Raw genomic sequence first — 72,089 nt, forward strand, 5'->3', positions numbered from 1 at the left:
GAGATGCAGAACCCAGGAAACAGGAGGGAGCAAACAGGCTGGTCTTCCCTGAAGGGTGGTCGCTCCCCCAGGGACCCGTCACCTCTCGGACTGTGTTCCACCCCCTCAGCAGTGTTAACCATGGGCGGTCCTAGAATATTCTTAAAGCCCAGATTAAAGCCACATTCATTCTACTACAAAAAAAATCCAACCAGAATTGTCTGCTTAATAAGATAAATTTTAGGAAATGTTGCTTTTATTTTAATATAAAGAAAACAGGGTGTTTTAGTTGACAAAGAGTTAAAAAAGCAGGAATGCTGAGACACTTTAAAATGATCTATATTTGCTTATTCTTCTTGACAGCTTTCCTATTATTTATGGGATTCGGGGAATTGTGGCATTCTCTCAGGTCACCTGTAAAACATCTGGCCCTCATTTACGGGGAGCTGGTTCATTACAGGAGCTGTAATTTATTGCACTGTTTGGCACTGGTCAGGAAACACTCGGCTGTCAGTGTTCTAGGCAGGTCTGTGGGTGGGTCACTCTGCGGGTGTGTGATGGCAGAACATGCTCTTCAGGAGGAGGGCCTGGGGTCTCCACAGAAGGCCGGGTCCACACTGATGACCCTGGGTTATCTGCTCTGCAGGAACCACAGATAATGGACCTGGATTTGGAGTAAATGCAACTTTCAAAATAATCTTGCGACATTCTTACTAGTCATGACTCAGTTCAGTTCAGTTGCTCAGTCATGTCTGACTTTTTGTGACCCCAAGGACTGTAGCCCACCAGGCCTCCCAGTCAATATCCAACTCCTGGAGCTTGTTCAGATTCATAACCATCGAGTCAGTGATTCCATCCAACCATCTCATCCTCTGTTGTCCACTTCTCCTCCTGCCTTCAATCTTTCCCAGCATCAGGAACTTTTCCAATGAGTCAGTTCTTCACATTAGGTGGCCAAAGTGTTGGAGCTTCAGCTTGAGCTTCAGCATCAGTCCTTCCAATGAACATCCAGGACTGATCTCCTTTAGGATGGACTGGTTGGATCTCCTTGCAGTCCAAGGGACTCTTAAGACTCTTCTCCAACACCACAGTTCAAAAGCAGCAATTCTTTGGCGCTCAGCCTTCTTTATGGTCCACTCTCACATCCATACATGACCACTGGAAAAACCATAGCTTTGACTAGATGGACCTTTGTTGGCAAAGTAGTGTCTCTGCTTTTTAATATGCTTTCTAGATTGGTCATAGCTTTCCTTCCAAGGAGCAAGCATCTTTTAGTTTCATGCCTGCAGTCACCATATGCAGTGATTTTGGAGCCCAAGAAAATAAAGTCTGTTACTGTTTCCATTGTTTCCCCATGTATTTGCCATGAAGTGATGAGACCAGATGCCATGATCTTAGTTTTCTGAATGTTGAGTTCTAAGCCAGTTTTTTCACTCTCCTCTTTCACTTTCGTCAAGAAGCTCTTTAGTTCCTCTTCACTTTCTGCTTTAAGGGTGGTGTCATCTGCCTATCTGGGGTTATTGATATTTCTCGCAGTAATCTTGATTCCAGCTTGTGCTTCACCTAGCCTGGCGTTTCTCATGATGGACTCTGCATAGAAGTTAAACAAGCAGGGTGACCATATACAGCCTTGACATAGTCCTTTCCCAACTTGGAACCAATCTGTTGTTCGATGCCTGGTTCTAACTGTTGCTTGTTGATCTGCATACAGATTTCTTGGGAGGCAGGTAAGGTGGTCTGGTATCCCCATCTCTTTAAGAATTTTCCACATATTAGTCATGACTGATATCCACTAAAACCTATTCAACAGTCTATCAAAGAACAAAGTGAAATGCCTGCAGAGATTGATGGCATGGTTAATTAGCCATCACTGACAGAAATGGCTATTGAAAACACTGTTGAGAATGACGTTTCTGTCACGCGTAAAAATGGGCACAGGAAGATAGATCACTGAGAATCTTACCAACAAAGGAAGGTGATAACAGAGGCAGCGTCTCATCTCAATTCTAAATCAGACTGCAACTCTCCCCCTCAAAAACACTGCTTTTTTTTTCGTTGTTATTTTTGGCCAAGGGGATTGAAAGGCCTGTGTTAATTTCAAGACAGGAAATTACTGAGAGTAAAACATGGTCTAGAGGGTGGATCTGGTTTCTTCATGTGATTAAACAGGGTCAAGACCCAAAGAAATAGTTTACCTTCAATGGTTTAGGACTGACAGAGGGTGTGGATTTCCTTTTTTCCCCTTGATTATGAGGATAAAAACAAACTTTGACTGAGATACCTGATGACGACTTCCTACATATGGAATAACGTTTCCTATGATGGCCATGAGCTCAAGCTTCGGGGTTGGAATTATGAACCAAAGAGCTGACGGTCTCCTGCGAGCTGCCTCCCCTCAGCGTAAGGAGGGGAAGCTGTGTACACCAGGGTTCCCAAGAACCGAGGAAGTTCTCTGAGGATTCTCACTGAAGCTGAGTGTCCTTTCTGGGAAATGAGAGACAGAGGGACAGAGAGAGACACAGAGGGAGGCGGGAGAGACAGACAGAAATAGAGAGAGACAGAAATAGAGAGATGGAGAGAGTGGAAATGAAGAGACAGAGAAAGACGGCAGAGACAGAGAGAGACAGAGGAGACAGACACAGAGATAGAGAGACAGAGATGAAGAGACAGAGAGAGACAGCAGAGACAGAGAGACAGAGACAGACAGAAACAGGGAGACAGAGAGAGATGGCAAGAAGGAAGTGGGGAGACAAACAAAACAGCTGTAACACCCTATCCGTTTGCTGCTTATTTTCCAGGGATTAATCTCAGTCCCAAGGGAGGGATGGGGAGAAGAACTTGTTAATCTCACTATCAAGTGTTCGATTTTTCTCAGGGGTCAGGCTTTATTTAACTTATGAAAAATTGAAATGGAGCATAGAATCTGAATAATTTCCTCACAGTAAGAACAATTAGATATGAAACAAATAAAATATTGCAATTAAAAAATAAACCTTAGTATGAATAGAAGTTCGCTTTGGGAAGCTATCATCCATCAGCAGCACGGAATGCGGGTGAGCAGGGCGAGAGGTCTGCCTGCCTCTGATGGACACAAGCCTCAGGCTAAGCGTCCTCAAGTGACCGTAACTCATCACTGGGTCAGCAGCCCAGATGGCATGCACTCTGACAGACATTTGGTTTGGAATGCATCATCTGATATTAATTTTGTACACTTAGCTTAAATGCAGAATGGCATTTACCCAGGGATTGAAAATATCAGCCCCAGGGTAAGAGCTGCATTTATTTTTATTTTCTATCGTTTTGGTACATTTTAAAAGTTGAACAAAAACAGGGATGAATTGCTCGGTGGCAGAGAAAAAAAATGAACTGAGAAGTGGATTGTATCTATTGATATTTAACCTATTAAAATTAACACTGAAGATATTTTCAAACGTTTTAAATATTTCATTAAGAACAGCAATAAAATAAATAATAAAGTTGGTTATGTGCACACATGCTAAGTAGCTTCAGTTGTGTAATGGGTTGCTCTCACACGTCTCATCCTGACAAAGAAAAAACTAAAAAGACACTGCCTTGGGGTTGGGATCGATGGTTTCAGGGCTTTGCCAAAGGCTTTCTCAAGTCACACGGCCTCAAGTCACTCCAAGCGCAGGACAGAAGAACCCAGGGCCCCCGCCCTGAGACTGCTGTTTTTGCAGAGCTGTTCCAGGAGAAATCCCGAGGTCCGGGGCAGTCAGGCAACCCTTGGAATGTTCCTGCTCCATCTCAGCTGTCCTGACGGGCTGACACAGGAGGTCCCCAATGAGGCTCTGTGGATGCTGGGTCCAGACACATTTGCAGGAGGAGAAGGAAGTCAAGTGGATCTCTGAAAGCCCAGAGATTCACCCTCTGGCCCTGGAATATTCTAGAAGGTGGGGAGAATATGCACACCCATGGCAAGTCCTGGTGTGAGTCTGCAGGGCTTCAACAGCAGAAGCTCCACTCTGGAGTGGGGGCGTGAGCTGAGGGGGGTGGCAGGTGGCCCCCTACGGGGCTGGGAGGGCCCTGCCCTGGCCCCCTCCAGCTGCTGGGGCTGCAGGCGATCACCAGCATCCTCAGCGTGGTTGCCCTGGCTCTGTTCCCCACCTTCTCCCAGCGTGTTTCTGCACCCACAGGCCCCAGTTTAGAAGGACACTGGTCACACTGGATTATAGCTTCCCTGGTAGCTCAAATGGTAAAGAACCTACCTGAAATGCAGGAGACCTGGGTTCAGTCCCTACGTTGGGAAGATCTCCTGGAGAAGGGAAAGGCAACCCACTCCAGGATTCTTGCTGGAGAATCCTGTGGACAGAGCCTGGCGGGCTACAATCCATGGGATCACAAAGGGTCAGAGAACTGAGCGAGTAACACGTTCGTGCTCTCGCGCTGCACTGGGGCTCCCTCCTGGCTCTCACATCTGCAGTGACCGTGTTTACAGATCAGGCCACAGATAAGGCTCCAGGGTCTAGGACCTTGGGACCTGAGTCTGGGGACACAGTTCAGCATACAACACACACCTCAGGGTTCTGATGAAGAGGGCACTGCACTCTGGAGTTCCTGGCAGGTTTCAGGAGCCTCCAGGGTCCACACTCCAGGGCTTGAGAAGCCCTGACAAAAATATGCACCTATTAATACAGTTTCCTATTGTGCTGTTATTTCACCATTATTTTTTTTTGATGGATTTTTATAAAAAGTAACTTCTAATTAATCGTGGTGGTCGTGGGTTTGCAATCTTGCTTTCCGATGAACTGGCCTGTCAGTGACGGCATCGGGTGGGGGACCCCCTGCCTTCCGAGACCTTAGCTGGATGCTCCTGACTCAGGAGACAGAAGTTTGGGATGTTTAGTTTGCGATCAGCAGCTTGATGGATCACGTCTTTCCTGTTTGTTCTCAGTGATACTTTATGAAGCGTCCCTGAGAGAGGGTTTGGGCTGTGGTTCCGGCTCAGATCCTAGGGAAGAGTGACCCCCCAGAGGAGAGGCCCTGGGCCTTCTGGCAGCTCCCCGGGTCACTCCGAGTCCTGGCTGCCGAGCCCCTCCTGGTTCCTGCCCCGACACAGTGCTGTCTGCCGGCCTGGGCAGCAGGCTGAGCCCGGCCAATGTCTGCGCTTCTTGAGAGCCTGTCGTGGCCACCCCCTCCTGCAGATGTCGTGGCCATCTGCAGACTTCCCCAGCAGATGGCCCCCATCGCTGTTTCCAGATCCCCCAGCCGGCGTGGCCTGCAGCCTTCTGCACCTGGTGCCCAGGCTCGCCCCGCTGCAGCCCCGCGGCCCCAGCGTCCAGCCGGGCGCTCCAGGGCTCAGCTCCGCATGACTTGGCACCTCACGGGGCAGGGGGTGGGGCTCCAGCGGACGGACCATGTTCCCTGCAAGGGTCCTGTCAGCTCATTCGCTCAGCATCACCTGGACCCACCTCCTTCACTTGCCAAACTTATAAGGCCCTGACTGGTGTCCCTGCCCCCCCGGGATGTAAAGGCTCCCCTGGTCAGCCTTCCATGGGTTCCTGCTTAATGTCCCCCTTTCCAAGCTGGAGGCTAAGAGCTTAGGACCGTATACTCAGCTGTATCCACATTTACCAGAGCGACAGGTCTGCCTCCGGCCTCCAGATCTCAGCCCCCAGCTTCCAGCCTCCAGCTCCACCGGCCTCCAACCTTTCATCCTCCAGCCTCAAAAATCCAGCCTCAGTGTCTACCTACCTATAGCCTTTATCTCCTGTTGGCTGTGAGAGACCCTACTTCTGTGTAAGAGTTCAATGCCCAGGCTTTAAGAAGATAAACGATTATTTTATTCTAATTATTTACAAACGAGTTGGGCAACTCAAGCTGTCCAGTTGTCTCACTCAAGTCAGGCACTTTGGGGAGAACTTTCTAAGCAGTATCACATTTACAGATTTCCTAGTGGGTTGCACTTGATTGTACACTCTTGCAATAACGAGGAGAACAATACGGCCACTTTGCTTGGCTTTGGTTAGCTGGAAGTAAATAGAATTCTCCAGGGAAAACAAATGCCATTTTAGGTTTTCGTCTAAAACGGGTTATGATGATCAGGCTACAGCTGAAGGGGCCATGAGACCCCGGCTGTGCCTTGTTTCTGAAGATGCTCCAGGTGAAGCTGTGACTGTTACATTTTCTATGGAGAGTTTTGCATCCTGGACGTTTCCTTGGATGTGGAGCTGGCGTGAGATTTCTGATCGGTATTAAATGCTTCTCTGATGAGCGTCAGAGGACCTGCCGGCCTGCAGCTTGGCCCTCTCTGCCCTGACTCCCATCCCAGCCTTGACAGAGGAGGCTGCCGCAGGGCCTGGGGCCTCGGGCCCAAGTCAGGGCTCAGGGCCACTCTGGACTCACACGACCCAGAGCAGGAGGTGACAGGACGACCCGCAGATGCGGGCAGCTTTCCATGGTTTAAGCTGATCAAAGGGCGTCTTCGCATCCAGCCCCCTGTTCACTGTTCCCACCAGGCTGGTCTCTGCTTCCTCACGCGGCATGCTTTATACGTGTTCATTCTCTGCCAGACACCTGGTCCCCTTCCCATCGACGGCCCAAGCAGAATCTACGACAGGAGTGGCCATTAGTTGGACACCTGCTCCATGCTGCGCACTGACCAGACGTGTCTGTGTGTGGTTCCTAAGTCCCAGGCCCATTCTACCGGCCAGTGATGCTCATCTCTTCTCAAGACTTCTTTTCTTTCTGGTGAGGTAGCTGGCGTTCAGGATCTTTGATGGCTTTGCTGAGGCTGTGAGGTCTTCAGTGAACATGTCCCCTTTTCCTTCCATCCTCTACTTGCTCCAAAATTCCCCTGCAGAACAAGCTTTTAGGATCTAAGAATATTGATGCATTTATTATTTGTAGACTTTTGGATCGCAGCCATTCTGACTGGTGTGAAATGGTACCTCATAGTGGTTTTGATTTGCATTTCTCTGATAATGAGTGATGTTGAGCATCTTTTCATGTGTTTGTTAGCCATCTGTATGTCTTCTTTGGAGAAATGTCTATTTAGATCTTTGGCCCATTTTTTATTGGGTCATTTATTTTTCTGGAGTTGAGCTGTAGGAGTTGCTTGTATATTTTTGAGATTAGTTGTTTGTCGGTTGCTTCATTTGCTATTATTTTCTCCCATTCTGAAGGCTGCCTTTTCACCTTGCTAATAGTTTCCTTTGTTGTGCAGAAGCTTTTAAGTTTAATTAGGTCCCATTTGTTTATTTTTGCTTTTATTTCCAATATTCTGGGAGGTGGGTCATAGAGGATCCTGCTGTGATGTATGTCAGAGAGTGTTTTGCCTATGTTCTCCTCTAGGAGTTTTATAGTTTCTGGTCTTATGTTGAGATCTTTAATCCATTTTGAGTTTATTTTTGTGTATGGTGTTAGAAAGTGTTCTAGTTTCATTCTTTTACAAGTGGTTGACCAGATTTCCCAGCACCACTTGTTAAAGAGATTGTCTTTAATCCATTGTATATTCTTGCCTCCTTTGTCAAAGATAAGGTGTCCATATGTGCGTGGATTTATCTTTGGGCTTTCTATTTTGTTCCATTGTTCTATATTTCTGTCTTTGTGCCAGTACCATACTGTCTTGCTAACTGTGGCTTTGTAGTAGAGCCTGAAGTCAGGTAGGTTGATTCCTCCAGTTCCATTTTTCTTTCTCAAGATCGCTTTGGCTATTCGAGGTTTTTTGTATTTCCATACAAATTGTGAAATTATTTGTTCTAGCTCTGTGAAGAATACTGTTGGTAGCTTGATAGGGATTGCGTTGAATCTATGCATGAATTATGCATGAATAAATGCTGGAGAGGGTGTGGAGAAAAGGGAACCCTCTTACACTGTTGGTGGGAATGCAAACTAGTACAGCCACTATGGAGAACAGTGTGGAGATTCCTTAAAAAACTGGAAATAGAACTGCCTTATGATCCAGCAATCCCACTGCTGGGCATACACACTGAGGAAACCAGAAGGGAAAGAGACACGTGTACCCCAATGTTCATCGCAGCACTGTTTATAATAGCCAGGACATGGAAGCAACCTAGATGTCCATCAGCAGATGAATGGATAAGAAAGCTGTGGTACATATACACAATGGAGTATTACTCAGCCATTAAAAAGAATACATTTGAATCAGTTCTAATGAGGTGGATGAAACTGGAGCCTATTATACAGAGTGAAGTAAGCCAGAAGGAAAAACACCAATACAGTTTACTAACGCATATATATGGAATTTAGAAAGATGGTAACGATAACCCTGTATACGAGACAGCAAAGAGACACTGATGTATAGAACAGTCTTATGGACTCTGTGGGAGAGGGAGAGGGTGGGAAGATTTGGGAGAATGGCATTGAAACATGTGAAACGTCATGTATGAAACGAGATGCCAGTCCAGGTTCAATGCACGATGCTGGATGCTTGGGGCTGGTGCACTGGGACGACCCAGAGGGATGGTGTGGGGAGGGAGGAGGGAGGAGGGTTCAGGATGGGGAACACATGTATACTAATTAAATAATTTTCTATTAAAGAAAAAAAAAAGAATATTGATGCAGGTACTGTGGGAAACACAGGACATTGTAAAGACATGAATATTTATGGATATAACTTCATACAATGTAATTCACATTATATAGTGAAAGTTGCTCCGTTGTGTCTGACTCTTTGAGACCCCATGGTCTATACAGTCCATGAAACTCTCCAGGCCAGAATACTGGATTGGGTAGCCTTTCCCTCTCCAGGGGATCTTCCCAATCCAGGGATTGAATTCAGGTCTCCTGCATTGCAGGCAGATTCTCTACTCCGTGAGCCCCAGTGGAAGCTCTCACGTTGTATAGTTGCCACTAAAACTGGACTAGATTTTGGACATCACATCTTTATGATCTAAGCTGTCCTTCCCTGTCACGATACCTCCTAAATCCCCGCCAAGCACAGCATGAGTACTCCCCCCGGAGAGCACCCTGGTGCCCAGGGGACATCACCCGCAGGCCAGGCTGGCTCTCCACCACTTCTCTCTCTCTTTTTCCAGTCACCACCCGTGATCTGTCTGCTCCTGAATTACACTGCAAAATAGGCTGTACATTTTTTCCACTTAAAATATTAAGCTTCATCTGTACAATACCAGGACTGAAGAGAAGCAGGAATCCGTCTGGGGTCACCCACCGACAGCCTTTCCACCCGAGCCCCACACTGGAGGGTCTTGTTGCAGACCCGCCTTTGATCCGCAGGCCTGCTCCCCGCGACCTTGAATTACAGCCACCATGACGTCCGTGAAGACTCGTGGAGCTCTCACCGCGTGAGGTGTGGCGGGCGAGGGGCAAGTGCTCCCTCCTAGACTCGGCACCGAGAGGGGCCGTTGACTCAGCCCTCGGCCTGCCGGCTCGCTTCTGGATGAGGAAGCAGGGTGAGGCGGGAGCTCTACATTCCCCTCCGCCCCACTTGGCCTGTGTGGGGAGAACTCCAAAGATGCAAATAACGAAGCAAGACATTTCACGCGGCCACCACAGTAAGCTGATCCAAATTCAGTTCGAGCGATTTGTTTGGATTGACAAATGTGATCTGAAATGAAGACGGAGTTACTGTATTTTTGTGCCTTTCCCTTTGGGCGATTTGCCTAACTTCTCATTTCCATTGGTCCTTCGAAGGAGTCCTAATCAAACTTCTCTCTAAACCTCTCAGCTCTGGTTCTCACTTGACCTTAATTGTAAAATGCTCAGCAGGTTTGCAGGTGAACTTCATAAGGGAAACGAACCAGCTTGTTCCTCTTTAGGGATAGATGAACTCTTGCAGAGCCCAGGATCCCCTCAAATTAAATCCCATTTAGCTTGTAATTGATAAGGGATTTAAGGCATCCATGCTGTTAAGCCCCTCAGCCTAATCCCAGGCCTTCACATATCGTGGGGTGAAGGTCAGTGCTTTACGTAGGAGCCCAGGGGTTCTCTCTCATCACCTGCTCATCCCTCTCGCCCCACACCACACCCACGTCTGTGATGGACAGCCCCCGGTCCCATCCAAAAAGCGCAGAGCGGCCTCTGGCACAGCGGGGATGCTGGTGAAGTCACTGCCTTCTTCTCAAAGCCCCAGAACCGCGGGCTGTACAGACCCTGTGGGTGGCTGAGCCGGCAGTTCAGACACTCGCGGGACCTCGGCTCAGCAAAAGCCCCATGGCCCTCTGTGGACTAGTGCGGAGAACAACCTGCATTCTTCACAGAGCAGTGAAAATTTAATATTCCAAGTCAGCATTGATTTAACTTGGACCAGCTGTCGGCCCACGTAGCTTTCTTCCCCTCCTGACATTTCAATGCACAGAAAAAAACTATTGTAAATACTTCTACTTAAACCTTTTCTCCACACTCGTAGTACAGTTAGCTACCCTGGTCCTGTTTTCTTCTTTGGTGATCACAAATCACATTACATCCAAATTCAGCTAAGTGGAGAGGATGTTCTCTTTCAAAATCCCATTATTCTGGAGTGGAGACACTTCCGTGTGTGTTATTTCAAGACGCCGCGATAAGCAGCCTGGGGTTTCCGAAGAGTGAGCGGCGGGGATGGTCCCCACGGCTTTCCTCGAGAAAGGCTTTCCTCGAGAGCTGGTTCAGTCCTCGGCCGGAGAAGGCACGGGGGAGGGTACGTTTCTCCTCTCCTCCCGGAATCCGTGTCTTACAGGGAACGCACGCCACTGCATTTCGAGGCGTGACAACTAACACATCTCTCCGTGGTGCGCCTCAGATGCAGAGCCTCTGCTACCCAGCGGGGAAAGCCGAGTTATGGATTTCCTGTTCGCTACTGCCTGCAGAGCACAAATACACGCGCGCGTGTGTGTGTGTGTGTGTGTACATGTGGTGGTGGTGTTCAGTCCATCAGTCATGTCTGACTCTTTGCAACCCCATGGACTGCAGCACACCAGGCTTCCCTGACCTTACCATCTCCCAGAGTTTGCTCAAACTCGGGTGCATTGAGTCAGTGATGCCATCCAACGTTCACTGTATATAGTAGTGTAGTGAAAGCCACTCGGTCGTGTCTGACTCCTTGCAACACTATGGACTGTAGCCCACCAGGCTCCTCTGTCCATGGGATTCTCCAGGCAATAATAATGCAGTGGGCAGCCATTCTATTCTCCAGGGGATCTTCCCGATCCAGGGATGGAACTCAGGTCTTCCTGCATTGCAGGAAGATTCTTTACCAACTGAGCCACCACACTGCCAGCTATTTAAAGGCAACCGATACTCTGACATGGTTCATCCATTGATTCAGGAAGCACCAACTCCATGTGCACTCACCAGCCCAGAAACGTGAGCCCAGGGATGCTCGAGTCTCTGTCCTCCCCCTCTGACTTCTGTCCGTGGAACGCAGTGCCGGCCCTCGTGTTCAGGGGTTTCACAAGCACCTCGGGATCCGTCTAGGAGGACATAGTGGAGACAGTAACAGAGATGCATCACCAGGATGGAGAGGAGCCTTGAAACCACTGGTAGAGCTGAAGGCCCTTCCCGGCGCAGGCTTCCTGTGAAGGCTGGGGCGCTGTCTGACCCCGTGTCTGGAGAGCCAGGCCTCCCAAGGACTGGCTGAGCCCTCCCCCCAAAGTCGGTGTCACCTGAGGGGTCGGAGGTCTGAGCTGACAAAGCTTGTGGACAGCCTGGGCCGCGATGGACACGGGGACCCGAGCTCTGCTCACTGCTCTTCCGTCATCGGTCCCATCTGTGAGCACGGAGCGCTTCAAACAAGGATGGCATCGCGAGTGGGCCCTTGGCTTCTGGAAGCAAAGGGATATCTCTCCATTTCTACCTTCTTCTCACGCAGACCCCTCCAGCCGCTGATACACGCCGCTGGGTCTGAGGGAGGGTGGGGCAGGTTTGGGATGAATTTCTAAGGGGTCTGTCCTGTCAGATGAGTCGGGGTCCCCCCCACAGAGGCCCGGGAGACAGGGGAGGAGGCCTGCGCTCCTTCCTGGGTGGGAGCACTAATGAAGGCTGTGAGAATCGCGAGTGCATCGCCAGATCTTGGTGCTCCCTGCACCGTCGCCAGCCCTGGAGCACGTGGGCCGGAAGTCTGGTCTGTGCTTCAGGAGGCTTGCTGCTTAAGCAGACAAAGTGCAATAACTAAGGGACTGACTGAGTACACTTTGGATGATCAAGACTTCAATAACGTTACCCAGTAGGGTCCTACCTATTGGAAAACAGCTAATGAGTGCTCTTACATCAGATTCGGTGTGATAGTCGGGGTTCTCCAGAAAAGCAGAGTCAGCAGGCCGGAGGGAGGGAGACTTGATGGAGGAGTTGACTCACTTGATGGGAGTTGGCGCGGTGACGTCTACGGGGCTGACTGGAGCCGCGTCCAGGGCTGGCGCTGCAGCTTGGTTCCCAAGGCCCCTGGGGAAGAGGCTCTCTGCCTCCTGGGAGCCTCGGTCTGTTCTCGTCCTCAGTGGATTGGGTGCAGCCCCCACACTGTGGAGGGTCATCTGTTTACTACAGGACGTGGGTCATCTACACAAGCCGTCGCAGAGACATCTAGGCTGAGCATCTGGACCCTCCTGACTTACTCCCGGGGTCAGCGCAGGCGCGTGGGCTCCACTAACTGCACAGGTCACAAGACGAGCTCGTGCCTGAGCGTGTGATCCCGCCAGAGCGCAGGCCGTGTACCACCCACGTCTTTTCTTACTTCATCCTCCCGACAAGCCTCAGAGGAAGACTCTGTTTTTCTCGCCACTTCCCAGAGGTCACTGAGAGACCAGGGTCGTGACGGTAAGTGAGATCACTGAGCCAGAGACGTGTCTGCATCCCAGGGGCATCCTTGGCCGCCAGGACGTAACCAAGGGGCCACGGGCAGAGGCAGCTCGGGATGGAGGAACCAAGGACGCTTTCCGCTCCACGATCCCTGCTTGCACATCTGCTCTGTCCCGAGCCTCAGGCTGGTTCTTCTCACCAGCACATGCGAGGGGCCTTTTCCAATTGTTCCAGGTGTCGGGACATCTTGGCTGGTTCTGTCCGTCTGCCCCAAGGCCGTGCAGTCCTGACCCCTCACACCGCACCCGCTGATCTGAGGGTGGGACCCCTGTCCCAAGTGGGAGGACAGAGGCGGACCAGGCCCTAGTCCCCCTCCCCCCGTAGCTGTGTGCTCCCCACACGTGGCTGGCGCTCTGGATTCAGCTCCCCGCCATGCCTCATGCGGAGCACGCCTGGGACTACAGAGTTAGCAGCCAGCCCAGGGCTCCCAGAGGACTCCGAGCACACACATGTCCTCATCAGGAAGGAAGTCCCTGCATTCAGAGGGGGACAGAGGCGCGGCCTCGGGCCCAAGGTAGCTGAGAGCCGAAACGCTTCTGCCCCTTCTTAGACACAATCCCACCCAGGCAAGGAAATGCTTGCGAGACCTTGGGGATGATTGCCCTATGTGGCAGGTGAGAAAAATGGGGATGCGCTTTGAGAAGATCTGTCACCGGGAACCACACCCCCTTCTCTGGCAGGGGCTCCAGGGCCGAGCAGCAGGGAGGTGAGGGGCCCACGGCAACATCCAGGAGTTGGTCCCCCAAACTGGGCGCTCTGCTGAATATGGGGCTCAAAAATTGGGTTTACATTTTCAAATATGTCTATTTGTTACCTTTCATTTTTTCTTATAATTCACACAGTTGGGCTGTGATGAATTGTGAATTAAAATATACGCAGCTTAAAATCTGGGCCCTGCTCTGAGGTCCTGAGAAAGCTCCTGATCCACCCAGGCCCCGGCTCAGGCTGGCATGGCGTCTGCCAGGGAGGGGTGCCTTCCCCATGAGGACTCCATTCCAGATCCTGGGGAGTCCCCAGCATGGCAGAGGGAGTTCCAGGGGGTGGAGTGAGTCAGGGCGGCCGGCTCCAGCCCCCTGAGACCCGATGCAGTCCTTGAGAAGGTCTTTTAACCTCCCCAGGCCTCAGCTTCCCCATTTGGACAGTGAGGGTACTCCACTAAAAATGTTTCTCTCTTGGGCTCTAAAGCATGTACGATTTGGGTAGAGAGGCTAGAGGGATTTGTTAGGGGAAATTTCCATTTCTCAGGGGCCTCGAAGCGCCGGGAGCCTCCAGTGAGGCTGTGTCCTGACAGCGAGGCAGCCCACTCAAGGCGGGGGCTTGGATGAGGGTCTCGGGTGGCGTCCAAGTCCCCAGAGGCGCTGATGTTCTGAGCAGATGGTGGCCTGCAGCCACCATGTCCTGGTCTGCGTGCTGTGTAGGCAGGCCCTGCAGTGGGGCTGCAAGCCAGTCCCAGCCCTGGCAGGGCGCTAGGGATGCGACATGCCAGGATTGGCTCTCGGCCAGCTCTTGATTGTGCCCGTGAGGGGGTCATGTGGTCAGTGGCAAGAAGAGGTGGTCGCCACTCTCCCCAGCGGTGGCGGACACCTGCCCGCCGCAGGCCACGTGGGCGGACACGCGGGCGCTCCCCTCGGAGCCCGGGACGGCGGGATCGGACGGGAGATGCTGCTCTGAGGAGGTAGGTGGCAAGTGCCTCCAGCGACTTGTGGAGGTTCTCTCCTGATGGACTGTACAGGGAAGAGTCCCAGCCGACGTCGAGTCAGCTCGTAGGTTCACGAAGTCCTCCCCCTCCAGCCGTCTTTCATCTCCCATGCCCAGAGATGCTAACAGCTTGCAGATGAGCCGCTCCAGTGCAGCCTGGAGGGCGGCCTGTGCGGAACTGGAGGCAGGAGGATTTCAGAAAGCAGACGGGGACAGATGACGTGTACACGGGGTTTGGGAAGAGAACAGACGGACAGAGAGAGAGAGAGAGGGACAGAGGGAGTGAGTGGGAGGGGACAGACGGACAGAGAGGCCGATCTCCCAGCTTTCCTATCCTCCCCCGAAAGCTTCCAGATGAAGAGAGAAGCGACTTTCCACATCAGGTGGGGGTGGTCACCTGTCTCCGAGGCTCGGACAGCAGGCCTTGAGGGCCAGCTTGGATGCTGTCTGTTAGTGACAGGCATGTTCTCTGCGTGTTTTTGACCAAGGAGAGCTCTCAGGGGAGATGCTGACGGCCTCAGAGGCTGGCGGGTGGGAGGGGACTGACCAGGAGGGGGTGGTTTGGGGGCTAAGCTCGGGACCCAGAGGACGGGGCCTCGCTGACCTGGGGGTGGTCAGACGGGAGGGCCACTAGTCCGCCTCTGCTCTGGCCCCTCAGGAGGCAGAGCTCACACTGCAGCTCCCAGCCCCGCCTGGGGCGTCCTAACCCCTCAGCGGGGGACCTAGGGACGCCCTGTCCTCGCGTGCTGACCTCTGACCTGTGGGCAGTGCCGCCAGCCTCTCTCTGCGCAAAGTAGATCCCCTCAGCTCAAGGCCTGCAGGGGAGGAGCCGGGAGCCCCCCATCCTCACGATGAAGCTGAGCAAATGGAGCCAGTGTCTTCCCCACCGCGTCAGGGTGGGGAGGCCACGGGGAGCTACCCCCCAGAACTGCGAGGCAGAGGGGCCACCAGGTCCGCCCTGGATGGGGAGCCTGGGCCCAGGCTGGCAGGGAGTGGCACGGATTCCCATGGGTCCCTGGAGGCCAAGTGAGGACCCCCGAGGGGCCTCCCAGATCCCCGGCTTCACCCTCAGGCACCTCGCCAGCTTCCCAAGGCAGAGCAGCAAGGGAGAGACCCCATGTGTCTGGAGGGGGAGGGAAGATGGGCTGTTTAGAGACTAACTCTCAGGGGCTGAACTGGGCGCCCAGATTCCTAAGCTGGAGCCTGACCCCCTGCCCCGGGGCTGTTTGGAGCTGGGCCTTTGAGAATGGATGACATAAAATGACATCATGGGGGGGGCCTGATCCCACGTGGCTGGTGTCCCTCTAGGAAGAGATCGGGCCACAGACGCTCACAGAGTGATGGTCACTTGAGGACATGGGGAGCAGACGGCCGCCTGCACGCCAGGAGAGGGGCCCAGGAGGAGCCAGCCTTGCCCACAGCAGGAGGCTGGGCCTCGGACGTCCAGGCTCGTCTGCGAGCGAACAAGTGTCTGTTGTTAAATCTGCCTGGCCTGCGGTGTTTGTCCCGTGCAGACACCCAGAACCTTCTGGGGCCGCCTCCCCGCAGAGCTGACTCCTGGGGTCCCCGGCCCACGTGCCTCCTGAGACAGTGGCTACTCGGGCTTATTTTGCAGGGTTAAGCCATCACTAATTAATCATCCAGGAATTACAGAGCTGGTCCTATTTCTCAACATGCATTATGAAGATTTTTTTAAATGATTAACATGAAAAAGACTCAATTTCCTTAAAACATGTATTTTAACCCAGGGCAATGAAGCAACAAAAATACCCAGCAGAGATGATTTCAGGTGGCGAGTGCTGAAAAACCCAACCAATCGGCTAGAGACGCTTCACGAATCACTCAGCTGATCAGAGAAGGTTTTAAAAAACTGCTTAAACTGCATCTGAAGAGAGCAAATTGTCCTGTGGTATCTCACAAATGTCGGTTTCAACATGGCAAGTATAAAGTTCAGTCTAAAATAAATGGAAAACTTAAGCATTTCAAATTGCTGCCTCGTGTTGGTATCTGTCCGTTATTAATGGTTGGGGTAAGTGAAAGCTGTAAGCACATTTCTTTGGTCACCTACATCTGCAGGAGTTAGATATATTTAGATATGATGTAAACTTTGGAGCAAAGGAAAGTCGTACTCAAGCCAAAAATGAAATTAAATTCAACCAAATGCCTTATCCCAGCATCTGTTTCCTATCCGCTGGGCACTAAAATTCTAAAACTGAGCCAGACCTCGGACTCATCGCTTGCAGGGCGATGGTCCCGTATGGCTCCCCCAGCGGCCTCCGCCAGCCTGGGCCCCAGCCTCCAGGGGACAAGGTGCTCAGGGAGCTGCAGTACGGACTCGCGGTTTCACGTGGGCCGAAGGGTGCTCCTCACATCCCGTGGTGTCCCTCAGCCTGCTCCTCACACCCGCTCTTCCGTCAGGGCAGTTGAAACCATCTCCATTTGATCCAAATTGCTACCAATCAGTTCTCTGAAAATCCGCATCCTCCACGCTGCGCCCTCTGATGCTCAGTGTAGACACTCTAGGGCCACGACTGGTTGACCCTCTCGTTCTGCCTTGCGGGAGCCCTGTGACCTTGGGCAAGGTCACGCACCATTTTGTGCCTCGGTTTCTTCTTCTGCAATATTACCTCCCATACAGAGGCATCGTTTTGGCAAGGACTGAATGAACAAGTACAAATTAAACACTTAGTACAATGTCTAGCAGTGAAGAGTGTTGGCACGGTCATAATTATTATTTTATTGTTTTTATGAAACAGACCTGGGTGGGACAGGGCAGAGCATGGGGTGACGAATGCAGAGGGTGAAATCGAGCTGAGCTGTGGGGTCCCGGGCTCACTGTGGGCCCCCAGGGTCCTGGCAGAAAGAGAGTCGAGCTCGCAGCCTGCTTCCTGCTGCATCCACAGATGTTTCTTCTCAACACACATTCATTTCAGTCTCTAGACTCCCGCGGCCCCTGCTGGACCAGCTGTCTGAACTTTGTGATAAGTCATCTTGGCTGTTTTCTGTTTCTTGGGCTCACTTTTGTGTTTACAAATCACCTCGTCTTAGCCTCCTGCCTCCTGGAAAGACCAGAGTTTTCTGCTTTCCACATGTCCTTTCCACCGAGTGTCATGGTGGTGGGCGTCCAGCAGGCACTCAGACGTCCAGCAAGTGCATCGCGTGGATGCGCTGATTCAGGCTCACAGGGTGTTTTTCCCTGGGACTCACAGGGGAAGGAGTACCAAGGCTGTATATCGTCACCCTGATTATTTAACTTACACACAGAGTACATCATGCAAAATGCCAGACTGGATGAAGCACAAGCTGGAATCAAGATTGCTGGGAGAAATATCAATAACCTTGTATATGCAGATAACACCACCCTTATGGCAGAAAGTGAAGAGAAACTAAAGAACCTCTTGATGAAAGTAAAAGAGGAGAGTGAAAAGGCTGGCTTAAAACTCAACATTTAAAAAACCTAAGATCATAGCATCTGATCCCCTCACTTCATGCAAATAGATGGAGAAACAATAGAAACAGTGACAGACTTTATTTTCTTGGCTCCAAAATCACTGCAGACGGTGGCTGCAGCCACGAAATTAAAAGAGGCTTCTTCCTTGGAAGTACAGCTATGACAAACCTAGACAGCATATTAAAAAGCACAGACATTACTTTGTTGACAAAGGTCCGTCTAGTCAAAATTATGGCTTTTCCAGTGGTCATGTACAGATGTGAGAGTTGGACCATAAAGAAAGCTGAGTGCCAAAAGATTGATGCTTTTGAACTGTGGTGCTGGAGAAGACTCTTGAGAGTCCCTTGGACAGCAAGGAGATCCAACCAGTCCATCATAAAGGAAATCAGTCCTGGATATTCATTGGAAAGACTGATGCTAAAGCTGAAGCTCCAATGCTTTGGCCACCTGATGCAAAGAACTGACTCATTTGAAAAGACCTTGATGTTGGGAAAGATTGAAGGCAGGAGGAGAAAGGGATGACAGAGGATGAGATCGTTGGGTGGCATCACTGACTCAGTGGAAATTCAGTTCAGTTCAGTTGCTCAGTCATGTTTGACTCTTTGCGACTGCATGGACCGCAGCATGCCAGGCCTCCCTGTCCATCACCAACTCCCAGAGCTTGCTCAAACTCGTGTCCATAGAGTCAGTGATGCCATCCAGCCATCTCATCCTCTGTCGTCCCCTTCTCCTCCTGCCCCCAATCCCTCCCAGCATCAGAGTCTTTTCCAATGAGTCAACTCTTCGCATGAGGTGGCCAAAGTACTGGAGTTTCAGCTTTAGCATCAGTCCTTCCAAAGAAATCCCAGGACTAATCTCCTTTAGGATGGACTGGTTGGATCTCCTTGCCGTCCAAGGGACTCTCAAGAGTCTCCTCCAACCACAGTTCAGAAGCATCGATTCTCTGGCACTAGATTTCTTTATGGTCCAGCTCTCACATCCACACATGACCACAGGAAAACCATAGCTTTGGATAGATGAACCTTTGTTGGCAAGGTAATGTCTCCGCATTTTAATATGCTGTCTAGGTTGGTCATAACTTTTCTTCCAAAGGGCAAGTGTCTTTTAATTTCATGGCTATAGTCACCATCTGTGGTGATTTTGGAGCCCAAGAAAATAAAGTCTCTCACTGTTTTCATGTCAATGGACAGGAGTCTGAGCAAACTCTGGGAGATGGTGAAAGACAGGGAGGCCTGGCGTGCTGCAGCCCATGGGGTCGCAGAGCCGGACACGACTGAGCGGCTGAACCACCCCCAGCTCAGGGTGGGCAGTGTCTGGCTCCGACTTCAGCGGCCTCCAGCTTTGGAGCCGTGTTCTGTCCTGCGTTGCCTGTGGACATTCATCACACAACACCCACCGGTTTATATTCGCTCATTTCTTCTTTCATTTCTCTGAAAACCTCTTTACGAGGTCCTACTGTGAGCCGGCACGGTGCTCAGAAAAAGGGTAAATAAGCTAGACTTGAAGGTCATGTCATAGCAGAAGAGGAGTTAGACGTGCAAGCGGCCGAAGTGAGTTTGGTCCGTGACCTGATGAGGCACTCGTCCGAGGAGCCGTTCACCTGGGCTTTGAGGCCTCCGTGACTCCGTGGCCAAGAGCTCGCTGGGTGGGGAGGCCACCCCCGAGCCGCAGCCGTGGGGAGGCGGTTTGTCTGCTGGACAGGGAGGGGTCTGACGGGAGCCTGGCGGGGCGAGATGGGCCCAGCTTCTGGACAGTCTTCCGGCCTGTGGGCCGTTCAGAGTCTATTCCACACGGGAAGGGAGCCAGAGAAGGTGAAGTCAGCCCGCGAGACATGTGTTTCCAGAGGGAGCCCCAGAGACCGGGCGTGTGCGGCTTGGGGAGCTCAGGGCGCTGAGGTTGGGTGTGAGACCCTAGCATCCCGAGAGTGCAACGTGGGGGTCAGCTTTGCGAGACCCACAGCCGCGGAAGCCAGCTGTGTACAGAGGGTCCTGACAGCCTGTGTGACAGACGAGGAGGTGGGGCTCGTCCCCGGGGCCCCACACATGTCCAGGCCGGGGAGCAGCCAAGCAGATACAAGTGCTTCCAACTGAAAGAGCAGCAAGTAGGCACTTTATGGAGAAGGAGGCTGAGGGGCTTCTATAGTGATAAGTGGGGAATCGTAAAGACTTCCAGAAGAATAACGCCAGGCATCCAATAAGAAATTTATTGTTCCATGGAGAGCGATCAAACACTTCAGCTTTTAATTGGAAAAACTATACACCATGTAATATTAACACTTTACTTCACATAAATATGGAGGAGACAACCTCCCTGGGAGACAAGAGGCTTATGGAGAAAGGCTGGGTGCCGTTCAGAAGGAGGCAGACGTGCGCGTGCGCGTGCGCGCGTGCCTCACTCTCCCAGGAAAAGGCGCTGTTTCCCAAACATAAACCGCAAACTGTGAACGCCGCATGTGGATTTCAGCAGGCGCAGTGGAAAAGGGGCAGCGTGTTCCTAACACAGTTCCGCCAGTTCCCGCTCCTTTTGGCTGACCCCTTTTCACGTCCTGACACCGTGAGGACGCGGCGAGAGGCCGTGCGGGCGGGCAGAGGCCGACATTACCGGGACCTGCAGCCCACCGGGCGGGGCAGGGCCCACGTCTCCAGCCCGGCTCGTTCCCCCAGACCCTCGCTCTGGGGGCAGGCACTACGAGCCGTGACCACACTCCAGATTCATTAGATTTACGGGGCTTCAAGGGCACGGGAGCTCTTGAACTGGTTTAAAGGTCAGCCCCAGTGCCTCTAACACTTGACTTGAAACTTCGGGGAGCACATGTGATACTGATTTCGAATACGTTTCCAATTAGCTCCCAGAGAAGAAAATGTCTTTAATAATGGAGTAAAAGTGAGCCAGTGGAGGTGGACGCTCTGTCCACTGCCCGGCTCTGAGGTGGCTCAGCGAGGGGAGGGCTAGGCCGGATCGCGTGTGGATGCGACCCTTCAAACCGAGACGGCGTCCAGGACCCTCTTAGCTGAAAGTCTCTTGCACGTGTTCAGTGGGTAACGGCAGAGCTGAGGGCCGGCAGCCCATCTCCAGGCCCCCGCAGGGGAGGCTATGCCCCTTCCGTCCTGTGTGTTTGGAGAGTTTGGAGCGGGTCGGGCTGCGGTCTGTCTCCACCTTCTGCCCCTCGGCCAGGTGGCACATGGAGAGACCAGGGCGTCTGAGGACTCAGCTCACGGAAGCAGAAGAGCGGTGGTTTAGTCTGGGGCCCCAGGGGCAGTCACGTGGTTTGCCGTCACTTCTGTGGGCAGTTCAGTGACCACTGGCCTTCCTAGTGTGGAAACAGCTTCCAGAGCTTTTGCCAACCACTGTCCCTGTCCCCCGGCTGTGACGCAAGGGGGCAGGGCAGAGACCAGTCCCAGCGTGGACCTGTCCTCTGGGTCTGGGATCGGGAAGGAGTGAGGCTTGAAGGGCCTCGTTCTTCAGTTGTTAGCAGCTTCATGCAACCCCAGTCCAAGCAGATCTCTTAGGCTGAGAATATTTTGTGAAGGAGACAATCATAAACACATAACATATACATAGAAAATATATATGTGTGTATATTTATAATGTGCGAGACAGAATTCACCACAATCCCAGGGTCAGCAAGGTGTAGACTGGGAATGGAGTCACACAAAGCAAGGGTCTCTTCCGTGGAGTCTCGTGTTTCCTGATCATAAATTAAATTACAATAAAACTATAAATTGCGTGCATCTATGGAAACTGAGTTTTCTCTCTGTTCTCTCCAGGGGAAATGACACTGAAATAGAAAAATACTCATTGGCACGTGAGAGGCGGTTAAATGGCATGTGGAACGTCGGGGGAAATGTGTTGTATGCTCTGTCCAGTTCAGCTCAGTCGTGTCTGACTCTGCAAGCCCATGGCTGTATTTTAGTTAATTGCCGTGTGTTGTTTTACACGGGTTCTGCTAAGCTTGAAGTATTTGTCGGATTTTTTAAACGCTTAATTTGTGCTTTTCATATTGTAGCGAATGTTCACCTTTGTAACTAATTTTCCATTTGTCCTTTGGGGTTGTTTTTCTTGGAGAGGGCTGCGTAAACCATTGTGTCCAAACCTGGGTGCATTCAAGTAACTGCAAGCTGATGAGACGTTTCAGTAGACGCCGAGGGTAAAGTCACCTGCCCCTGTGAGCGTGCACGGGGCGGCGAAGGCCGCAGCTGGCCCTCGGGGAGCGGGCAGCGGGACCGCGGAGCTGAGCCGCGCACCGTCTGAGGCGCGACAGCTCCCCCTGGTGGTCCAGCCGCGCCCCGACGCCGGCAGACGCAGACTCGGAGGACTAAGCGTTTCTCCTCTCACTCGTGGGGGCGGGTGGTTGCCCACCTGCCGTTTTCTGGATCGGAACCCACAGCCCCTTCGCGCCCCTCTGCCTGTTTCAGCCTCCTTCTCGGTCAGGATGGCCCCGGGGCCGGAGCTGCAGGGCTGACCGCCCCGGGACCGCGGTTCCGGCCGAGGGGGGAGGACCCCCTGTTTCTGGCTCTGCTCCGGGGAGCGGCTGGCCCTGGGAGCCCCCTGAGGCCGACCGCGGTGGGTGTGAGCCCGAGCCGCCCGCCTGCCCCGCCCTGGTCTTCCCCGCCCGGAGCCGTTTGGTCCGGGTCAGCCGGAACCCAGGCGCAGGAAGGAGCGGCTTAGATTCCCGAGAGCTGGCCACGCTGTTCTCCTTGCAGGGACCTAGGAAAGCAGTTCTCTTTTTGAGTCTGTGCGTGCGTCTTACTCTTCAAAGGGGGTGGAAGTCTTCCTCCTGGGACGGTTGGGGCATCCAGAGAGCAGAGTGGCCGCTCTGCCCTCATCACCCTGCGTGCTCTGTCCTCACGGTGAAGGGCCCCCATGCCCTGCGGCGACCACGGCGTGGAAACCAGGCGTGGGGAAGCCCGTGGCGGCCCCTGCGAGGCCGGCCGCAGCGACACGTGCCTCTGGGGTGAATATGTGCGCCCTGGGGCCGGCAGTATTTCTGGGTCAGCTCCCGGCCTGGACTCATGACTCATTCTGGTGGGGTTGAGGCCTTTTGGGGACAGCGGTCGTGGTCCACGGCTCGTTTCAGGTGACAAGGCGGCTCCCTCCCCACCCCGCCCCTGGCTGGTGACAAAGAGCCCACTGATGTTGGCGGCACAGAACGCCCGTGGCCGGGGGCCATGCAGCCCCGCCCCGGCGTCCCTGAACCGAGGCGAAGGATGCAGTGTTTACGGCCTGTCTGTCGCTGTGACAGCGGCTCCTTCCCTCCAGACTGCAGCATCCCAACAAGGGTTCTGTTGATCCCCAGGGCCAGATTTATCACCTGAGGGCTGGGGATGCCGCGGAGGGCTGACGCAGACAGAAACACGCGCTTCTGGAAGCTGTTACTTACGGGCGGCTCCGGAGCCGATCCTGAGACATAGCCGCGCTGTTTCCAGTCGGGGGCGCGCTGCCGTGGGACCTGCCCGGAGGCGGCTGTCCGACCGCGGCCGGGCGTGCCCGCTCGTCTGTGGGCCCAGCCGCCGGTCCCGCCTGTGATGACAGGATTTACGCTCAGCGGTGCCGCGGGGCAGACTCAGGGCCAGCACACGGCAAGGCCCGGATTCCTGAGCAGCCGCCAGGGTTCTCTAGTGAGAGCTGCTTTTGTTTTCCTGTATCTGATGCAAGGTTATCTCGGGCGTTCGGTCCACAGGGAAACGTGAACACAGGTTGTAACGAACCACAGGCCCACCTGCCTGGCTCGGAGCGTCAGACAAAGCGGGAAATAATATGTTGGCCGACGGCGTTCTGTCCACGTGCGCGGTTTATTTCTATTTCCCTTTTCTTTCTTCCTTTCTGTTCCTGTTTTCAAAAAGGACATTTTAAATGCCTGACACGCCATCGGTTGTTTACAAGAAAAGAAAATGTCAAGAGGCACTAAAAATAGGCGTCCGCTGGCGTTCTGCATTCCTATTAGGGACTTTTTTTCCTTAATAGAAACCTCTTAAATGGCAGGCTAGCAGGTTTAACTGCTCAAAAATAGACAGATTTAGAGGTGGGAAGGTTTGCAGAGTTAGTTAATGTTTAAAAGGTGATTCGTGTCTAAATTCAGCTTTTACATAATTGAACTGAGGTCAAAGTCATTGTGGGCAAGGTTGGCCTTGGAGAGCCAGCCCGGGGAGGGGGCTCTGCTCGCAAGTCTGATGCAAAATGCTCAAAAATAAAGCTTAGAATCCAAGTGCCCAGGTCTAATTGTCTGTTTTGCTTTGTTTTTCTGGTTACGTGTCTGTGGCTTCTTCAATTTAAGTCTGAATTTGGCAATAAGGAGTTCATGGTCTGAGCCACAGTCAGCTCCTGGTCTTGTTTTTGCTGACTATATAGAGCTTCTCCATCTTTGGCTGCAAAGAATATAATCAGTCTGATTTCGGTGTTGACCATCTGGTGATGTCCATGTGTAGAGTCTTCTCTTGTGTTGTTGGAAGAGGGTGTTTGCTATGACCAGTGCGTTCTCTTGGCAAAACTCTATTAGTCTTTGCCCTGCTTCATTCCGTATTCCAAGGCCAAATTTGCCTGTTACTCCAGGTGTTTCTTGACTTCCTACTTTTGCATTCCAGTCCCCTATAATGAAAAGGACTTCTTTTTTGGGTGTTAGTTCTAAAAGGTCTTGTAGGTCCTTAGAACCATTCAGCTTCAGCTTCTTCAGCGTTACTGGTTGGGGCATAGACTTGGATTACTGTGATATTGAATGGTTTGCCTTGGAAACGAACAGAGATCATTCTGTCATTTTTGAGATTGCATCCAAGTACTGCATTTCGGACTCTTTTGTTGACCATGATGGCCACTCCATTTCTTCTGAGGGATTCCTGCCCACAGTAGTAGATATAATGGTCATCTGAGTTAAATTCATCCATTCCAGTCCATTTCAGTTCGCTGATCCCTAGAATGTCGACATTCACTCTTGCCATCTCTTGTTTGACCACTTCCAATTTGCCTTGATTCATGGAGCTGACATTCCAGGTTCCTATGCAATATTGCTCTTTACAGCATCGGACCTTGCTTCTATCACCAGTCACATCCACAGCTGGGTATTCTTTTTGCTTTGGCTCCATCCCTTCATTCTTTCTGGAGTTATTTCTCCACTGATCTCCAGTAGCATATTGGGCACCTACTGACCTGGGGAGTTCCTCTTTCAGTATCCTATCATTTTGCCTTTTCATGCTGTTCATGGGGTTCTCAAGGCAAGAATACTGAAGTGGTTTGCTATTTCCTTCTCCAGTGGACCACATTCTGTCAGATCTCTCCACCATGACCCGCCCATCTTGGGTTGCCCCACGGGCCTGGCTTAGTTTCATTGAGTTAGACAAGGCTGTGGTCCTAGTGTGATTAGATTGAGTAGTTTTCTGTGAGTATGGTTTCAGTGTGTCTGCCCTGTGATGCCCTTTTGCAACACCTACCATCTTACTGGGTTTCTCTTACCTTGGGCGTGGGGTATCTCTTCACGGCTGCTCCAGCAAACTGCAGCCATTGCTCCTTACCTTGGATGAGGGGTATCTCCTCACCACCGCCCTTCCTGACCTTCAACGTGGGATAGCTCCTCTAGGCCCTCCTGCGCCCGCGCAGCCACGGCTCCTTGGACGTGGGGTTGGTCCTCCCGGCCACTGCCCCTGGCCTCGGGCGTGGGGTTGCTCCTCCCAGCCGCCGCCCTTGGCCTCTGGCGTGTGGGCATGGGGTAGCTCCTCCCGCCCACAGCCCCGGGCCTTGGGCTTAGGGCGTGGGGTATCTCCTCCCGGCCGCCGTCCCTGACCTCAGACATGGGGTAACTCCTCTCATCGCCGCCCCTGACCTCGGACATGGGGTAGCTCCTCTCGGCTGCGCTTTAGCGCGCCCGTCGTAGCCACCTAGATGAGAAACAGTGGAGATAGTGTCAGACATTATTTTTCTGGGCTCCAAAATCACTGCAGATAGTGACTGCAGCCATGAAATTAAAAGACTCTTACTCCTTGGAAGGAAAGTTATGACCAACCTAGATAGCATATTCAAAAGCAGAGACATTACTTTGCCAACAAAGTTTTGTCTAGTCAAGGCTATGGTTTTTCCCGTGGTCATGTATGGATGTGAGAGTTGGACTGTGAAGAAGGCTGAGCGCCTAAGAATTGATGCTTTTGAACTGTGGTGTTGGAGAAGACTCTTGAGAGTCCCTTGGACTGCAAGGAGATCCAACCAGTCCATTGTGAAGGAGATCAGCCCTGGGATTTCTTTGGAAGGAATGATGCTAAAGCTGAAACTCCAGTACTTTGGCCACCTCATGCGAAGAGTTGACTCATTGGAAAAGACTCTGATGCTGGGAGGGATTGGGGGCAGGAGGAGAAGGGGACGACAGAGGATGAGATGGCTGGATGGCATCACTGACTCGATGGACGTGAGTCTGAGTGAACTCCGGGAGGTGGTGATGGACAGGGAGGCCTGGCGTGCTGCGATTCATGGGGTCGCAAAGAGTTGGACACGACTGAGCGACTGATCTGTCTGTGGCTTTTGTTGAATTTCTTTGAAAGAAGATCCATAGGTTAACGTTCAGTGTTAACTTCCCAGGTCTTGACCTGTCACCCAAGGGGTGTTCCAGACTAGGACACATGAGGCCAGATGAGGGGTCACACCGGTGCCCTGGAAACACCCCCTCCGGGGCAGGTCCTACCCAGGGGGGCTTCTGCATCTGGGGCCCAGAGGACCCCAGTTCCCCAGAGCCCCCCTTTCCTGGGTGTCAGGGAGAGCAATGACATCCTAGCTCTCCCTGCGGGGAGAGGCTTCTCCTGGCTTTGGCTTTTGAGGGGCGTGGGGATGAGAAGATGTCTACCCTCGAGTCCGGATTTCATGTACACGCACGTCTTTAGCCATAGGGAGAAGCCGGCTCTGAAGGCACCGCGCTCCGCTCACCGCACTGACAGTTTGTCGAGGGAAGGATGGCAGTGAATGGGGAGAAGACCGAGCCCCCGTCCAGGTGGAAGGACCTCCGAGCTTAGAGCCTGACCCAGCCCTGGCGGGAGGCAGGTGCACCTCCAGCTGGGCACTCATGCGCCCTGGGGTTCCTCCATTCTGACCGTCTGTGTCTCAGACGCTGGCTTCAGCTCTCCAGCCACAGTGGCCTCCTTCGGGGGTCTTTGGCCCATCTCTCTGAGGTCTCAACCCAGCCCTGAGGGTCCCTCTGCACTCCCCATTCTCATTTCATCTCCTCGACTCCAGGGCAGGGAAGACATCTCTGGATGGGGACACAGGGCATGTCAGGAGCCGGTGCTGGGCAGCAAGTGTAGACGTCTGTTCTCTGGGGTGAGATGTAAGGTCAGAATGTGTCCAAGAGATAAGATTCTGATGGACATAATATCAGGAAAATAGTCAACCTTGAGTTGTAAATAAATACAGCAAAATTATCTTAAAAAGGAGAACTGAAGTAAACGCGTTTGGGCTCTGAAAAAAATAATATTGATTATAATCAACCGTGTGACTTTTGATTCATTTATATCTAACCTGATTGAAGTTTTGTTCCAAATGTTGACTATTGCCATCAACTCTGCAAGTACATGTTCTATATTCATACTTAAAAATTAATGATTTTCTTTGTTTTATACCCCCAAAAGGACAAATGCTCCAAATAGAGTGTTTTAAAGTAGTTTTATATTTGATTTCCCATTTTTAAACAAGTCTGCATCTCTTAGGACCCCAGAAGTGAATTCTATGTGTTTATAAAGCTATCAGATACGTTGAGGATGCTGCAGTAAATGGAATCTGAGGGCCTCTGCTCGTAGCAGCTGCGGTCCTGTGATGTGGGGCTGTGGGCGTCTGTAATCAGAGGACTGTTTTGCTCCCTCACTGCCCCTAAAACTGTCTCACCTGCAAGGGGACACCTCATTGGACATTGCTTTGCAAATGTTTAAGATGCCTCCACCATGTACTTGACACCTGCACACAGCTGTACTAAGGTACCGTTTGGGTTTATAAGAAAAGAAGTCCGAGTCACAGGAGGTCCTCAGAGGGTGGACAGGTTCACACATACACCAAGGAGCGTGAAGACACGAGGGAGGTTATTCCAGGGCCCCGAGTCCGCAGGGTCGTGCGCCCTGGGTGCTCGGAGGGTGAGAGGCGCAGCCCGCGGCCTGAGCGGGGACCGCCGGGCAGGTGGCGTCGGGACGTCAGGCAGGTGGGGGGCAGACGGCTCAGCACGAGTTCACTGCGCAAACTGAAGAAAGATTGAGAAGGAGGCCGGCGAACAACGCGGCAGGCAGCTTCATGTTCAAGTTGTCCACACTGTAGTCTTGATTAAGGGGCTCGGGGCTGCCTCAGCGGCCCCTTCAGAAGAAGCGGGTCCCTGGCGTCTGCCTGTGGACGGACCTGCACCGGGAGGCGAAGGCTCTAAGATCCAGAGCGGCCGCCGGGCAGGTGGTGCTGCCCCCTGCCGGCCGACCCCGGCTCCCGCAGACCGCGAGGTCCCCCGAGGAACCCTGAGCAGCAGAACCGGGCCAGCAGCTTCCTTGTGACGCGGGTTCGGCCGCTGCCCGGGCCCAGGGCAGCGTCACGGCCGATCAGCGCTCCCAGGTTGTGAGTTTTCTGCGGCGGAGGAAGTGGGTTTCCTTGGATTCCTTCCAGTTTTGACTTAGTCCTGCTCCTTACGTGGAGAGATGGGCTGAATGCCCAGTGTCCCTGGATGCCCCCCACCCCCAGGGCCCCTGCTCAGGAGGCACGGCGACAGGTGAAAACGGCTGGAGCTTTTGGGCAAAGGCAGCTCAGGGGAGGGCGAGGTTTAGGACTCGGAGACCCAGGAGCAGTGCCTGGACCCACGCAAGCCTTCTTCACCCACTGCCCCACTGGGGTGCGGTTCTGAGTCCACCTCCCGGCTCTCAGTGCTCCAGCAGCATCTGGACCTGTGCTCCCAGCGGCGGGAGGAGCGTCTGGACGTCCCGTCTTCAGGGAGCTAGGAACCTGCTCTGGCTTCTTAGGAGAACCGCTGCCCTGAGAGACTTCCCCTGAGAAACCAAAGCAACTCAGGCTCGGGGTCCAGGGCAAAGTCGTGTTCACCAATGAGCGCAGGTCCCAACAGGGCACCAGGGCACCTCGGCTGATGGGGTTGGCCCGGGCCTGGACCCCTCTCTTCCACGGATGCCTCCCCGCTGCCCCGGCCCGTGGTCCTGTCCAGGGAGAGGGGCCTCTGGAAATGAGCACCATTCTCACCCAACTGTGCGGTCCATTTTCTAGAAAAAGGACCTCTCTTGGAGCCTATCAGATCAGACATGTAATATGTGCAGATACATAGCGACTGTGACCTCCCCCCAAGTTGTATACACCGCCCACCCCCCGACATTACACAGACTCTGAGCTTCGTGTCCTGTGACTAGAGAGCTCGGGGCATGCAGAGCACAGACCTGGCCTCAAGAGGAAAAGTCCTTAAGCGAATAGAAGACAGGCACCGTCCCAGGCCAGGCATCTTCTGGCACCGCCACTGGGGCTTCGCCGCATGCTAATCAGCAGTGGTGAAGACACGCACTAGTAAGCGGGTTTCTCTGGCAGCCCCTGCACCACAGCCCTGATGTGTGAGTTGGGGCGCCAGGGGCTCCGGGGGCCGCCCAGAGACAAAGGGAGAGCGACCGGGACCTGTCCCAGTGTGTGTCACTGCCCAGCGCCCGCCCAGAGGGAGCTGAGCTCTGCCTCCAGGTCTCGCTCCAGTCCGATTGCCAGAAGGATCTTCCCCGAGAGATCAGGTCACCGAGGATGGAACTGTGAAGCTTACAATGGCCGCGGTTTAAAGGGTAAAGCGAAGCAGGCAACTTCATTACAGTAAAACACTTAATATATGTGAAACATAACTTCAACATAAAACAGTGTGCAAATATAAATGGTTTTTTATTTTTCCTTTTTTTCCCCCTTTTTTACTTCTACTGTGCTCACTGCATCTCTGGGACGGGGAAGGCGGGCCAGCCTGCTGAGCGGATCATCTCACAGCGTGAGGGACCCAGACCATCACCCTGTGATGATGGCAGCCACGTCTCAGGAGAGCCGGGAGGAGAGTTCTCAGAGCTGTTCACAGCCTCAGCACACAGGAGTGCACAGGCGGACTCGGAGCCTGGGGGCTGCCAGGGCCACATGAGGGGCAGCGCAGGGCAGGCCCCCTCAGGCGGGCCCCAGGGTGACGCTGGGCTATGGGCTCCGGGGGGGGGGAGGATCACGGCTGTGCCCAGGGTCAACGGCTCCATCCGTTTCCGCCTGCACCTGGGCTTGTTCTGATTCTCAGTTTTCTAAGTTTATGCATTCCTATTAAAGTTCTATTTTTATCTCTTTCTGTTTCATAATTGCACCTTTTTATTTTCATTTTAATGCGTTAACACCTGGGGGATAAACTGCTCAGACTTCGAGCCCCACGTTTTGTGGGGACCCTGTTCTGGCAGTGGGAAGTCCACCCCTTGGCTCCCCTGCGAGCTCAGGTTCTGCTGCACCTCTTTCTCCGGGAGACAACTCTGAGCAGGTAGAAGAACTTAATCATTAGATTTGCTTAATATCCGAGGATATTTGGATATTTGATTAATATCCAAAAAGAAGTTCTTTTTCCTCCAAGAACTCATGTTGCCTTCCCTGGTCATCCTTCCTGTGTCCTGGTCTCTCTTAATTTGATCCGAAGAGCCAAATAAATACAGAGAAAGAACACAGCAAGCACTGACCCCCAGCTGCGCAGCCGGAGCTGGAGCTGAACCCAGGGCCTCACTAAGGCGGGCGGGCGGGGCTGCCCTTGTCCTCCCCGCGCTGGGGGAGGTCACCGCTCCAAGGACTCCCCCCATTGCAGCCAGGGCACGGGGGGCAGTGTCCTTCCATGGAGCTCCGCGGCGGCCGCCTCGGCAGGTGGTGAGGGCCACACACACCCTCCTCCTCCGTTAGCTTCTGGGATGCCGTGAGAGTCGCGCTGGCGTTTGTTCAGGAAGTCTTCACAAAGGCAGGTGCGGGTGGGAGGGGTCTGGGGCCTGCAGACCCAGGTCAGCCGGGGAAGGCGCCAGCGGGCGCAGCGTCCGGGATGCCCACCAGGGGGCGCTGCCGGCCCGTCCCTCGAGGCCTCGTCCCTGCGGTCGGATCCAGACGCCGCAGAGGTTCCCGGCGTCCTGGGCGCTTCTGCAGGGTGAGGCTTCCGGGTCCATCCCCGAGACTAACGCTGAAAGGCCGGCCAGAGAGCAAGGAAGCTCCCACTACATGCATTCAAACGTGTATCTAGGATCCACAAGGATTTGATGACGCTCACAGTCTGATTGGAAATATGTGTGTGTGCATAGGTGTACGTGCTACATGCCTATGTGTTCGTGTGTGCTGAGGTGTTTGCACGTGTGTGCCTGTGTCCCCTGTAAACAAACCTGCCGGGAAAGGAGGCAAGTCGGCCCTCACTCAGAGCTTGATTCAGGCCATCTGCTGGCCTCCGGAGCCCACGGCCCTTCCACTCACAATTCTGCCTTTTCCATAACAGGGACTCGCAGACTCAAAACCACCTTGTGTCTTCAGATCAGAACTGTAACATTCCCAGCTGCTGACAACGCATAGCCAGGTCCGCCCCGGTTAGCTGTGTGAGGTGGGTGGTGTCGCCTGAAGTCGCCCACAAAGGCCTGGATTTCCTTCTCTGATAAACAAGGTGGGCGAGGTTCTTTCTCTGCAAACCTGGAAGTCCAGGCCTGCCCCCGTCCTGGCTCCTGCTCATCCCCTCTTCCCAGGTCGGGACTGAGCCACCTGGTGACAAGTTCTAGCTGCCCCGTCCTCACTGTGTTCTTCCCCCATGAGAGACGTCTTTCTAGAAGGCAGATCTGAGGTCCCCACCCTGGGGCAGGTGGACAGCCTGCACACCTCCCCCAGCAAGCACCCAGCAGAGTGAGATGCCTGTAGCTTTCCGGGTTAAACGCCATGGTTCCACTTGGCAGCCCTGTCACGGCTGGGTTGTTGGACTGGTAACAACCTGTGTCTGGTCCTCAGCTTGGCCGGAGGGGCTTCCAGGTGGTACAGTCGGTGAAGACTCTGCCAGCCAATCCAGGAGACACAAGAGACAGGGGTTCAATCCCTGGGGTGGGAAGATTCCCCGAAGGAGAGCATGGCAACCGTTCCAACATCCTTGAATGAGAAATCTCATGGACAGAGGAGCCTGGCGGGCTTCAGTTTATGGGGCTGCAAAGTTGGGCATCGGAGAAGGCAATGGCACCCCACTCCAGTACTCTTGCCTGCAAAATCCCATGGACGGAGGAGCCTGGTAGGCTGCAGTCCATGGGGTTGCTAAGAGTCGGATACGACTGAGCGACTTCACTTTCACTTTTCACTTTCATGCATTGGAGAAGGAAATGGCGATCCACTCCAGTGTTCTTGCCTGGAGAATCCCAGGGATGGGGAAGCCTTGTGGGCTGCTGTCTATGGGGTCACGCAGAGTCAAACACGACTGAAGCGACTTAGCAGCAAAGTTGGGCAGGACTGAGCACGCGCTGGCTGGCTCAGGGCCGGGGTCTCCGAGTGACTATGGACTGGCATTCAGCAGCCACCAGAAACCCCCCACGATGCCTGTGAGTGGAAGGCTTTGAAATGAAAGTTTAAGCCTGTGGACATGGGTTTGGGTGGACTCCGGGAGTTGGTGATGGACAGGGAGGCCTGGCGTGCTGCGGTTCATGGGGTCGCAATGAGCTGGACACGACTGAGCGACTGAACTGAACTGAAACGGATCTAGAATCTGATTTTATACCATCTGCCCATATGCACTGGTGTTTAAGAAATTAACACAAAAGTTGATCCACGCCAGTGATATGCCTGGAGTACACAAGAAAAGCAAATAAAATGACATTCTGAGCAGACTGATAATCCAAGTGGCATACAGTACTTTGAGGAAAAAAAGAAACCTGAATAAGCAAAATAGCTAATTATAAAAACTGAAAAATACACAAGGAAACAGTGCATTTTTGTACAATGCTAGCAGATTCAGTAGTAATTATATCAGGGAACATGAAAGAAAATATTGAATATATTTATTAATAAACAAAATATTATTATTATTACACAATAAATTTATGTAAAAGAATCAGAGTATTTAATTCTAAATATTGATTATTTAATACAATATTTAATATTTATTAAATATTTAAATAATAAATATTGATTAAATATAATAAATATTGAATGTTTAATTCTAAATATTCAAAATATTGAATAGAGTATTTCTATTAATAAATAAATTATTTATTATTATTGCATAATACATTTATGTAAAATAGATAAAAGGCAATATGAAAACTATGATAAAATAAGCTGAGAAGAATAGGCAGATATGGGAAGAATACAAAAAGATTTTCAATAAATAAGAAACAGAGTCCTCGAAATTTTGTATTTGGTGACCGTGTAAAAAGTGGAAGAGCAAGACCAACTCCCTGCGGGTTCGCTGGTTAGGACTCCACGCGCCCACTGCAGGGACATGGGTTCACCTCCGACTGGGGAACTAAGAGCCAGGAGGCCACACAACACGGCCAGAAGGATAAATAAACCAAAGACGCTGAAGAACAGATGAGCGAGAGGCCGTCTGAAGACATGCCCTGGCTGCTCAGCTTCTCACCCGGGGGATGTGCTGGGGGCTGAAGCCCCGTCAGCTGCCCCTCTGACCCACCCTGTATTTGGGAGAAGCTGCTCTTGGTGGGCCCTGAGCCGGGGAGGCCTTGCGGCAGCTCTGTCTGGGGACCCGCCATGGAGGAGACGGCTTGGGAGGTCTTCCCGGCCCCACGGCGGTGCCGTCATAACCTGGCTGCGTCTGGGTCTCTTCCAGCCCAGTCCCTCTTCTTCTCCTCGACGGGAGCCGGCCTGCATCGCAGTCTGAAGACTCGCCCCTCTGCTCCCCTCACCCAGCAAGCCTCTCGCAACATCTCACCCGACCTGACATGAAGGCATAGCTGATATGTGAAGGATGAGAAGAAACCATTCACGAAAGGGGGGGAGAATTTAGAAGGGAACACCCCACAACAGAATGTTAAGGAACCCTGGGTGTGGAGCAAGAGCCAGAGCTCCTCATTTTAAGCCAGGAGCGGCCAGGGCCCCGGCTAGCGGGTGGCGTTTCACGAAGTGCTGACCTGGGAGGGTCCCCGTCACCCATCTCGAAGACCGTCAGGGATAGAGTTCGGAGGAGGCGAAGTGCAGGCTCAGACCTCGGGGAGGCACAGGGGCCGCAGGGGAAACACGAGATTGTGCTTCCAGATCCGTTTGCAGCCCCGCCCACCGTGCAGATCCAATACAGAGGTGGAGAGTGGTGGGAAGCAAAGTTTTCTCTATTTCAGATGCTGGCAACCGAGAGTGGGAGGGTGGACTCCCGTCCAAAGGCAGACTCCCCGTCACTGACAATCAAGGGACAAGAGCTTTTACAGACAGAGGGAAGGGGCTACTGCAGAAGCAGCACAGTCAGCTCTGACTATCATCTTGGAATGGGTCGTCTGACCCAGCATCATCTTGGTTGTTTTAGGAACAGCTAATCTTCAGCTCTAGGCTTTGTCTGTTTCCATTTCCTTGAGGCCAGTTCTCAGAATTGTGGAGTTTATGTCATGGCAATAGTCTGGTCATCGTGTGGTTAACCTCTCCATCTGGTGGGGGATTCAGTATCTATAAGACAGCTCACAGGATATGGCTCAGGATTTTATCTACAGCCCTTGAGAAGGAACTAAAGGTCCTTGACTTGACTGAATGGCTAAACTATTATTTAGTCTGTTGGACTGTTTTTCTTTAATCTGCATTTTCTCAGTTCTCTGAACTTACTCTTTGGTTAAAGTTTATCCGCAAGACAAAAGGCAGGCAGAGGGCACGGGGGGAGGGGCCTTAGGGCCTTGCTCCGTTTCAAAGCCACACGCCATTCCTGCTCCTGGTTCCTGGAGCTGGCTGCATCTATAGCAACCACACTGAAACAATAGTGTTCTGTTCTAGAATTATCCCTTGACCTACATTGGGTTGCCCCTGAATTTGCCTTTTCACTGCTTCCTGAAATATGACATCATTGGTTTGGAAAACTGGAATGTTCTAGTTTCCACTGGGAAAAAAAACCTCCTATCTTAAAATCAACAGTTTTAGTAAAGATGCTTCTTAGGGAATGGCCCAGAGAAGAGAGAGGAACAATCTTTATTGAAATTGTACCGTGTATCTAAAGCTAGATCTTTTTTAAATCTTTATTGCAATTGAGGTATAAGTGATATACAAGAATTGCAATCTTATTTTCAGACTTTAAACTTTTTATTTTGCACTGGGGAGATCCAACCAGTCCATTCTAAAGGAGATCAGCCCTGGGTGTTCTTTGGAAGGAATGATGCTAAAGCTGAAACTCCAGTACTTTGGCCACCTCATGTGAAGAGTTGACTCAATGGAAAAGACTCTGATGCTGGGAGGGATTGGGGGCAGGAGGAGAAGGGGACGACAGAGGATGAGATGGCTGGATGGCATCACTGACTCGATGGACGTGAGTCTGAGTGAACTCCGGGAGTTGGTGAGGGACAGGGAGGCCTGGCGTGCTGCGATTCACGGGGTCGCAGAGTCGGACACGACTGAGCGACTGAACTGACTGACAGTTGATTAACAATGCCGTGGTAATTTAGGTGAACAGTGAAGGAACTCAGCCGTCCACATACACGAGTCCATCCTCCCGGAAGCCCCTCCCATCCAGGCTGCCACATAACACTGAGCAGAGCTCCCTGTGCTCTACAGTAGCTCCTTGTGAGTTATCCGTTTTGAATGCTTCAGTGTGTACCGGACACATTTCCTTGAGTTTAGACGTCTGTCTACACCCTCAGTACTTCCAAGATACTAAACATATCCATCACCTCCAAAGCTTCTTGTGTTCTTTCATGATGAGTGTGTGTGCACGTGTGTGTGTGTGTGCACGTGTGTGTGTGTATGCGTGCATGTACGTGTGTGCGTGTGGTAAGAGCACTTGACAAGAGGTGTGATTTTGAAACACACAGCACAGAGTCACTGACCGTGGGCAATGCTGCTATCACAGATTTCCAGAACTCACTCATCCTGTGAAACAGAGAATTTGTACCCAGAACAGCGACACCTCTCTCTGCCTCCCCGCCAGCTCCTGGCATCTGCATCTGCTCTGTGTTCCTGTGAATGTGACTTTCCAGACTCCTCATGTCCTTCTGTGGCTGGCTTATGTCACTCAGCGGGAACGTCCACTGGTGCGTTCACGATGGAAACAATATGGAGCTTCCTGGAAAATTAAAAATAGAAGTCCCGCGTGCTCTAGGAACCCCACTCCTGGGTACTGATGCCAAAGAACTGACAGCAGGGCCTTGCAGGTCGGTCTGCGCCCTCACGCTCACGGCAGCACCACTCATGGTTGGCAAGTCGTGGAGACACACAGGTGTCCGTCGATGGCTGGCTGGACACGTAGATGTGGGGGGTGGGCTCACAGAGAACAGGGAACAGGGGAGCCCGCGGCTGCGGGGCTGGAGGGGCTGCGTGCATTTCAGAGAGCGACGGCAGATGATCGCAGTTGCTTGCTTATGAATTTCTGTGAGATGTCCTTCAAATATCTGAAGGCCAATTATTCGTAAAAGATGAATGAAGCCCGCCAAGCAAGCCTCCACCCCTCCCTAGGCAGGCAGCGCTGAGTGCCCGGGGCTCTCGTCTTCTTCTGTCTGTGGAAGGAAAGGGGAAGCAGCCCCAAGGACAGTGTTCCCGCCTCGTCTGCCTGGGAGTCCGGGGGCCCTTGGCGTCTGGGGCTACTTTACACCGCTGATCAGGCTGCATGCTCCTTGATTAATTTGTACACATCGTCCACATAGGTCACATGATATTTCCGTTTGTCTTTGCTCATCTGTATCAGTGTCCTTCTGCCAAACTTTCCTCACGTAGGAGGCAGAGAATCCAGCAAGGACGGTGGGGCTCCGACATACTCACCATACTCAAAGTCCTCACCCTCCCTCCTACACGGACTTCCGCGGCTGATTGGCTCTTGCAGCTGGTAATCACTCTTCCAGTTTCCTGTGATTATTTGTTGAAGTCTATTCTGACCACATGTAAACAACTTTGAACCTCAGGTGCAGAGGGTCACGTTCATCAGAGCCTATGACAACAGGTCGTGTGTTCGCAGGGCAAGGCTGCCCCCAGGTTGGGGTAATTCCGTTTATCTCACATCCGGGCCTCCACTCCATTTTCCTTGCTCTTCCCTCAAACTCAACTGCAATGCGTTTAAAGTGTCCCTGGATACATAAGTGTTCCTTAAATACAGTTACTCTCGGTGTGTGCCTGCTTCTGTAGACATAATAGTGTCTTTTAGCTGCTTCAGCATTACTTCTTAAAAGATCGATGTTGCTCAGTGTCCACCTGCTTCCTTACAGTGCGTGCCTCATGCGTTAAGTGAACACCTTTTGAATTACTCCATGACACTCAAATTCTACCGTCTTTCAGTGGTTCCTCATGATGTCACAGTTGCCTGGGATTTTTTGAGAGCCCAGGAGATGTGACGAATTCCATCACATCGGGATCGTCAGATCACATGAGCTGCACAAGCCAAGTCCTTCCGGTGAAATGCTTCCTGTGATGGCCTTAGCAGTTTGGGAGCATCTTGTGGGAAATCCTCATTTCTTCACATACTCACCAACGCGTGGCAAGACCCAATCGCTCTAACTTCTGCCATCTGGTGGGAAGAAACAGTGCACTCTCGATCTTCATTTACTAGTGTGACGCGGCACTTTCCACACACCTGTTGGTCACACACTTGAGTTCTGTCTCTGTGAATCACCTATCTGAATCCAATTTTCAATCTTGGATTTGGAGAGGGAGTTGTTGGTTCTGATGGATCCTCATCCAATGCCAAAGAATGTTCAACTGCACAATGGCACTCATCTCACACGCTAGCAAAGTAATGCTCAAAGTTCTCCAAGAGAGGTTTTAATAGTACGTGAACTGAGAACTTCAAATGTTCAAGCTGGATTTAGAAAAGGCAGAGGAACCAGAGATCAAATTGCCGACATCCGTTGGATCACAGAAAAAGCAGGAGAGTTCCAGAAAAACATCTGCTTCTGCTTCTTTGGCTACGCTAAAGCCTTTCCACAAACTGGAAAATTCTGAAAGAGATGGGAATACCAGACCACCTGACCTGCCTCCTGAGCAATCTGTATGCTATTCAAGAAGCAACATTTAGAACTGGACATGGAACAATGGACTGGTTCCAAATAGCAAACAGAGCACATCAAGGCTGCATATTGTCACCCTGCTTATGTAACTTACATGCAGAGCACACCACGAGAAACGCTGGGCTGGATCACAAGCTGGAATCAAGATTGCCGGGAGAAATATCAATAATCTCAGGTATGCAGATGACACCACCCTTATGACAGAAGGTGAAGAGGAACTAAAAAGCCTCTTGATCAAAGTGAAAGAGGAGGGTGAAAAAGTTGGCCTAAAGCTCAACATCCAAAAACCAAAAATCATAACATCTGGTCCCATCACTTCATGGCAAATAGATGGGGAAACAGCGTCAGACTTTATTTTTCTGGGCTCCAAAATCACTGCAGATGGTGACTGCAGCCATGAAATTAAAAGACGCTTACTCCTTGAAAGGAAAGTTATGACCAACCTAGAGAGCATATTAAAAAGCAGAGACATTACTTTGTCAATAAAGGTCCATCTAGTCAGGGCTATGGTTTTTCCAGTAGTCATATAAGGATGTGAGAGTTGGACCATAAAGAAAGCTGAACGCCAAAGAATTGATGCTTTTGAACTGTGGTGTTGGAGAAGACTCTTGAGAGTCCCTTGGACTGCAAGGAGATCCAACCAATCCATCCTAAAGGAAATCAGTCCTGAATATTCATTGGAAGGACTGATGCTGAAGCTGAAACTGCGATACTTTGGCCACCTGATGTGAAGAACTGACTCATTGCAAAAGACCCTGATGCTGGAAAAGGTTGAAGGCAGGAGGAGAAGGGGACGACAGAGGATGAGATGGTTGGATGGTATCACCAATTTTATGGACATGAGTTTGAGCAAGCTCTAGAAGTTGCTGATGGACAGGGAAGCCTGGCGTGCTGCAGTCCAAGGGGTCACAAAGAGTCGGACACGACTGAGCAGCTGAACTGAGCTGGCCCATTATCACTGATTTTGCAGAATCTTCTCCCCGTGTGTCACCGTTATGGTTACTGTTGTCGTTCAGTCTCTAAGTCATGGTGACTGTTTGAGACCGCAAGGACCACAGCATGCCAGGCTCCCCTGTCTTCCACTGTCTCTTAGAGCTTGCTCAAACTCATGTCCATTCAGTTGGTGATGCTATCCAACCATCTCATCCTCTGTCACAGAGTTTTGCTAAGAGAACACACTGGTCACAGCAAACACCCTCTTCCAACAACACAAAAGATGACTCTACACACGGACACCATCCGATGGCCAGTCACCTTTATTAATTTTCTTAATATCATCTTTTATTGAAAATAAATCCTCAGTTTTGATGTATCAATTAATTAAACACTTGTTTTGTTCTTGGGATCGCGTTTAAGAAGAACCTTCACCCCCAATTCTCAAGTATGTTCTCATATTTCTTCTTACGTTTTCTTTAAAATTTTTAGCTCTCGCATTTAGAGCTTTCATCCACCTGGCACCAAATGTAGCCCAAAGTAGGTTCCAACCTATTTTTCTTAATAAGCTGACCAGTTTCCCCATCTGATAAATATCCATGTTTTCTCATTGGTCCTGACGCTTTCTTTGGAAAAAGCACTTTCCGCTTCATACTGGAGATCTGGCACAGAAATGAGAGAACAGTGGAAACCTCCGTCTGCTCACACCAATGCTGCCTGTGGGCCCTGCACCCCTCCTGCTGCACGCAGCCCCTGCTGTCTCCCCCGAGGTTTCTCCTGGTTCTCACACCTTCTCCGCCTCGTTCCTCTGTCCACCATGTCTCAGGACTGACTGGGGGAGGCGTCCAGCATCTCAGGTTAGTTTGCAGGTGAGTTGGAGCTGGGAGCTTATTAGCACAGTCCTTGGGTTCTTAGTTTCTGGCGGTTTAATTCTTTCTTTCTCTCTTGGTATCTACGTGTTCCTTGGGATTGGGACCCCCCATTATCTAGTTCCCCCTCTGATGTTTGGAGGTGGTCAGGACAGTCAGTTCATTCATTCAAAAATAAAAGCTTCCCAACTCTGTGAAGAGTCATCTGCTTGGCTCTGGGAACTCAGCTGTGCAAAAAGACTGAAGTGCTCATAGATGTTTAAAAGCATTTCTAGTGAAATGGTACAGCTCGTAAATGGCCATGTTGCATGGTGGGAGGAAATGGGGTGTGATAAATCGTAGGTGGTGAGAAGGTTGGCGTCTCTGAGATGAAGCTGAGCGCCTCGTGAAGAGCAGACAGAGTGACTCAGCCCTTCTGTGGGAAAGTGCCGGGAAGCAGGCGGTGCAGGACTGAGTCAGGGGACCAGAGGTCTGCCTGAGTCACGCGGAGACCCGATACCGTGTGTGGAGTTTGGACTTGACTCTGAAATGGTTATGTAAGCCTGAGGAGGGAGGCGTGGAGAAGTAAGTCTAATGTAATAAGGAGCCCTATGCACAAAATGAGAACAAGGTCTTTCTGAGACATTTGCTCCGTACTGGAATCCGCACATTAACATTTCCATCCGTCCATAAACCCAGACGTTGCTTTTGGACAGGGCAGAAATTTGTCAGCAACAAAAGCAGGAGGTGTGTGCTCTAACAGTGATCTCAGTAGGAGTGACCCCGGGCCTCCTGGGCCAGCCGTCGCTTACGTTTCAGTGATGCGGCACGTTCGCCGCTGTGGTTGCCGGCACAGAGAGAACGCTGAGGAGGGGAGCCTGGCAAAGCCTCTGAAGGTGCATACGGGGTCAGGCGAGGGTCCGCAGGATTAGTTTCTGATTCATCTGGGAAGGAGAGGGTACGCACAGGGCTCTGTGGCGTCTCCTGGCCCCGCCAGTGGGGAGACGGCCACCCTGTGAGTCCCGTGGGCCTGTGCGAGCGTTGACGAAAGGACCTCACGCTGGAGTTTCCCACCTTAGCACCCTTCGAGTTTGTCGTTGGATACCGACCCCTGAGTTCAGATGTGCATCAAATCTCCATAAGATAAACACGGCTTTCTGTGAATAAGACTTAAAGAAAAGTGCATACGGATTCGTGCAAAGGAGAGGAGTAAATTATAAGACAAACACACCCAGAGCCATCACCAAGGAGTCAGCCGGATACACCAGCTTCTCAGCAACTACTCCTGCTTCGAAGAAAATAATCCCTTCTATAAATGACAAACAAGACCTTAACCAGAGTGTGTGCCTGTGAAAGCGCATGAGTTCCAAGTGAGTAGAAATACAAGCTTGGGAGAAGTCATGGGCAACACTAGGGTCACAGTATAAACACACATTTTCCATGAAGATCATTTTTTAGACTATTTTTAATTGAAGTGTAGTTAATTTGGGAGGCTTCCCTAGTGGCTCAGTGAACTGCAATGCAGGAGACTCGGGGCCAGTCCCTGGATGGGGAAGATCCCACTCCAGTATTCTTGCTGGAGAATCCCGTGGACAGAGGAGCCTGGGGGGCTGGGGTCCGTAAGGTCGCCAAGAGTCAGACGCAAACGCGCATCTGGGCGCACGCAGCTGATTTGCATGCGTAAGCTTCAGGTGTGCAGCACGGTGGCCAGTTACACACACGCGCTTTATGCATATATGTATACATTGTTTTTCATCATATTTTCACATACATTATTACAAGATGCTGAGTAGAGTTCCCTGTGCTACCCAGCCAGGTCATCATGTTTTATCTATTTTATGTACAGTATTGCATGTATTTTAATTCCCAACTCCTGATTTCTCTCTCCTCTCCTTTCCCCTTTGGTAACCATAAACTAGATTTCTACATCTGTGGGTTCATTTCTGTTTCATAAATAAGTTCAGTTGTATCTTCTGTTTTTTACATTTCATATGTAAATGGTATCACATGATATGTGTCTTCCTCTGTCCGACTCACTCTACTTAATATGATAATCTCTGTGTCCTCCCATGTCGCTACAAATGGTCATATTGTTTCATTTTTTATGACTGAGGACTATTCCATGATATATCTATCTATATGTATAGACACACACCAAATCTTCTTTATTCACCTGCTGATAGACATTTAGGTTCTTCCTTTATCTTGGCTATTGTGGATAGTAATGCTATAAATGTGGAGTCCATGTATCTTTTCGAATCCCCGTTTTTCTTTAAACCTGTACTGAAGTGGAATTCTGAATTCCCACATTAAAGATAAATAAAAAGGACCATCAGACTTTGTTTCGTTGTAAAATACATTTATATGCCTTCCCTGTTGGGATCACCTGAGGACTCACTCAGGGGCAGGAGGTGGGGTCTCTGTGCTTCCCCCACATTGCTTCTCTGCCCCTCACTCCAGCTCCCTCCTTCACACACACACAGATACACACACACACAGATGTATGCACATGCACACTCATCATGGACACACACACGCACACACACATGTGCACACACAGCACACGTGCACACACCCCCTTCCTCATCCTCTTCTCCCCTTTCCTTTCTCTCCTTCCTGCTGCCTCATTTCTTTCCTTTTGGCTAGTTTTTTTACTTCTCAGAAAGTACATTTTTCACAGTATCTTCACTAAAAGTCAGTTCAGTTCAGTCGCTCAGTCATGTCTGACTCTGCAGCCCCATGGACTGCAGCGCGCCAGGCCTCCCTGTCCATCATCAATGCCCAGAGCTTGCTCAAACTCATGTCCATCGTGTCAGTGATGCCATCCAACCAGCTCATCCTCTGTCGTCCCCTTTCTTCCCACCTTCAATCTTTCCCAGCATCAGGGTCTTTTGCAATGAGTCAGTTCTTCACATCAGGTGGCCAAAGTATTGGAGCTTCAGCTTCAGCATCAGTCCTTCCAATGAATATTCAGGACTGATTTCCTTCAGAATGGACTGGTTGGATCTCCTTGCAGTCCAAGGGACCCTCAAGAGTCTTCTCCAACACCACAGTTCAAAAGCATCAATTCTTCAGCGCTTGGCTTTCTTCACAGTCCAACTCTCACATCCATACATGACTACTGGAAAAACCATAGCCTTGACTAGATGGACATTTGTTGACGAAGTAAAGTCTCTGCTTTTTAATATGCTGTCTAAGTTGGTCATAGCTTTTCTTCCAAGGAGCAAGCGTCTTTTAATTTCATGGCTGCATCACCATCTGCAGTGATTTTGGAGCCCCCCAAAAAAGTCTCTGTTTCCCCATCTATTTGCCATGAAGTGATGGGACCGGATGCCATGATCTTCGTTTTCTGAATGTTGAGCTTTAAGCCAATTTTTTCACTCTCCTCTTTTACTTTAATCAAGAGGCTCTTTAGTTCTTCTTCACTTTCTGCCATAAGGGTGGTATCATCGGCATATCTGAAGTTATTGATATTTCTCCCGGCAATCTTGATTCCAGCTTCTGCTTCATTCAGCCCAGCATTTCTCATGATGTACTCTGCATAAAAGTTAAATAAGCACAGTGGCAATATACAGCCTTGACATACTCCTTTCCCAATTCGGAACCAGTCGATTGTTCCATGTCTGGTTCTAACTGTTGCTTCTTGACCAGCATACAGATTTCTCAGGAGGCAGGTCAGGTGGTCTGGTATTCCCATCTCTTTAAGAATTTTCTACAGTTTGTTGTGATCCACACAGTTAAAGGCTTTGGCATAGTTAATAAAGCAGAAGTAGATGTTTTTCTGGAACTTTCTTGCTTTTTCTATGATTCAACGGATGTGAGCAATTTGATCTCTGCTTCCTCTGCCTTTTCTAAATCCAGCTTGAACATCTGGAATTTCATGGTTCACGTACTGTTGAAGGCTGGCTTGGAGAATTTTGAGCATTACTTTGCTAGCGTGTGAGATGAGTGCAATTGTGCAGTAGTTTGAACATTCTTTGGCATTGCCTTTCTTTGCAATATTCTTTGCAATGCAAAGTATCTTCTGCCAATTCAGAATCCCCTATTTTAGTCAAGTTCTCTGAGATTCAGTGTCTTCTGCTGAAAAACGTGGAATATCCTTGCACCTACCTCCAGGAGTGCTCATGAGGATGAAATCAAATGACAGACCTCGAGACTAGCCCATCTTAGAAGCTCCAGAAGTCCAGCCTCCTTCTTGCCCATCAGAGATCAGAGCAGCTGTCCTGTGGCTGCAGAGACATGCAATGCCTGCTCCAGGGCCGGTCAGTGTCCAGCCTCTCCTGCCTCGCCTTCCGAGCTGTGAAGCCTTGCTCACACAGCCGGGGCTCCACTGTCACTTCCCAATTTACAGCTGGGTGCGAACCAGCCCCAAAGCTGCTGAAAAGTCAGACTGTTTTATTTGAAGTCTACAACCTGGAACTAGAGATTAGGGTTAGGGTTAGTAGCTTAAAAAGTCATTTTGGGGATGAAACCAAACTGGTTACCCACATAGGAAAAAGCATTCTGTTTCTCTAAAACTCAAAAAGCATTAGCATGGTCTTGATATCAGACAGCAAGAATTGTATGTGTCACAGACTATGATTCTATAATTCAGGGTTTGAGGAAAGAACCCCACACGCCAAGACAGGTGGGTACCAGCAGGAGGAGACTGGGATCTGCATTCCTTGTTTTTGCAGTCCCTGCATTTTGGGACAGCTTACTAAATTGAGTGACTTTTGAAAACTGGATTCCCTGCACCAGAGTGAAGCTGGTTACGTGCCTGAGCTGGCGCGTGGGTCTCGCGGATCCTGTGTTAGCATCACCCAGGGCGGGAGGGAAGGTGGTCCTTGGCTGAGACCCCCTCACCCTCCCCATGCCGTCAGCAACGTGGGCGGTGCCGGACGGGCATCCGGGAGTAGGGGGGTGTGTCCCAGCTGGACGGGACAGACCCTGCTTCTTCGGTCCTGCTTGGCTCCGCCTAAATCCGCACTTGCCTTGCAGCCTCGAACGTAATCCTCCAAGACCTCCACACCCCAGTGAGTGAGCGACTGTAGCTTCTTGTTTGGGAGCAGAGGGATGGGGCACTGGCAGAGGTGAGCTGGAGCTGCGGCGGCCTCTGAGCTGCCTGGCTGAGCACTGCCACGGCCTGCCCTCCGAGAGCAGGGATGCCACCGGCTCCAGAGGGTGAGAAACAGGTGCTTTTAAATCAAGGCAGGCCACTCGCCTTTGTCAGGGCCGAGATGTCTGCCCAGAGGCCTTGGGGACCCCAGGAGCTCTGTGACCACCCGCCCCCATTGCCCCTGCCACCTCCGCCCGGTCCTGGCTGGGTTTCGGCTCCCATCACTGTATCTGCAGACAGAGGAGCCTGGTGGGCTACAGGCCATGGGTCACAAAGAGGCGGACACAGCAGAGTGCAGGCGTGCACGCACCGTGGGGAAGGGGCATCGAGCATCACTCTCCCTCACGAGGTCCCTGACCGTTCTTCTCTTAGAGCCCATCTGTGTCTTGTCCGTGTCACATTCATTCCCTCAGATTAGAAAGTGCTTGTGAACAAATTGTGTGTGTTTTTAAAATTTTTCTTGGAGCGTACTTGAGTTACAAAGTTGTGTGAGTCTCAGATGTACAGCAAGATGAATCGGTTCTACGTGTGCATATATCCCATCTTTTCAGACTCTACTCCCACGTAGGTCATTACAGAGTGTCCAGTAGAGTTCCCTGTGCTACATGGAAGGTCCTTATTAGTTATTTATTTTACGTATCATGAGGAGGGCACGGCAACACACTCCAGTGTTCTTGCCTGGAGAATCCCCATGGACAGAGGAGCCTGGCGGACTGCAGTCTGTGGCGTCACAGAGAGTCAGACAGGACTGAGCAACTGAGCGCATTTCATGTTCCACACTGCGTCTGTGTCAGTCCAGTCTCCCAATTTATCCCTCCCCTCTCTCCCTCTGGGAACCATGATAGTTTTACCCAAGAGTGATCACTGATTAAGATAAAATTTGTAGGACCTGGGGTCTGAGAGCCCACCACAGACAGACTCCAAAACGTCTGTCCGCTGACTGTGGCAAAATCAGGATTTGAAGGGTGGTCTCGAGGCTGATGGCCAGGTGCAGCTCCTTGGACCCCAACAGCAAGGACGCGGGCACGGGGTCAGGGCACCTGCTTCGGACCTGGGCCGTGACCTCGCCTTGCCACGCTCACTCCATGGACGTCGGCACTGTCTTACCCACACAGCATCACACAATATCACACAGCACGTTGTGTGTGTGCAGTATTTAGACTTAACAGAGCGACTGAGTCATTATAGAAGCCACCCACGTATTATTTCATTTAGCTTGCTTCAAGTTTTAGGGGGAAAAAGCAGATTCTTTTCCCTTTTGGCATCTGGTTTAGCAGGAATGTGTCAAAATTATCTGTAAAAACAAACGCATGTGCCTTTCCAGGTTTAGCAAAGTGGAATCGCGCCTTCGCTGGAGGCTGGCCTCTGGCGAGAACCCCAGCCGGCCGTCGCAGGGGCCAGGGGGCAGCACCCTGCCGGGGCTGCGGGGCCCCCTGCGGCAGCTCCGGCCCCAGCTGCGCCCGGGCCCCCCATCATGACCCAGAGTCCTCAGAAAGCTCTTGCTCAGGATCCGTCAGGGCAGGAGGCACACGTGGTGGAAGCGAGCCAACCTGAAAACGAAAACGGCACCAACCTCGACGCCTGTTTGCAGCCAACCTAAGGAGGGATTCTGTGAATTCTGACACCAGTGCATTCGCCGGGGGGCCAGCGCCAGGGCCGCCCTCCCCTGACCAGCACACCCGGGGTCTTCATCCCTTTGGCTTCCGCTGCAGGTGAGCCGTCTTTGGGAGATCCTCCCTCCGCTGGGCCTCCTCTCTGCTCCATAAGCAGCTGCCGGCCGCCTGCTTCGGGTGACCTTTTGGAGTCTGTGATGCGCCCCCTCCCCCTTCTGCGTCCGTCCCTCACCTCCAGTCCTCACCGGTGCCTCGCCTCTTCTCAAACACCCACCCCTGCCTGTCTTCGCTCCCCATCACCTGAAATGCACCGGCCGCTTCCAGCCACGTAGATGTCAGGGTAAATGTCACCCCAGGAAGGGCCTCTCTGATCTCCCCAGAGGAGGCAGCTACCAGGTCACTTCCGGTCTCACTGTCCAGTCTTAAGCCTCCTGGGGAGCTGACAGTTATAAGGAATTTCATCGTCACTCATTTGTCTTTCTCTGCCCCCAACATCGAAGCAGAAGCATCATGCTCATGAGGACGTCAGCTGTGTCCCCAGGGCCAGAAGAAAGCTCTCCAGGCCTTGGTGAAACAGACCGGACTATCGTGTGTAACAGGAAGCCTGGAGACGTCTTCCTTCCTGCTGTTTCCCAAGTAACTGCCTGAACGCGTGTTTGTGCTGGAGCCTCGTTGCCTTACGGTGTTGTGTTAGCCTGTGCTCACGGCAAGCCGACTCAGTCACCCACGTACATGCAGCCCCTCTCTTTCGGGTTTCCTTCCCATAGGTCACCACAGAGCATCAAGCAGGGTTCCCTGTGCTGTGTGGTAGGGTCTCATCGTAACCATAGAAACCATCTTTAACACCCCCCCCCGCCCAGAATCGAGGGATCTCTTCCCATCCTGCAGTCTGGACTTTATCAGATCAGAGGCAGACCCGTTCCCGGAGCCGATCTCTCCCAGCCCAGAGGTTTCTGCCCTCCAGGCGGCCCTCTGCCAGACCCCTGCTTTAGTGCTGTGGATGCTGAGACCACGCTGCATCATCGCGTGCATTTTCCTCCTCTCTTTCCCCTTCTGTCCCTCTCAGCCAACCGACAGTCAGGCCTTGCTTTCGATTACTACAGAGCCAGGGCCATCTTCTCAAACTGTTTAAAAGTGAAGTGAGCTGGTTCCAAACAGAGTTACGTAGTGTTCTCGTCACACACCCGTGTGTGCCTCGTCGGGAATCTCACCCGGCTTCGGGAGCTCTTGTCCGTGAGCAGCCATGGATCCTGCATCACTGCAAACAGCACCTGTTCTGATGGAGGAATCCATTTACCCTCAGGAGCTTCTATCGCTCGCTGTGTTGAGAAATGTTTGTGATAAAGACGTGGGAAGATCGCATGTATTACTACAAACTAATGTAGCAAAGTGGTTTAAAAACTCGCATTTCAGCAGGCGCTGTGCAATGCCAGGAAAGACCCTGAGGTTGGCTCAGTCACAGCTGGCTTTCCACCGGCTCCAAGGCTCCTGAGCTTAACTATTACCAAAACAATGAATAGCTCTGAGACTGCTGTGCTGTGCTAAGTGTCTGACTCTTTGGGACGCTATGGATCGTAGCCCACCAGGCTCCTGTGTCCATGGGATTCTCCAGGCAAGAACACTGGAGTGGGTTGCCATTTCCTCCTCCAGGGAATCTTCTTGACCCAGGGATGGAACCCAAGTCTCTTAGGTTTCCTGCCTTGGTAGGACAGTTCTGTACCACTGGGGCCACCTGGGAAGCCAGTGTTGAGACAGGCTTGTACACAATGATGAATTCGCTGCCGACCTTCAGCCAGGTTGAAGTGGCTGTCCTGCCCTTTATCTGTCAAAGCTCTGTGCATCCCACCCAGCCCTGGGAGGTCTGCTGGCTTATGGATCAGAGCTCAGCACATTCTCAAGGCTGAAGGTGGAACCACAGCATCTATCATCTGAGTCCTGGATAAAGTTGAAGTTTCTCAGACACATCCACAAATGCAGCAGAGGGCTGACCAGCAGTCTAAGTTGGGAGGCATGGCTGCACTGCTGGGGGGAGGTGGGCTGAGTCCAACCTGCCCCGCAGTTGCCCAGGACCACATCCAGGCTCAGTCTCGTCCCTCATCACATGGCCAGTTTGACTTGTACTGGGGTTGCAATTTGTATTCATTTTTCCATTTGTATAAGAGTGCGAGGATAAGGATTTTACATCTATCTACTAGAATATCTTACGTGATATTATGTGAAAAAAAATCATAGACCACAGTGCTGTGGGTCTACGAGATTCGTTTTCTCCTCTTGGGGACTACAGCACTTTAATCATAAGACTTAAGGCTGAGGGACAGGCCTCGCCGGCTTTGTTTGCTGGACTGTTTGTCTAGTTGCCGCACACTTTCTCCTGGGAACCCTAAGCTCGGGAGGCTCCTTCAGGCAGCGGAGGCGGGTGCTTGGCAAGCCCGCTGTTCCTTGTGACTCTGGTGATGCTGAGGGTCCCGTGGAGACGGGAAGGAAGGACAATTCGCCTCTCTGCCCTGAGCTGCTGCAGCAGAAGCAGAACTCACTGAGAGACCTGCTTAGGTGGATGAGTCCAAGCCCATGGATGGGCCTCACATGGATGCTGCAAAGGACTGGTCGCGTGTGACAGTCTCTGTACCCGCACCCAGAGGGCAGCCTGGGCCGACCTACCACCTGCATTCCTACAACCCCAAAGTGAGGGGCCACTTGCAAGGTCAACACCTATTTCCTGTGGCCCAAGTTTAAACCAAGACAAGTGGAACTCCAAAATACTGACATTTAAAAAAAGGAATTATATAACTCCCCCCCCCACCGCCCCGTTTTCAAATCTAGCTGGGAGATTTTAGTTCTCCTCTTGAAATCTTTTTTAAAAAAAGCAAGTTCAGATCAGTGCATCCATTTTGTCCAGAGAGAATTGTAGAAAAAAACCAAAGGGCAATGAACTACAGGAACAGGTTAACTTACGTCGCAGATGTGAGCAACCCCACAAGGCGGGGCCCTGGCCTTGGGGCTGAAACCTCACCCTCGTCACGCATCTCGAGCTTGACTCTCACTGTATCTCTTTCCACTTGAGTTTGAATTACGTCAATTCCAGTTCTTTTTTAAGCGTTAATTTGAGTGCTGTTGTGGCTGTTTTTTCACCATAGCCATTGAGGTTCTGGGCTGAATACACTTAACATGGTTGTAAAAAAGTTTTAACCCTCTGGATCACTGACTTTTTTAAAACAGAAGTTACACAAATACAGTCTGTGTTCAGCTTTCACAAGTGAGAAAAGGTTCTCAAAATAATTTTTAAAGATTAAAAAAATTAGTAAAATTTTAGAGACTTTTTTTAGAACCAAAGCCCATTTTTATTTACTCAAGAAGAGCAGAGGTTGATGATGCAGGTCCTTTGGTGGCCCACACCCCCACGGTTCCCACGCCCCGCCAGCAGCCCCAGACACAGCAGCCCCCAGGAGCCGGTCCTTGGCCTGATCTCCGGCAGCAGAGGAGAACTGCAGAGGAAGCGATCTCCAGGAACAGAAGGCAGATGGGCTTGCAGAGCTGTGACCGTGACGCCTCAGCCTCCTACCTGGGCTTCTGTGCTACCCGTCTGCTCACCAACGCAGGGTGAGAGCTCAGGAGGGCAGCAAATTCAGCTTTAACTCCCGGCCTTGATTCCTCTCCATCTCAAGTTCATGGGAATGCCAATCCTAGTTTTGAATTAGCTGTCATTCCAATAACAGCTCATTTTCTTTCTAAAAACGTTGTTAATGCTGTGGAAATGCACATAAAAGGCACAAAGCAGAAACACAGTCTTTACTTCTTCTCCATTTGCCCAGGTCACTTCCCAGGCCCTCTCATCTTGATCACGTCTTCCTTCCTATGATACTAATCAGTTCTTTGCCTTCCTGCAGAGATTCAAAACAACTTACTCTTGATAAAAATTCCTCCAGTTATTCCACCATGAAGCTCGTGGTGTAATACACACAACGCACGGTACCTTTGATTATTCCCCGTTTGGTTAGTTTAAAATGGATTATGAAAGTGGCTCAGGATCAATCTGGACAAAACTGTAAGATGGAAAAAGATGGTTAGCAAGGCAAGTTAAAATGTTCACGAGAACTGATAAGGTTGAATTGTTTCAGTAACTGAAATGGGAGGGTCACTGTTAGTGTTATTGATCAAATCCATCAAGCTTCACACCCTTTTTGTGAAGACACAGGATATTTTAAATGCAGTAAACAGACATACATGCACCCACACGTGGGTAGGGAGGGTGGGAGAGGATAACACAACTGCTCTTGTTAAGAAACCAAACAACTGCCTCCTGGACTCCTGGAAGCACGCTCTGAAGCTGCTCTGAAGACACGGGAGCTGGTATTTTTTTAGCTTCTGGTTCTCTGGTCACCATCCTAACCACCTGCCCAGGCCCCAGGCCTGCCTTCTGCTCAGGGCCGTGTCCTCGCTGGACGGGAGACCCTGGGGTACAGCAGAGAGTGATGGGGTGGTTTCCATGGAGACGGAGAGTGGAGGCACCCCTCAGGCTGGGAGCGCTGGGCGGCATGGCTGCCGCCACCTGCTGTCTCTGCTCCTTCTGCTTCCCACGGCTGAGTTGTCTTCTCTGCAGCACCCAAGACACATTAGGTCCTGACCCGCAAAGGTGGCCCAAAGCACAAGAGCACAGCTAACTCAGCCAGGTTCCCGCTGCCGATCGCCTGCTGGCCTGAAAAAATTGCAGATCTTCATTTTTTGGTTGAAGAAATCATGACACGTTCATTGATTTCTAACTGAATTAGTTTAAGTGGAGTTTCAGTTTATCTGAGGGCACATGTACCCTTGTCTCTTGGTGGCAAGACCTGAGACAGAACACAGTCTCTCTCTTACACACATGGACACGTTATGCACACACACACGGGTTCACGTAGGCATGTCCACATGCAGGCACACGCCACACACACACACACACACACACCACGGTTAAAACGCTGGGGCATAATCTAGAGACAACCTAACATCTCTGCAGCCATCACATCTCCAGCGAACTTGCAGGCGCGTCAGGCAGGGGGCAGCAGGAAATGCCGCTGCCCTCACCCTCTGAAACTCACTCCAGCTCTGACTCCGGGCTCCAGAGCCACGGGGGCTGCGGGAATCCTTCCGTCATTCCTGGGGTCCACACCCTGGGCTGTGGCCTCGGGTTAGGAGTTTTGCTCGGTGCCAGGAGAGTGTTTAACAAGCGTCTGCACAGCCCTCGCTGTGTGTCATGCACTGTGACACACAGTGGGTTTCTAGCTGTGAACCCACCTAAGGCTCATGGTAAACTCGGGGCGAACGCGGCTCCCCGGAGGAGCGCCGAGCAGCTGTCTCAGTGGGCAGGGCTGCCTGTGACCTGCCGGGACCACAGCCCTAGGCAGGGGGGCGGAATCAGAGCTCAGCACGGCTCCGGGGCCGTCCTGCTGGCCAGCCGCTCCTCAGACACCCGGCTCCCTCGGGCCTGGCCTGGCAGCTCTGGGGACCAGCGGGTGGGGCCCGCGCCATGCGGGAGCCTGCCGCCCCCTTTCCCTGAATGCACCTCATGTTCCTGCTTCCTGCCCAGCACTGACCCGGGCAAGCAGAGGGCCGGTCCTGTCTGATTTCAGGCTCTTGGTCAGACTCTGCTCACCACGCCGAGCCAGGAGGCCACCCGCAAGTGGTCCTTCTTGCCCCCGCTTTGCCAACACTCTCACTTCAGAGACTTACTGGCATTCCGCTCCATTCTCCCTCCCCCTAATCTCCTCCAAAACCCATCTAAGTCCTCGGAAGGCTAACACTTTGGGAAGGCCATCCTTGCAGAGCGAGCAGCTTTCTTCTGTGCAGAAACGGGGAGCGAACAGAAGACCCTAAGGAGAGGATAAGTCCCCGCATGTGGACGTCACCAACGTCCAGCCACCAAAGATGACTTTGCTTGGAATCCTTTCATTAAATTATCATGTTTCTTTCCTTCTCTGTGTTGGCCAAGATCCTAGCTGTTTACTGTGGGCTCTTGAAAATGGCTCTCGGACACTGCCAAGATCAGAAACAGCAGAATGTCCCAAACCAGACTTCTGACCACTAAGCTCTTGCTTGCCGACTCCAGTGGAGTTGCCTTACAAAGGGCTGGAACATCTGAGCACAGCACACCGGCCGCATGTTTTGGCTGAAATATATGGTTCAAAATGAGTGTTTTCACATAAAGGGGTCATCAGTGAGTACTGGGTGAGTGTGTGATCTTGACCACACGGTGGAGGAATAAAAGCGTCTGTCACTGCAGGACACCGTCCCGCAGGAGAGGAGTATCCGCCTGGTCAGCTCTGAGCTGTCCCTCACTCCTCCAGAGAGGAGCTCAACTGCCTGGTGACAAGGACGTGCTGGCCGCTCGGCCTGGGTGCCAGGGCAAAGCAGTGGGAATGGCCAGTGCGTTACTAAAGCACCAGGAATGCCACAGATGCCAAGGTCTAAGGATCCTTGAGGAAAAGGCAGCGTGCAGCCTGGAGAAGGGAAGTAGGCGCTGCCCGAGCAGAGGCTCCGTCTTCGCCCATCGAGGGTCTCCACTTCAGTGGTCTTGGTGGCCCTGCATCCATCCAGGGCTCTGGGCCCCTTAGTGACGTTCGCGTCCTCCTTCCCGTGGGAGTGAAGTGTTAGTGTCGGCGTCATGCAGTCACCATAGCGGCCATGAGGTGTGTGCGGGTCAGAGGAATTAAAGTAGATATCATGCAGTCACCATAGCAGCCACGAGGTGTGTGCAGGTTAGAGGAATTAAAGTAGATATTACAAAGGAATCTGTAACAGTGAAGAGTGCTTCAGATTTCTTAAGACGCTGCTTAGTAGACATTCAGTGTTTGCATAAACAAAAGATGTGATTTCCTAGTTTATTTAAACAGTTTTAAATGTATCTACCGGAGAAGGCAATGGCACCCCACTCCAGTACTCTTGCCTGGAAAATCCCATGGACGGAGGAGCCTGGTGGGCTGCAGTCCATGGGGTCGCTAAGAGTCGGACACGACTGAGCGACTTCACTTTCACTTTTCACTTTCATGCATTGGAGAAGGAAATGGCAACCCACTCCAGTGTTCTTGCCTGGAGAATCCCAGGGACAGGGGAGCCTGGTGGGCTGCCGTCTATGGGGTCACACACAGTCGGACACGACTGAAGCGACGCAGCAGCAGCAGCAGCAAATGTATCTACAAGCGTATCAGAATATCTATGAATTTCTTCCTCAGTGAGTAATAGTATCTTTCTCCAGGAAGCAACCTACACTGGATAACAGGGAGAGTGCTTTCACTGCTTAAAGATGAGATTGTGTACTTAGAAAGAGAGACTTCACATCTCTGCTATTTTCTGGATCTCTGCTTGGTTATCTGTTTTACTTACAGGTCCAGAGATCGTGATTCTCATTAAGAACAGGCCACCTTCCAAATGCTTTCTTCTTTTTTCCTTCTTTATAATAAGAATAAGCAACAGTATTAATTTAAAATATTGCAATTCTACTTTTAAGCTTCTTATAACAGTCTATTGAGCCATCATTCAGATCCTGTCAAATGCATGCATTTAAAGCACACACTTATCCTGCAAGGAAATCCGACCAGTCCATCCTGAAGGAAATCAGTCCTGAATATTCACTGGAAGGACTGATGCTGAAGCTCCAACACTTTGGCCACGTTATGGGAAGGACAGACTCACTGGAAGAGTCCCTGATGCTGGGAAAGATTAGGGCAGGAAGAGAAGGGGACGACAGAGGACGAGATGGCTGGATGGCATCACCGACTCCATGGACGGGAGTTGGAGCAAGCTCTGGGAGATGGTGATGGACAGGGAGGCCTGGTGCTGCAGTCCATGGGGTCGCAGAGAGTCGGACATGACTTAGCACCTGAAAAATAAGCCTTTATATATTCACAGAGTTGTGCAACCGTCCACAAAATACATTTGAGAACACGACATCACCCAGCCCCCATTGTCAGTCACTCCGCGCCACCCGCCCGCCCTGGGCACCCGCCCTCCACCCCGCCTCTGCGTTTCCGGTCGGCACGCCTCCTGTGAGTGGACGAACTTCGCAGGTCGGGTCTGAGCTCTGGCTGTTGCTGTGTTTTGTTAGGAGCCCCTGCCCTCCCCCCACATGCTGAGCTCCAGGGGAAGGAGTCTGGGGTCTTCTCTGCTACAGGGGATATGAGAATCCCCTTCTGCTTTGGGGTGACCCCAACTGTAGTGACTGAATTTCTGGGTGCGAGGCCTAGGAAGCCAGTTTCTCTTGTTTTGTCAAGACCCAGACACACGGCCCACCATGAACACTGACTCATGAATCACAGAATCATCATTAGGGAAAGCTGGAAAGAAGCACAAGCAAACAGCCGGATGACAAAGAATTCTGTTCCTAGTTTGTTTCCATGTAAAGTTGTGTAAATAAAGCCATCTGGTTCTCTCCACGTGACTTAACAGGCTGCTTAGCTTGCAGGACATTTTCTCAAGCTGTGAGTGGACACAGACAACGCGTGTCACTGCTCAGAACCCAGGCGTGTGAACAGCTTCAGCGCAAAGGCTGGACCAGCACACGGCGTGCGCTCTCAGCCACGCTCCTCAGAAACGCGCAGGGACTTGAGAAATGTCTTCTTAGTCCCAGCGATTGTGTTACGCTCTAACAAAGGCCGCTTGTTCACACTTCTCACTAACAGAAGAGGCAAGAGCATGTCTCTCGTGTGCAAATTCATGACTGGCCCCACCTAGAACACAGCCCCGTTCTCCCTCCAGACTCTGAGACCCTCACACGCGCCCCCAGAACCGCAGAGGCGGACGGTGCTCAGGCCACTGGACTTCCCACCTCCAGGCTTTTCCAGGAAGAAAGCTGTTACGAAGCAGCCTCTCAGAGTCATGGCATTCAGTCCACGGGAACGAAACATCATCACTAAGAAGATGCTTGCATGAAAGGTGCTACTGGAGTGTCACTGGCCTTCTGCTGCTGCCGCGAAGGTGCTTCAGTCGTGTCCAACTCTGCGACCCCGTAGATGGCAGCCCACCAGGCTCCTCTGTCCCTGGGATTCTCCAGGCAAGAACACTTGCAGACACCCCAACAATGACGCTGGGGCTGCCCGTGGTCCAAACGGCATCATCATATGGCCCTAAAGGCTGAGATCCTGTGTTAAGATCTGAACCTAAACCAACGGTGCTCCCTGGCTCCTAACAGGAGCAGATACAAGCTTTTAGGGCCTGTGTGCTCAGTCGCTCAGTCGTGTCTGACTCTCTGTGACCCACGGACTGTAGCACGCCAAGCTCTCCTGTTCCCAGAGTTTGCTTAGATTCATGGCAATGGAGTCTGCGATGCCATCTAACCATCTCATCCCCTGCCGCCCTCCTCTCCTGCTGTCTTTAATCTTTCCCAGCATCGGAGTCTTTTCTAATGAGTCAGCTCTTTGCATCAGGTGGCCAAAATATTATGGGCTTGTCCATTTCTCTATGCATCTCTGTTGGGTTTTTAAAATTATATTTTTCCCAGACTTACTAAAATATAGTTGACAAATAAAACTATATATGTTTAAAGTGGACGGTGTCATGACTTGCTACTCACACCCTGTATAAGACAGTCACCAAATCCAGCTAAATAACACAAGCATCAGCTCTCAGATTTCCCTTTTACTTTTAGTGGTGAGAATGCACAGAATCTACTTTCAGCAAATTTCAGGTACACGATATAATGTGACTAACTATATTCACCACGCTGTACATTAAGTCTGTCCTGATTCAGGTAATTGCTGAGTCACATATTTCGGCTGTTCTGGGAACCCACATGTCAGGCCCCTCTGGTTTCCCGGTGGGTTGATATTTTTGGCATATATGTAGTATCCTCCTTTATCTTTAGTAATATTCTTGGCTCTGAACCCTATTTTTTCAGATAGTAATATACCTACTTCTACTTCTTAAAATTAATTGTTGCAGCATTCATCTCTTTTTTCCCCATCTTTCTACTTTCAAGCTACCTCTCCTGTTGAAATTAAACTGAATTTCTTACAAAGTGCATACAGTAGGATGGTGATTTCTTTATCTATTCCACCAATCTCTGTCTTATAATTTGTGTACATGAGATGGCTGGATGGCATCACTGACTCGATGGACATGAGTCTCAGTGAACTCCGGGAGTTGGTGATGGACAGGGAGGCCTGGCGTGCTGCGATTCATGGGGTCGCAAAGAGTCGGACACGACTAAGCGACTGATTTGATCTGATCTGATTGCTGCATAAAGGCTTCTTCTTTCTGTCACTTTATACTTTGGTTTCTGTGTGTTTTCTTATTTCTTATTCCTCTGCTAATCTTTGTTACTTGAGTATTCATTAGCATTCCACCTCAACCTGCTTATCCCACTTTGGCGGGTACCCCCGTAGGGCGCTCACTGGCCACTCCAGGTTCTGCCCTGCATGTGGCTGGTTGACCACAGTCCACCGACGCCAAAGTTTTTACACTTTGAGGGGAAGTGGAAACTCCACTTTCGTTTCCATCTCTTTGCCTCCCCTGCTTTAAATATGACTGTCTTGATTATCGACGGAGTTATAATTTGTTGTGATCGTCTAATATAATTTACAGAACTCATGAGGAAAATAATGTGAGTGCCCGTATTTCCACTCTATTTTGTTCCTTCTTTAACCCTGTCGCTCTAAGATTCTTCATCACTTTCTTGATTGAAAATTTTGCTTTGCCAGTCTTTAAGCATCTGCTAGCTATGGCCTCTTTTCGCTTTTTCTCCATCAGAATATGGCTTTATTTCCAGTAACTTCTTAAGTAATCTTTTCAGATGTAGACTTTGTCATCAGAGACTCTTCTGCATCCTCACCTCGTCCGTCCCCCGTCACCTTGGAGATCTCTGAGCATCCCGCCCTGCTCCGTCCTCGGCTGTGAGAGCCTCCCGATGACCCCCTGCTGCATGCGTGTTCCCTCCTGTCCTTCTCAACAGAGCCGTGGGAATCACCCTGTTGAAGCCCAGGCAGACACACTCAGTCCCCGGCCTGAGCCCTCCAGTTTCTGCTTGACGGGAGCAAGCACCCCGCGGGCCCCGGGACCCGGCGTGCCCGACCCCCACGCGCTCTGCTCCCAGTGCTGGCTGTTTCCTGTTTGTTCCGCTGCACCGACTGCCCACTGCGTGTCACCCGACCTGTGTGCCCGGGAGCCAACCTTCGTGGCCTTCATGCACAGGGCCCCTTGCCCTCCGGTTTCTGTGGTGTTAGAGTGGGAGTGGACGGCAGAGGGGGTCGGGTGTGGGAAACAGAGGCGCCATCCTGCGCTTCCTCCCACCCTTAGGCCTCAGGGCTGGGGGGCTGCTCCTCCAGGCGCTGACCACAGGTCCGGGCCTATGAGTCCCCAAGGAGCCGTGGTCTCGGGGGCTCCTGACTTGCCTTCCGTTCCCCCTCAAGCTCCAGATAGAATGCTTTACCTTAAACCGACCACCGCTTCATAACCATTTCTTGACCACATCATCTCTTGTTTGGTTAGGGGACCTTTTTTCCCTTGGTTTTTTTCTCTGCCCACATGGTCCTCTGTTCTGATGCTTCAGCTTCAACCACGCTTTTGCCCCAAAGGTTGGCTTTGCTCTCCTTCTGCCCAGATTGACCAGGATCTGCGGGGACCTCTCCCCGGATTCTCTAAACAAGATGACCAGAGAACTCCTTCACTTCCACTCTTGATCATTTTATTTACTGTCCCAATATTCACTTCCCACCCCAGCACTCTGGATTCCCATATCCCAGATTATTTTTCAATGGAGAAACAACAAAAATGACTGAAAAAGAAAATGGATCACAGCACTGTAACTTGTCGGAAAGATGAATCAATACAGATCTAACTTGAAAGCACTGTTCTCAGGTGGTTTCAATGCATAATTTCTATAAAATTTGTGATATTCCTATGAGGCAGGCAGTATTATTATTTCTTTTTGGAAATGAGGAAACAGAGGCTTTGAGAGGGGAAGGGACTTGTCCAAGGTCAAACAGCCCATAGCATCCAGGCAGGGATTAGACAACTCACTTCACTGCTACTTTAGAATCTTATGAAGCATAAAACCAAAGTATGTCATCACTGCAGAGAATCCGTAAGCTTTACGAACTGAAGCACAAGAGAAGGTAGACGCTCACACATTTGGGGCAGTAGTCCATGAATGGTTTTCACGTTACCTCCTGGGTCATGAAACCTGCTGCCACTGGGCAGGTGATACGATTTCCCTAATCACTGTAACCTCAGCAGGGAAATACCCGCAGTGTGTTTCCTCTGTTTGCCGAGCCGGTTATGAAAAAATGAGCTGCAATGGCTAGTCCTCTGTGCTTCTCTAAACTCGTGTCAGAACGCCTCAGCAGAGACGTGTGAGGCGCTGGAACCCTGCACGGGCCGGGGTCTGAATAAGCCGCGGCGGTGGCCTCGGTGACGTGGCCGGGCCGGTGGGAGGGCTGCACGGGCTGTGTCTGTGCCAGTCTCTGCTGCCTCTCGACATCTTTAATTTATTATTCCTCTTATATAACTTTGTTTTGGTGCTGGAACTTCCACTCCCGTGACTTTATGTTGAAAAACACTTTAAAATCTAGGATTTGCGTTTCACAACAGGGCTGGAGCTCGGTTATTTATTGCTATTGTAGCCTGGCCCACTGCCCTGGGAGGCTTCGTCTGGAGGAAGTGAGGACCCACCGTGGCACCAAATCGAGGTGGATGCCCCCTGGGACCCGGGCGGTCCTTGCTGGGGGTGAGAAGGCCCTGCCCCCCTCTTCCCCGTCCGCCCCCACCTCCGCCCGCAGCCTGCAGTCTGACGGCTCCCATCTCCAGGTCCTGCTCGGAGAATAGAACACGCTGGGTCAGGCTGGACTGAAGGACGAGACCGGTGCTGCTAAGCGTGTGATGACTAAACCCGAGAGTTCTACCTAAGAGGTTTATAAAGAGGAACAAAGAGCAGTTACTGCGTGGGTCTCGGGGCGCCTGGGCATCCCTGCCCTGCCTCTGCCTGGCCAGCTGCGCTGGCGCTGCGCCCCGGTCCGCAGCTCCGAGACCCCGTGCAGCTGCCCAGCCGGCTCGGCCCACGTGCTCTACCGTCGTCGCCCGCTGGTGCTCCCTGCTCCACGGCTTCCGGACGTCCTTGGGGCCCCAAGTGCTCCTCAGCCCTGACCGCTGACCTCTGACCCCACCCGTCCGAATCCGTGACGCTTCCTCTGTGAAGTGGCGGCCACGAGGCTCCTCGTCCCCAGGGTGCATGGGGGGAGAGACGGCAGGAAGGTCAGAAGGAGGGGACAAGGAGCCGGGAGGCGGAGTGGAGTGAGGGGAACACCCGGGCACACCCGGGAGCCCCCGGGCACCTGCGGTCAGCACCCAGGGTGTGGGCCCGCCCCCGGCCCCCCGGTGCCCCGGGCACCCACTCCTGAACCCCTGGACCCCCGACCCTGACGCTCCGCCAGCCCCGCCCCCGGCCTCCGTCCCTGCCCAACCCCCAGCCCCACGGCCCGGCCCTCTGGCCCCCCGCCCCCAGCCCCCAGCCCCCAGGCCCAGCCCCTCGTCACAGGGCTCCTCTCCCGGACGCAGCCTGGCCCCGCGGTTTATTGTTCACCTTCTGAAAACAGTTTCACCCCTGCGGTTGTCATTCCCTTGCGCTTTTCTGTGTGCCTGCTACATGCTCGGTCATGTCGGACTCTTTGCGACCCCATGCACCGTAGCCCACCAGGCTCCTCTGTCCTGGGATTTTCCAGGCAAGAATACTGGAGTGGGTTGCCATTTCCTGCTCCAGGGGATCTTCCGGACCCAGGGATGGAACCAGCATCTCCTGAATTGGTAGTGGGTTCTTTACCACTGAGCCACCAGGGAAGCGCCTGGAAACTAGCGTCTCAGCAGGAGGAGTCGTGTGGCATCTGCTCTTTCTCACGCTGCTTCCTGTCCTCTGCGAGATGGGCTGGATTCCATCCAGGGCCTGGACCAGCTGCACGTCCTTTCCGTACCTGGGGGGTGTTTCATAGCACAGCACACTTTGCGTGTCCATCGTGAAAGGGGCTTCCTTGGTGGCTCATCTGGTAAAGAATCCACCTGCAATGCGGGAGACCTGGGTTTGATCCCTGGGTTGGGAAGATCCCCTGGAGAAGGGAAAGGCTACCCAATCCAGTATCCTGGCCTGGAGAATTCCATGGACTGTATAGTCCTCGGGGACACAAAGAGTCGGACACAAAAGAGTGACTTTGACTTTCACATGTTGATGGTCATTCAGATTATTTCCAAGTTTTGGCTGTTACAAATGACAGCTACTTCGAGCATCTGTTTCCAAGAATCTGTGTATTAATTCTAGGAGTAAAATGATTGGGTCCTATGACCGGTATAGTTTTAACACTATGAATTTGCCCAAGAGTTTTCCACAATGATTTTGCTCTCCCTCCAGGAGTACCTGGGTTCAGTCCCCACCCACCCCCAGCCCACACTGGACGTGGCCACACCTGTAAACGTCAGGCATCTATTCTGGCTCATCAGTAAGGGTTTTCTTGATGGGTTTAATCTGCTGTTTCTAATGGCAGATGCTGCTGGATCTTTTCGTTTGCTTCTTGGCCAGTTTTGCAGTTTTTGCTGTTGCTGAATTGCTCCTGGAGATCTTTGCTCACTTTCGAGCCGGATTATTTACTGTTATCGTTGTACTCTAAGCTTTGCATATTCCAAACAAAAGTCCCCTGGCAGATATTTGTTTTGTAAATATTTTCTGTCAGTCTGATATAATCCTTAATATTGTCTTTTGAAGGATGAAAGTTCACAATTTTCATGTTTTCTCTATATACATAATTTATGCTTTTTTATGTCCTGTTTAGGAAACTTTCACCAGAGAGCAGTTCATTAACCTTTTCTCCCATGGCCTTTCTGTAAATACTAGTAAACGGCCTGATGTTAACAAATAATTCCTGTAACAGAAGCACCATGTACTTTCCTCAGGTTGAAATATTCATCAAGATAGATTATATTCTGGGACATAAAAATGGTAAAAGAAAACACGCAAAGCATGTTCTCATAGCGCAATATAACCACCTGGGAAATAAAACCAGTGCATTCAGAAAGTATCTGAGCACAGGGCGGCTAAAGAGCACACTCCTGTACAACTCATGGGTCAAAGAGAAGTCTCACACTAAATTTAAAATAGATTAGGAAAAATGAAAATGCAGACTATCAAAATTTGCAAGATATGGATAAAACAGTGGTTACAGGGAAATTTAGAGTGTTTAGGATATTAAATGCTTGTGTTAGAAAATAAGAAACATCTACAGTTAGTACTATTCCAAACATAACTGTGCCTATAAGTTAAACCATCTATAGAAACGTTACATCTATTTCTGTGTACATAATGAACATATAGAATTTGAATTTTAAAAAGTCGATTTATAATATAGCACTGAAACAAATAGAATACTTAGGTAAAAATATAACAAAATAAGTGAAACATCTGAATGCTGAAAACTATAAAATACCAATGAAAAAATTAAAACGTTCTCAATAAATAGAAAAATATATGGTTTGTGGGTAGGAAAATTCTGTATTTTAAAATTGTTGATTCTTCCAGTTCTCCCCACTTTGATCAATGTGATCTGTCAAATGCCAGAAAGTCTGTTTTGTAGATAATAAACTGAATCTAGGACTTACACAGAAGGCAAAGGAACTACAAATAAGATCAGTAATTATGGGGGGAAACAGACACACAAAAGATGGAATTTTGTAAACTCAGTCAGCTCAGTTCAGTCGCTCAGTCGTGTCCGACTCTTTGCGACCCCATGAATCGCAGCACGCCAGGCCTCCCTGTCCATCACCAACTCCCGGAGTTCACTCAGACTCACGTCCATCGAGTCAGTGATGCCATCCAGCCATCTCATCCTCTGTCGTCCCCTTCTCCTCCTGCCCCCAATCCCTCCCAGCATCAGTCTTTTCCAGTAAGTCAACTCTTCGCATGAGGTGGCCAAAGTACTAGAGTTTCAGCTTTAGCATCATTCCTTCCAAAGAAATCCCAGGGCTGATCTCCTTCAGAATGGACTGGTTGGATCTCCTTGCAGTCCAAGGGACTCTCAAGAGTCTTCTCCAACACCACGGTAAACTCTCATGACCCAATTTCAAGACTCACTCTTTAACTATCATAATCAATACAGTGTAGTAAGAATTGAGATGGACAATAAACCTGTGGAGCTGGAGAGTCCAGAATATTGGTGCATGACTTTTGTCAAAGGTGCAAAAGGCATTTCAGTTGAGAAAGACAGTCTTTTCAATAAGTGGTGTGGGAACACTTGAATGTTCATATGCAAAAAAGAACATTGATCCATACCACGCCCCATATACAAACAGTCATTTACAATGAGTAAACTTCTAGAGGAAAATACCAAGGAAAATCTGCATGACTTTGGTTTTGGTGGTAAGTTTATACATGCAGTACCAAAAGCTTGACTCATAAAAGAAACATTTGCTAAATTTGATTCAATCAAAATTAAAAACTTTTGCTTTGCAAAACACACTGTAAGTATAATAAAAAGACAAGCCACAGACTTGGAGAAACTATTTGCAAATTACAGATCTAATAAAGGGCTAGCATTCCAGAACGTTCCTCCCGCCCAACAGCGTGTCACTGAAGTCGCTTCCTTAAAGGGGCAGCACCACACGTGTGTGGAGCCACGAGAACGCTCCTTCCCGGCGGGCAGCCCTGCAGGGACAGAAGAGCCACCCCGAGGGACAGGTGGCTGCCTCCCCAGGTGAGACACACGCATCTACCACGTGCGACAGAAACCCGTCTCTAGAACTGTACCTAAGTGAATGTAAAACTCGTGTTCCCACAAAAATCTGTGAATGTTCATATCAGCTTCGTAACTGATATGAACTGATATGAACTTCATATGGTAAGTTCATATCATAACTTCATAACTTCTTCAGACTGGAGACAGCTGAGCTGCCCTTCGAAGGAGAGTGGATGAAAGCTCAGTGGTCTGTTCTCATCATGGACACGACTCAGCAGTGAGGACCGCACCCCTGATTCCCGAAGGTCACAGACGCATCCCACCTCCATCCCGGAGGCAAAGACGCCAAAGCCCCAGAGCTCCGTGCTGTAATTTTCCGTCTGCGTGGCATCCTGGAAAAGGTGAAAAGGTTGGAAGGGAGAGCGGTGGTTTCCTGGGGTTCTGGAAGGGGTTTGGTACAGACAGGCCACAGTCAACGATCAGAGTGATGGAATTCCGTACGGTACCAGATGGAATTCTGGCTGCATTTGCCAGATTCCAGAGAAATGTCAAAAGGCATTAAAAAGCCAAAATGAAATGTACTGCATGCAACGCAGTAAAAACAACCAACCAGGATGTAAAGGGATCTCAGGACAGAATGCAGACCATGACAGATGGATCTGACTGTATCACACATGGTAACTCATCTCACAAATTTGGCTCCAGATTAGAAGAGATCTGGGGAAGGAAGAGTCTGCTGAGAATTTGCAGGACAACTTGAGGGGTCATCGGGTCAGCCACTTGGTGGTGCCAGAGTTCCTCAAATAAAACCTTGGCATCTTTTTCCCCCCCAACCCCCAGGAAATAGCCTTTTATAGCAAAGACAGATTGGCCACTGGACTCAGTCATAAGAGTGAGAAATTTGCTGAACACAAGGCTGAAACATCCCTATTGGTCAAGAGTTTATCACCAGTAAAACTGAAAACCACTCAGGAGCTGGGCCTCAAGGGCTCCTTCCTGGATCCCGGATAATGACCCTGTGTGATGAGTTTTGACTGCGTCCTGGTCATTGTTTGGCTTTTCTCAGAACCGACTGGGATTTTTACAGGTCAGAGACCTTGGTCTGGACAGCAGAGCAAGAAAATATATGAATAAATGTACTTATGTCCGTTCTCAGTGAAGAAAACATGTAGATGTTCCCACTGCTGCCTGGACTGCCACAGAGAGCCTGGAGGAAAACCTGCCGCTCACGCAGACACCTTACAGTCCCCCCTGCACAGAGGTCCCTAAAGGCGGCACAGAGCTCACACCACCCAGGAGGGTGGCACTCCCAGGCTCCCCCTTGAAGACAGTTCACGCTTGTGACCCCGATCCACACCCCAGCAGCCATGAGCCTCCACTCCATGACACGGGCGTGTGTTTCGCCTGGACATCATGTCTGCCCCCCCAGTTTCCAGCTCTGCCTTACTCAGGCAGATTAGGCCCATGACTTCATGCAATGTACTCGGTCCTGTGGCCTGTGGGTCGAAGCTGCCTTTTCTCCGCATGCTCCAAAGATGCTCCTACTGGACCTGGAACCTGGAGACCTTGTCTTTTCTGAGAGTGAAAAGAAGACCAGGCCTTGAACTCAGGTTGGGAGGGCCCCTGTAGGTCACTTATGATGACAATGAAGCTCCAACACAAAGGCTCCTGGACTTAGGTGTCCCAGGCAAAGCTGTGAGGTCTCACCCTGGGTCACCGGGACCACCGTCCCAGCAGGACGTCTCATCCCGGGTCACCGGGACCATCGTCCCAGCAGGACATCTCACCCCGGGTCGCCGGGACCACCGTCCCACCAGGACATCTCACCCTGGGTCATCTAGACCACAATCCCACTATAACACTTGACAGCAAAGGCTGTCAGCGATGTGCCAGAACAGACGGTTCTGAGGGGAAGATGCTCTCCCCAAGACCTTCAGCTGAAGAACAGAATTGAAAAAAGTGAATTGTTTCAACCAAGACCGACTAAAGATTTCTCAGACGGCTGGACAGAGACTGCCACGCTTCACATCTGCTTGCTTTTCTTCCCCAGTCTCCTGAGTGCTTCGTTTCTTCCCGCATGTGTCAGCTTAACAGACACGAGTTTCTCAACTACCAAGCCTACCATCCTCCTTCCTGTCTGTGACTTTTCCACCCCCAGTTAGCCTTATTATGACTCTAATTTCTCATTTAATATTCTCAAAATTTAACTGACTCGCATGATCAAAACAGCTCTTGGGTTTTTCTCACTTCTTTGGACGCCACCCAGACTCTTTTGGTCTCAACGCCTTGTAAGAAACGGGTTGGTTTCCCAGGTCACTGTGCTCAATCACGAAGTGACATTTTCTGCAAATTTAAAGATTGTCTCAAGGCATTTCTGAAAACCAGTTTATCAAGAGAAACAGTTTGATAATCTGACAAAAGTCAGTGAGGACAGCATATTGCTAACCTAAGGAAAAAGTTCGTGTGTGAAGCAGGAGGTGTGAAGACTCACCTCAAACTTGCTTCCCCGTGCCACCAGCCCTAAGCAACCGCACCGCTAAGCACACAGCCCCTCACTCACACCTGCATTCTACTCCCAGTTCCAACAGGGAGCTGGGACTCGGCCAAATGGTGTTTCTCCTTATTGCAGGAGGGCTAATAAACCAGCTCTGCTTATTCAACCCGCCTGTGGGCTTGTGTGGAGTTGATAACTGACCCTTAATTCTCACAGAAACGTTAATTTGGGTGGTTGTCGTGCCACGAATTGGCTCTCGCTTTGTTTCTCTTTCTCCCACTGGTGTTTTGGCTAGATCCTGACTCCACAGAGGAGAAGTGTGGGGTCTGAGTACTCTGAGCAGCCCTGGGGAAGCTACAGCACAGATACGCACCGCTTCCTCGTACGGATTCGCTCTCACGGCACGCGTGCGTGCATGAGCCAGGCAGTCACTGCACATGTGCCTCCTGGCACACGCGGGTGCCCGGCCTTATACATTCACTTCAGTGGGGGATGTAAAACGGTACTTTTCCCTTTTCTATCCTTCTGAAAAGTCTTTCCCAGAAAGACATATGCATTGGTACTGAGCGCGTGTACATGGACAAGTGTGTGTGATGAGGGTGGGGTAAAGAACTCGAAGCTTTGAAAGGTTTCATAATGTGCTCAAGGCCGCACAGTACGTTTAAGAACTAGAATTCATATCTTTTGAAGATTTGATAGAAATAGGGAAAAAATCATAAAATGAGCTCATACATATAAAGCCGAAATCTTCGTGAAAACGTGTAGATAGATGCGTGTGTGTGCTTGTGAGCTCAGTCACGTCCGACTCTGCGACCCCAGGGACTGTAGCCCACCAGGCTTCTCTGCCCGTGGGATTTTCCAGGTGAGAATACTGGAGTGGGTTGCCGTGCCCTCCTGACCCAGGGGTCATGTCTCCTGCCCTGACAGGTGGGTTCTCTACCATGGGTGCCACCTTCCTAGAAGGCCGTGTTTTGGGCAGAGTGCGCTTGATAGACTTCATTCACGAGACTGCAGTCGATCCAGCGCTCCTGCAGCCACATGGCTGCCCTCTTCTGTAACTGAATGTTTTCACGGCACTGATACTGACGTACAAAGACAAATCATACAAATCAGCGGTTCTGATCTGTTCTCAGCCTTGTGCAGTCAGAGCCGTTTTCAGTCCAAGAAAAGCTGGTGTCCCCAGCAGTCGCTCTGCTCCCTGCACATCCCTCCTCCAGCCTAGGCAGCCTCGAGCCTACTTTATGTCTCTGTACATTAGTCTGCTCTGGACATTAGACATAAATGCAATTCTACAATTTACGAACTTCTATATTTGACTTCTAAACTCACTTATAACATTCTCAGGGTTCACTCAAGTTGTCTTCTGTGTCAACTTCATGTCTCTTAATCAAACTGATCTTTTTAATCTTTCAAAGCTCTGCCTTTTCCCTGTTCCCCTGTTCATGAAACTTTTGAAATACTTTTAACGAAGCGTTTCAAGTTACTGTTATCAGAAAGAGTAATACACAACACTTGAAAAGAATGTGTCCATAAACAAATTTCTTTGAAGAGCTCAATTGTTAGTGAAAGTTCCTTGCCCAAGGGGAAATAAAATTAGGATGAAGAGACAGTAATTTATACTACAGTTCATGATGGGAAAAAGATCTGAGGCATTTACTGGAAAATCGATTCCTGACCATGCACAACAGGGCGTGAACTCTGGCTGCAGAGAACTCTGAAGAGGACACATGCTTGCACCCATTAAGTGCATACGTGGGAACCCGGTTTTGGTTTAGGAGACAAGCTTAAATATTTCAATGCATGCATGGTGACAAATTCCAGTTTTATGGGGAGGAAAACCAGCTTTCCAGAAAGGGACTGGGGGACAAAGGCAAGAGCGGGAAGGGGTTAAGCTGAGGCCAAGGGTCCTCTGGTGCCTCCCTGCCCTGCAGCCCGCTGTCTCATCCCATCCGCCTCGGTCAGGAGACAGAGGAGAATGCGTGGAGTTCACCTCCAAATGGGCTAACTCATTCCCCAGACTTCTTTCCACCCGGTCTAAATATAGCAACCCAGGCGCGTGGAGAGAGTCCTGACGGGCAGCAGAAAGCGCGGGCTCTGCCTTGGGTGCTCTCTGGAATCTTGATAGATGGCTGTAGCTCATTGACTCTCAATTACGAAATTCTGGCTTTTTATATGGCTAGTTAACATGCCGAAGTCCCAGTCCCAGGCCTGGCTTGCTGCAGATCCTCCATAAATGCCACTTGGAGTAGATTCCAGGGGTCCTTTGAGAGAAAGACAGCTTAAGAAAGGAGGTTTTAAATAACTTACCCGCAACCCCTGGGAGAAGCGGTGAGCACTCGAGATCTCTGTCTCTCAGCTGAGCTGTGGCCGTGGTCACTGTCCTCCGCAGCACGAGCTGCTGATGCAAAGACCACAGTGTCCCTGTGACTGTCACTGGAGCGCCCGCCGTTGTCTCGGGACCTCCCAGATGCCAACTGTTTGAAAGCTTTTAATTCCCTCAGTGTAGGCAGCTTCCTCTCTCGCAGTTGTTTCTATGTGATGCTTTGGGGCATGTAGCCGAGAAGCTATTTTGAAAATGAAGAATGGATGTTTTTTCCTTAAAAAGAAGTCTTTCCCTGGAGAGCAGGGGCACAGAGACAAGGGGTCCCTCTCTTCACATGCCTGAGGCTTTCTGGAGATGCTTGGGGGCCCAGGTGTGTTGGTATTTACCAAGAAATGCCCCGTTCTCAGTCTTTAGCTCTGCCTGGCTGTCCTACTGATGGCCAGTCCTGGTCAGCCGCCTTTGTGTCTGCTGATGGGACGGGGCAGCCCTCCTTGGGGCTGGGGTTTGTGCTTCCTTAGTGGCTAAGAGCCGACTTATTAGAAAAGACCCTGCTCTGGGAAAGACTGCAGGCAGAAGGAGGAGAGGCCGACAGAGGATGAGATGGTTGGATGGCATCACCGACTCAATGGACATGAATTTGAGCCAACTCTGGAAGATGGTGAGGGACAGGGAGGCTTGGCATGCTGCAGTCTGTGGGGTTGCAAAGCATCAGACGTGACTTGGCAAGTGAGCAAAAGCAACACCAACGGCTAATAACACTGGGCTTCTTCTGTTGCTTACTTCCCATCCAAGTATCTCTGCTGGTGACATGTCTGCTCCAGCCTTTTGCCCATTGTTTAATTGGTGGTTTGTTGTCTTATTAGACGCTTGAAGCGTGAGCCTCTTCTCAGAGATGTGACTTCCCCCCAGTGGGTGATTCCTCCCAGTCCTCAGCTCCTGTTTTCACCCTCCATGGTGAGAGCTTTTTACGAGCATTTGCTCTTCATTTTGCTGGGCTCAGCTTAGCAATTTCTCTTCTTCTAAGGTCGTGCTTCTGCTGTCGGGTTTTAAATATCTTTGCCCAACTCAAAGTCACAAAGATTCCCTTCAGTGATTTTTTACTGGACTTTGAATTCTTTATGTTGTACAGTAAGTCTGTGCTCTATACTGAGTTTTTTTAAACATAGTATGAGATATGGATGGAAATTAGCTTTTGCATAAGATACCCAAATGTCCCAGCACCATCTGTTGAAAGGCTACTTTCTTTCTGCACTGAATTATCTTTACATCGTTCTTGAAAATCAATGGGTCATAAATACGTGGGTCTATTTCTGGGCTATGATTCTATGTGTGTAACCCTAAGTCAACAGCGCGGTTTTGTTTGCTGTGTCTTTATAGTAAACTTTGAAATTAGGTCAAATAAACCTTCCAGTTCTGTTGTTCTTCTTTAATGTTTCTTTGGCCAGTTTAGACATTTTGCATTTTCAAACAAAGTTTAAAATAGGCCTTTCAGTTTCTAAAAATAAATAAAAGCCTCCTGGGATTTTTACCAAAATTACATTGATTCTGCAGATTAATGTGGGAAGAATTAGCACTACTGAGTGTTCAGTACCATAAGCATAATATGACTTTTCATTTATTTGTTCTCTAATTTCTTTAAACCATGAGTTTTACAGTTTTAAGTGTATAAATCTTGCACATACGTTTACAGATTTATCCTTAAGAGTCTTGTACTGATGATGTGCTTCTAAATTACACTGTATGTTCAATTTCAGTTTATGATTGTCTGTTGCTGGCATGCAGGTTATAACTATTTTTATATATTTATCTTGGATTCTTCAATTTCTTTATGCTCATTTATTATCCTTTTTTTTTTTTTTTTTTGGTGGATTCCATAGGATTTTCTACATAGATACTATCTCACTTGCAAATAAAGACAGTTTTGCCTTTCCTTTCCAGTCTGGATTGCATTTATTTCCTTCTTATCTTAAATTACTAGCTAAGACTTTCAGTCAGTTCAAGGTTGAAGACAAGTAATGTGAGTAGATGTCTTTGTAATTTTTCTTAACCTCAGGGAAAGTATTCAGTCTTTCATCGTAGAAATTATGTGAGATTTTTGTCAAGAAACTTCTATTCCAAGTTTGTTTATTATAGCGAATGCAAGATATTTTCAAATGCTTTCTCTGCATCTGTTGAGATGATTACTTGTTGCTGTTGAGCCGTTTGGTTGTGTCTGACCGTCTGTGACCCGTGGACTGCAGCACGCCAGTCTCCTCTGCCCTCCACTGTCTACCAGAGTTTGCTCAAATTCATGTTCACTGAGTCACTGATACGATCTAACCATCTCATCGTCTGTCACCCCCTTCTCTTTTTGCCTTCAGTCTTTCCCAGCATCAGGATCTTTTCCAGTGTGAATAGGCTCTTTGCCTCAGACAGTCAAAGCATTGGAGCTTCAGCTTCAGCATCAGTCCTTCCAATAAATGTTGAGTTGACCTCCTTTAGGATTGACTGGCTTGATCTCCTTGCGCCCAAGGGGCTCTCAAGTGTCTCCTCCAGCACCACAGTTGGAAAACACCAGGTTTTCGGTGCTCCGCTATCTTTACGGCTCAGCTCTCATGTGACCGCTGGAAAACCATAGCTCTGACTGTACGACCTTTGTGGTCAAAGTGGCTGCTCTGTGTTTTAATATGTTGTCTAAGTTTGTCATAGCTTTCCTTCCAAGGAACAAGCATCTTTTCATTTCATGGCTGCAGTCAACTTCTACAGTGTGTTTGGAGCCTAAAAAAAGAAAACCTGCCCTGCTTCCACTTTTCCCCCTTCTATTTGCCATGAAGTGGTGGGACTGAAAGCCGTGATCTTAGTTTGTTTAATGTTGAATTTCAATCCAGCTTTTTCACTCTCTCTTTTCACCCTCATCGAGAGGCTCTTTAGTTGCTCTTTGCTTTCTACTATTAGAGTAGTATCATCTGAATATCTGAGATTGTTGCTATTCTTCCTGGCAATCTTGATTCCAGCTTGTGATTCATCCAGCCCAGCATTTCACATGATGTCTTTTGCGTAGAAGTTAAATCAGCAGGATGACAGTATGCAGCTTTGTCATACTCCTTTCTCAACTTTGATCTGGTCAGTCGTTCCACGTCCAGTTCTAACTGATGTTTCTTGACTTACGTACAAGTTTATTAAGAGGCAGGTAAGGTGATCCGGTATTCTCATCTTTTTAAGAATTTTCCAGTTTGTTGTGACATACACAGTCAAAGGCTTTAGTGTACTCAATGAAGGAGAATGAGATGTTTCTTTGGAATTCTCTTGCTTTCTCCATGATCAAACTAATGTTGGCAATTTGATCTCTGGCTCCTCTGCCTTTTCTAAATCCAGCTTGAACATCTGGAAGCTCTCAGTTCACATACTGGTGAAGCTTAGCTTGAAGGATTTTGAGAAAAACCTTGTTTGCAAGTGAAATGAGCAAAACCGTGCAGTAGTTTGAACATTCTTTGGCATTGCCTTTCTTTGGGATTAGAATGAAATCTGACCTTTTCCATTCTTGTGGTCACTGCTGAGTTTTCCAAATTTGCTGGTATACTGAGTACAGTACTTTAACAGCATCATCTTTCAGGATTTGAAACAGTGCAGCTGGAATTCCATTACTTCCACTAGCTTTCTTTGTAGTAATGCTTCCTAAGGCCCACTTGACTTCACTTTCTAGGATATCCAGCTCTAGTGTAATCCTATCTTATTTTATTACTATGGTGAATTACACCAATCAATGTTAAAACAACATTTATTCCTGGGCTAAACATCTATTTCTGCTTTATTGCCTATGCCAAAGCCTTTGACTGCGTGGATCACAATAAACTGTGGAAAATTCTGAAAGAGATGGGAATACCAAACCACCTGACCCGCCTCTTGAGAAACCTGTATACAGGTCAGGAAGCAACAGTTAGAACTGGACATGGAACAGCAGACTGGTTCCAAATAGGGAAAGGAGTACGTCAAGGCTGTATATTGTCACCCTACTTATGTAACTTAGATGCAGAGTACATCAAGAGAAATGCTGGGCTGGAGCAAGCACAAGCTGGAATCAAGATTGCCGGGAGAAATATCAATAACTTCGG

Source organism: Bos javanicus, chromosome 9 (assembly GCF_032452875.1).
Source record: "Bos javanicus breed banteng chromosome 9, ARS-OSU_banteng_1.0, whole genome shotgun sequence".
NCBI classification, from domain to species: Eukaryota; Metazoa; Chordata; class Mammalia; order Artiodactyla; family Bovidae; genus Bos; species Bos javanicus.